The sequence below is a fragment of the Prenolepis imparis genome, unplaced genomic scaffold (genome assembly GCF_030444845.1).
Source record: "Prenolepis imparis isolate NDT839.2.m4 unplaced genomic scaffold, iyPreImpa1.0 SCAF_43, whole genome shotgun sequence".
Taxonomy (NCBI): Eukaryota; Metazoa; Arthropoda; class Insecta; order Hymenoptera; family Formicidae; genus Prenolepis; species Prenolepis imparis.
Genome location: NW_028141201.1, coordinates 764 through 72,852, shown reverse-complemented (window position 1 = coordinate 72,852; position 72,089 = coordinate 764). Strand labels below are relative to the sequence as shown.

The window sequence follows — 72,089 nt, the reverse complement described above, 5'->3', positions numbered from 1 at the left end:
TAAAAAATTTGTACGCTGGTGTCTGTTTGGTACCAAATGATTCTGTAATCAATGTACTATTAAAATGTATAATCGATGAATTTTTTGCTCGTCTTAAAATATTAGAAATCGATACTTTTTTACCGCTGACCCTATGCGACGCAACCTTATTTTATGTATATCAAGTTAAAAAATTTGTACGCTGGTGTCTGGTACCAAATGATTGTGTAATCAATGTACTATTAAAATGTATAATCGATGAATTTTTGGCTCGTCTTAAAATATTAGAAATCGATACTTTTTTACCGCTGACTCCATTCGACGCAACTTTATTTTATGTATATCAAGTTAAAAAATTTGTACGCTGGTGTCTGCATGCTATCAAAAGATTCTGTAATCAATGTACTATTAAAATGTATAATCGATGAATTTTTGGCTCGTCTTTAAATATTTGAAATCGATACTTTTTTACCGCTGACCCCATTCGACGCAACTTTATTTTATGTATATCAAGTTAAAAAATTTGTACGCTGGTGTCTGCATGGTATCAAAAGATTCTGTAATCAATGTACTATTAAAATGTATAATCGATGAATTTTTGGCTCGTCTTAAAATATTAGAAATCGATACTTTTTTACCGCTGACCCTATGCGACGCAACCTTATTTTATGTATATCAAGTTAAAAAATTTGTACGCTGGTGTCTGTTTGGTACCAAATGGTTCTGTAATCAATGTACTATTAAAATGTATAATCGATGAATTTTTGGCTCGTCTTAAAATATTAGAAATCGATACTTTTTTACCGCTGACCCTATGCGACGCATCCTTAATTTATGTATAGCAAATGAAATAGTTTGTATGCTGTTGTCTGCTTGGTACCAAAAGATTCTGTAATCAATGTACTATTAAAATGTATAATCGATGAATTTTTGGCTCGTCTTAAAATATTAGAAATCGATACTTTTTTACCGCTGACCCTATGCGACGCATCCTTAATTTATGTATAGCAAATGAAAAAGTTTGTACGCTGTTGTCTGCTTGGTACCAAAAGATTCTGTAATCAATGTACTATTAAAATGTATAATGGATGAATTTTTGGCTCGTCTTTAAATATTAGAAATCGATACTTTTTTACCGCTGACCCCATGCGACGCAACCTTATTTTATGTATATCAAGTTAAAAAATTTGTACGCTGGTGTCTATTTGGTACCAAATGATTCTGTAATCAATGTACTATTAAAATGTATAATCGATGAATTTTTGGCTCGTCTTTAAATATTAGAAATCGATACTTTTTTACCGCTGACCTCATTCGACGCAACTTTATTTTATGTATATCAAGTTAAAAAATTTGTACGATGGTGTCTGTTTGGTACCAAATGGTTCTGTAATCAATGTACTATTAAAATGTATAATCGATGAATTTTTGGCTCGTCTTTAAATATTTGTAATCGATACTTTTTTACCGCTGACCCCATTCGACGCAACTTTATTTTATGTATATCAAGTTAAAAAATTTGTACGCTGGTGTCTGCATGGTATCAAAAGATTCTGTAATCAATGTACTATTAAAATGTATAATCGATGAATTTTTGGCTCGTCTTAAAATATTAGAAATCGATACTTTTTTACCGCTGACCTCATTCGACGCAACTTTATTTTATGTATATCAAGTTAAAAAATTTGTACGATGGTGTCTGTTTGGTACCAAATGGTTCTGTAATCAATGTACTATTAAAATGTATAATCGATGAATTTTTGGCTCGTCTTAAAATATTGGAAATCGATACTTTTTACCGCTGATCCTATGCGACGCAACCTTATTTTATGTATATCAAGTTAAAAAATTTGTACGCTGGTGTCTGCATGGTACCAAATGGTTCTGTAATCAATGTACTATTAAAATGTATAATCGATGAATTTTTGGCTCGTCTTAAAATATTAGAAATCGATACTTTTTTACCGCTGACCCTATGCGACGCAACCTTATTTTATGTATATCAAGTTAAATAATTTGTACGCTGGTGTCTGTTTGGTACCAAATGATTGTGTAAACAATGTACTATTAAAATGTATAATCGATGAATTTTTGGCTCGTCTTAAAATATTAGAAATCGATACTTTTTTACCGCTGACTCCATTCGACGCAACTTTATTTTATGTATATCAAGTTAAAAAATTTGTACGCTGGTGTCTGCATGCTATCAAAAGATTCTGTAATCAATGTACTATTAAAATGTATAATCGATGAATTTTTGGCTCGTCTTAAAATATTGGAAATCGATACTTTTTACCGCTGATCCTATGCGACGCAACCTTATTTTATGTATATCAAGTTAAAAAATTTGTACGCTGGTGTCTGCATGGTACCAAATGGTTCTGTAATCAATGTACTATTAAAATGTATAATCGATGAATTTTTGGCTCGTCTTTAAATATTAGAAATCGATACTTTTTTACCGCTGACCCCATGCGACGCAACCTTATTTTATGTATATCAAGTTAAAAAATTTGTACGCTGGTGTCTATTTGGTACCAAATGATTCTGTAATCAATGTACTATTAAAATATCGATGAATTTTTGGCTCGTCTTTAAATATTAGAAATCGATACTTTTTTACCGCTGACCTCATTCGACGCAACTTTATTTTATGTATATCAAGTTAAAAAATTTGTACGATGGTGTCTGTTTGGTACCAAATGGTTCTGTAATCAATGTACTATTAAAATGTATAATCGATGAATTTTTGGCTCGTCTTTAAATATTTGTAATCGATACTTTTTTACCGCTGACCCCATTCGACGCAACTTTATTTTATGTATATCAAGTTAAAAAATTTGTACGCTGGTGTCTGCATGGTATCAAAAGATTCTGTAATCAATGTACTATTAAAATGTATAATCGATGAATTTTTGGCTCGTCTTAAAATATTAGAAATCGATACTTTTTTACCGCTGACCTCATTCGACGCAACTTTATTTTATGTATATCAAGTTAAAAAATTTGTACGATGGTGTCTGTTTGGTACCAAATGGTTCTGTAATCAATGTACTATTAAAATGTATAATCGATGAATTTTTGGCTCGTCTTAAAATATTGGAAATCGATACTTTTTACCGCTGATCCTATGCGACGCAACCTTATTTTATGTATATCAAGTTAAAAAATTTGTACGCTGGTGTCTGCATGGTACCAAATGGTTCTGTAATCAATGTACTATTAAAATGTATAATCGATGAATTTTTGGCTCGTCTTAAAATATTAGAAATCGATACTTTTTTACCGCTGACCCTATGCGACGCAACCTTATTTTATGTATATCAAGTTAAATAATTTGTACGCTGGTGTCTGTTTGGTACCAAATGATTGTGTAAACAATGTACTATTAAAATGTATAATCGATGAATTTTTGGCTCGTCTTAAAATATTAGAAATCGATACTTTTTTACCGCTGACTCCATTCGACGCAACTTTATTTTATGTATATCAAGTTAAAAAATTTGTACGCTGGTGTCTGCATGCTATCAAAAGATTCTGTAATCAATGTACTATTAAAATGTATAATCGATGAATTTTTGGCTCGTCTTAAAATATTGGAAATCGATACTTTTTACCGCTGATCCTATGCGACGCAACCTTATTTTATGTATATCAAGTTAAAAAATTTGTACGCTGGTGTCTGCATGGTACCAAATGGTTCTGTAATCAATGTACTATTAAAATGTATAATCGATGAATTTTTGGCTCGTCTTAAAATATTAGAAATCGATACTTTTTTACCGCTGACCCTATGCGACGCAACCTTATTTTATGTATATCAAGTTAAATAATTTGTACGCTGGTGTCTGTTTGGTACCAAATGATTGTGTAAACAATGTACTATTAAAATGTATAATCGATGAATTTTTGGCTCGTCTTAAAATATTAGAAATCGATACTTTTTTACCGCTGACTCCATTCGACGCAACTTTATTTTATGTATATCAAGTTAAAAAATTTGTACGCTGGTGTCTGCATGCTATCAAAAGATTCTGTAATCAATGTACTATTAAAATGTATAATCGATGAATTTTTGGCTCGTCTTAAAATATTAGAAATCGATACTTTTTTACCGCTGACCCTATGCGACGCATCCTTAATTTATGTATAGCAAATGAAAACGTTTGTATGCTGTTGTCTGCTTGGTACCAAAAGATTCTGTAATCAATGTACTATTAAAATGTATAATCGATGAATTTTTGGCTCGTCTTAAGATATTAGAAACCGATACTTTTTTACCGCTGACTCCATTCGACGCAACTTTATTTTATGTATATCAAGTTAAAAAATTTGTACGCTGGTGTCTGCATGCTATCAAAAGATTCTGTAATCAATGTACTATTAAAATGTATAATCGATGAATTTTTGGCTCGTCTTAAAATATTAGAAATCGATACTTTTTTACCGCTGACCCTATGCGACGCATCCTTAATTTATGTATAGCAAATGAAAAAGTTTGTATGCTGTTGTCTGCTTGGTACCAAAAGATTCTGTAATCAATGTACTATTAAAATGTATAATGGATGAATTTTTGGCTCGTCTTAAAATATTAGAAATCGATACTTTTTTACCGCTGACCCTATGCGACGCATCCTTAATTTATGTATAGCAAATGAAAAAGTTTGTACGCTGTTGTCTGCTTGGTACCAAAAGATTCTGTAATCAATGTACTATTAAAATGTATAATGGATGAATTTTTGGCTCGTCTTAAAATATTAGAATTCCATACTTTTTTACCGCTGACCCTATGCGACGCAACCTTATTTTATGTATATCAAGTTAAAAAATTTGTACGCTGGTGTCTGTTTGGTACCAAATGATTCTGTAATCAATGTACTATTAAAATGTATAATCGATGAATTTTTGGCTCGTCTTAAAATATTAGAAATCGATACTTTTTTACCGCTGACCCTATGCGACGCATCCTTAATTTATGTATAGCAAATGAAAAAGTTTGTACGCTGTTGTCTGCTTGGTACCAAAAGATTCTGTAATCAATGTACTATTAAAATGTATAATGGATGAATTTTTGGCTCGTCTTTAAATATTAGAAATCGATACTTTTTTACCGCTGACCCCATGCGACGCAACCTTATTTTATGTATATCAAGTTAAAAAATTTGTACGCTGGTGTCTGTTTGGTACCAAATGGTTCTGTAATCAATGTACTATTAAAATGTATAATCGATGAATTTTTGACTCGTCTTAAAATATTAGAATTCCATACTTTTTTACCGCTGACCCTATGCGACGCAACCTTATTTTATGTATATCAAGTTAAAAAATTTGTACGCTGGTGTCTGTTTGGTACCAAATGATTCTGTAATCAATGTACTATTAAAATGTATAATCGATGAATTTTTGGCTCGTCTTAAAATATTAGAAATCGATACTTTTTTACCGCTGACCTCATTCGACGCAACTTTATTTTATGTATATCAAGTTAAAAAATTTGTACGCTGGTGTCTGTTTGGTACCAAATGGTTCTGTAATCAATGTATTGGCGGTCCGATAAGTACTTAGCCTCACCGCCCGATGGTGCCAGTATCACAAGAGAGATTTACTATCGTGTAGTACATTCTCGTAGACGGCTACTGTCAAAATTTCAACCGAATCGGACTCGTAGTTTTGTTTTGACCGCGTGTGGGAGCGAGCGTGTCCACGGATTTTAGAAAAATGGAAAAAGAGCAATATCGGTCGGTGATTCGATTCTTGTTTTTGGAAGGGAAATCGCGCAGCGAAATCAAAGAGCGCTTGGATGCTGTGTACGGTGACTCTTCTCCTTCGATGGCGACCGTCAAAAATTGGTTTAACGAGTTTCAACGTGGTCGCACGTCGGTTTTTAATGAGCCACGCTCAGGTGCCCCGAAAATGGCTACCACGGAGGATAACGTGACAAAAATCCACGATCTCGTATTGGCAGACCGCCGATTGAAGGTGCGCGAGATAGCTGAAACAGTGGGCATCTCAAAAGACCGCGTGGGTCATATCCTGCATGAAATTTTGGGCATGAGAAAGCTGTCGGCGCGATGGGTGCCGCGTTTGCTCACTCCGGACAACAAGCGCAACCGTGAGACCATTTCAGAGCAGTGTTTGACGCTGTTTAAGCGCAATCCGAAGGAGTTTCTGCGTCGTTTCGTGACCGTCGACGAAACATGGATCCACTGGTACACACCAGAGACCAAGGAACAGTCGAAACAGTGGACTTCACCCGGCGAACGTGCTCCGAAGAAGGCGAAGACCGTCCTATCGGCCGGAAAGGTGATGGCCACAGTTTTCTGGGATTCACAAGGTGTGATCTACATCGACTACCTGGAGAAGGGCAAAACGGTCACAGGGCTCTACTATGCCGAATTATTGGGCCGATTCGACGCCGAATTGCAGAAAAAACGGCCCCATTTGGCGAAGAAAAAAGTGCTCTTCCACCATGACAACGCACCGGCTCACACCTCCGCCGTCGCCACGGCCAAATTGGTCGAATTGCACTACGAACTGCTGCCCCATCCACCGTATTCTCCAGATTTGGCCCCGTGCGACTTTTTTTTGTTTCCAAACTTGAAAAAGTCACTCGCCGGGCAGAAATTTGAGTCGAATGAGGAGGTCATCGCCGCGACGGAGGCCTACTTTGCAGACTTCGAGAAAACGTATTTTTCAGATGGGTTAAAGAAGTTGGAGCATCGCTGGGTCAAGTGTATCGAGCTAAAAGGAGACTATGTTGAGAAATAAATCGCCACTTTTCCAAAATTTTCGTTTTTCTTTTGTAGGCTAAGTACTTATCGGACCGCCCTTACTATTAAAATGTATAATCGATGAATTTTTGGCTCGTCTTAAAATATTAGAATTCCATACTTTTTTACCGCTGACCCTATGCGACGCAACCTTATTTTATGTATATCAAGTTAAAAAATTTGTACGCTGGTGTCTATTTGGTACCAAATGATTCTGTAATGTACTATTAAAATGTATAATCGATGAATTTTTGGCTCGTCTTAAAATATTAGAAATCGATACTTTTTTACCGCTGACCTCATTCGACGCAACTTTATTTTATGTATATCAAGTTAAAAAATTTGTACGATGGTGTCTGTTTGGTACCAAATGGTTCTGTAATCAATGTACTATTAAAATGTATAATCGATGAATTTTTGGCTCGTCTTAAAATATTAGAAATCCATACTTTTTTACCGCTGACCCTATGCGACGCAACCTTATTTTATGTATAGTAAGTTAAAAAATTTGTACGCTGGTGTCTGTTTGGTACCAAATGATTCTGTAATCAATGTACTATTAAAATGTATAATCGATGAATTTTTGGCTCGTCTTTAAATATTTGTAATCGATACTTTTTTACCGCTGACCCCATTCGACGCAACTTTATTTTATGTATATCAAGTTAAAAAATTTGTACGCTGGTGTCTGCATGGTATCAAAAGATTCTGTAATCAATGTACTATTAAAATGTATAATCGATGAATTTTTGGCTCGTCTTAAAATATTGGAAATCGATACTTTTTACCGCTGATCCTATGCGACGCAACCTTATTTTATGTATATCAAGTTAAAAAATTTGTACGCTGGTGTATTTGGTACCAAATGGTTCTGTAATCAATGTACTATTAAAATGTATAATCGATGAATTTTTGGCTCGTCTTAAAATATTAGAATTCCATACTTTTTTACCGCTGACCCTATGCGACGCAACCTTATTTTATGTATATCAAGTTAAAAAATTTGTACGCTGGTGTCTGTTTGGTACCAAATGATTCTGTAATCAATGTACTATTAAAATGTATAATCGATGAATTTTTGGCTCATCTTAAAATATTAGAAATCGATACTTTTTTACCGCTGACCTCATTCGACGCAACTTTATTTTATGTATATCAAGTTAAAAAATTTGTACGCTGGTGTCTGTTTGGTACCAAATGGTTCTGTAATCAATGTACTATTAAAATGTATAATCGATGAATTTTTGGCTCGTCTTAAAATATTAGAATTCCATACTTTTTTACCGCTGACCCTATGCGACGCAACCTTATTTTATGTATATCAAGTTAAAAAATTTGTACGCTGGTGTCTATTTGGTACCAAATGATTCTGTAATCAATGTACTATTAAAATGTATAATCGATGAATTTTTGGCTCGTCTTAAAATATTAGAAATCGATACTTTTTTACCGCTGACCTCATTCGACGCAACTTTATTTTATGTATATCAAGTTAAAAAATTTGTACGATGGTGTCTGTTTGGTACCAAATGGTTCTGTAATCAATGTACTATTAAAATGTATAATCGATGAATTTTTGGCTCGTCTTAAAATATTAGAAATCCATACTTTTTTACCGCTGACCCTATGCGACGCATCTTTAATTTATGTATAGCAAATGAAAAAGTTTGTATGCTGTTGTCTGCTTGGTACCAAAAGATTCTGTAATCAATGTACTATTAAAATGTATAATGGATGAATTTTTGGCTCGTCTTAAAATATTAGAAATCGATACTTTTTTACCGCTGACCCCATTCGACGCAACTTTATTTTATGTATATCAAGTTAAAAAATTTGTACGCTGGTGTCTGCATGGTATCAAAAGATTCTGTAATCAATGTACTATTAAAATGTATAATCGATGAATTTTTGGCTCGTCTTAAAATATTGGAAATCGATACTTTTTACCGCTGATCCTATGCGACGCAACCTTATTTTATGTATATCAAGTTAAAAAATTTGTATGCTGGTGTCTGCATGGTACCAAATGGTTCTGTAATCAATGTACTATTAAAATGTATAATCGATGAATTTTTGGCTCGTCTTAAAATATTAGAAATCGATACTTTTTTACCGCTGACCCTATGCGACGCAACCTTATTTTATGTATATCAAGTTAAATAATTTGTACGCTGGTGTCTGTTTGGTACCAAATGATTGTGTAAACAATGTACTATTAAAATGTATAATCGATGAATTTTTGGCTCGTCTTAAAATATTAGAAATCGATACTTTTTTACCGCTGACTCCATTCGACGCAACTTTATTTTATGTATATCAAGTTAAAAAATTTGTACGCTGGTGTCTGCATGCTATCAAAAGATTCTGTAATCAATGTACTATTAAAATGTATAATCGATGAATTTTTGGCTCGTCTTAAAATATTAGAAATCGATACTTTTTTACCGCTGACCCTATGCGACGCATCCTTAATTTATGTATAGCAAATGAAAAAGTTTGTATGCTGTTGTCTGCTTGGTACCAAAAGATTCTGTAATCAATGTACTATTAAAATGTATAATGGATGAATTTTTGGCTCGTCTTAAAATATTAGAAATCGATACTTTTTTACCGCTGACCCCATTCGACGCAACTTTATTTTATGTATATCAAGTTAAAAAATGTGTACGCTGGTGTCTGCATGGTATCAAAAGATTCTGTAATCAATGTACTATTAAAATGTATAATCGATGAATTTTTTGCTCGTCTTAAAATATTGGAAATCGATACTTTTTACCGCTGATCCTATGCGACGCAACCTTATTTTATGTATATCACGTTAAAAAATTTGTACGCTAGTGTCTGCATGGTATCAAAAGATTCTGTAATCAATGTACTATTAAAATGTATAATCGATGAATTTTTGGCTCGTCTTAAAATATTAGAAATCGATACTTTTTTACCGCTGACCCTATGCGACGCATCCTTAATTTATGTATAGCAAATGAAAAAGTTTGTATGCTGTTGTCTGCTTGGTACCAAAAGATTCTGTAATCAATGTACTATTAAAATGTATAATGGATGAATTTTTGGCTCGTCTTAAAATATTAGAAATCGATACTTTTTTACCGCTGACCCTATGCGACGCATCCTTAATTTATGTATAGCAAATGAAAAAGTTTGTACGCTGTTGTCTGCTTGGTACCAAAAGATTCTGTAATCAATGTACTATTAAAATGTATAATGGATGAATTTTTGGCTCGTCTTTAAATATTAGAAATCGATACTTTTTTATCGCTGACCCCATTCGACGCAACTTTATTTTATGTATATCAAGTTAAAAAATGTGTACGCTGGTGTCTGCATGCTATCAAAAGATTCTGTAATCAATGTACTATTAAAATGTATAATCGATGAATTTTTGGCTCGTCTTAAAATATTAGAAATCGATACTTTTTACCGCTGATCCTATGCGACGCAACCTTATTTTATGTATATCAAGTTAAAAAATTTGTACGCTAGTGTCTGCATGGTATCAAAAGATTCTGTAATCAATGTACTATTAAAATGTATAATGGATGAATTTTTGGCTCGTCTTAAAATATTAGAAATCGATACTTTTTTACCGCTGACCCTATGCGACGCATCCTTAATTCATGTATAGCAAATGAAAAAGTTTGTACGCTGTTGTCTGCTTGGTACCAAAAGATTCTGTAATCAATGTACTATTAAAATGTATAATGGATGAATTTTTGGCTCGTCTTTAAATATTAGAAATCGATACCTTTTTACCGCTGACCCCATGCGACGCAACATTATTTTATGTATATCAAGTTAAAAAATTTGTACGCTGGTGTCTGTTTGGTACCAAATGGTTCTGTAATCAATGTACTATTAAAATGTATAATGGATGAATTTTTGGCTCGTCTTTAAATATTAGAAATCCATACTTTTTTACCGCTGACCCTATGCGACGCAACCTTATTTTATGTATATCAAGTTAAAAAATTTGTACGCTGGTGTCTGTTTGGTACCAAATGGTTCTGTGATCAATGTACTATTAAAATGTATAATCGATGAATTTTTGGCTCGTCTTGAAATATTAGAAATCGATATTTTTTTACCGCTGACCCTATGCGACGCATCCTTATTTTATGTATATCAAGTTAAAAAATTTGTACGCTGGTGTCTGCATGGTACCAAATGGTTCTGTAATCAATGTACTATTAAAATGTATAATCGATGAATTTTTGGCTCGTCTTAAAATATTAGAAATCTATACTTTTTTACCGCTGACCCCATTCGACGCAACTTTATTTTATGTATATCAAGTTAAAAAATTTGTACGCTGGTGTCTGTTTGGTACCAAATGGTTCTGTAATCAATGTACTATTAAAATGTATAATCGATGAATTTTTGGCTCGTCTTAAAATATTAGAAATCGATACTTTTTTACCGCTGACCCTATGCGACGCATCCTTAATTTATGTATAGCAAATGAAAAAGTTTGTATGCTGTTGTCTGCTTGGTACCAAAAGATTCTGTAATCAATGTACTATTAAAATGTATAATGGATGAATTTTTGGCTCGTCTTTAAATATTAGAAATCGATACTTTTTTACCGCTGACCTCATGCGACGCAACCTTATTTTATGTATATCAAGTTAAAAAATTTGTACGCAGGTGTCTGTTTGGTACCAAATGGTTCTGTAATCAATGTACTATAAAAATGTATAATCGATGAATTTTTGGCTCGTCTTAAAATATTAGAAATCGATACTTTTTTACCGCTGATCCCATTCGATGCCACTTTATTTTATGTATATAAAGTTAAAAAATTTGTACGCTGGTGCCTGCATAGTATCAAAAGATTCTGTAATCAATGTACTATTAAAATGTATAATCGATGAATTATTTGGCTCGTCTTAAAATATTAGAAATCCATACTTTTTTACCGCTGATCCTATGCGACGCAACCTTATTTTATGTATATCAAGTTAAAAAATTTGTACGCTAGTGTCTGTTTGGTACCAAATGATTCTGTAATCAATGTACTATTAAAATGTATAATCAATGAATTTTTGGCTCATCTTAAAATATTAGAAATCGATACTTTTTTACCGCTGACCCCATTCGACGCAACTTTATTTTATGTATATCAAGTTAAAAAATTTGTACGCTGGTGTCTGTTTGGTACCAAATGATTCTGTAATCAATGTACTATTAAAATGTATAATCGATGAATTTTTGGCTCGTCTTAAAATATTAGAAATCGATACTTTTTTACCGCTGACCCTATGCGACGCAACCTTATTTTATGTATATCAAGTTAAAAAATTTGTACGCTGGTGTCTGTTTGGTACCAAATGATTGTGTAATCAATGTACTATTAAAATGTATAATCGATGAATTTTTGGCTCGTCTTAAAATATTAGAAATCGATACTTTTTTACCGCTGACCCCATTCGACGCAACTTTATTTTATGTATATCAAGTTAAAAAATTAGTACGCTGGTGTCTGCATGGTATCAAAAGATTCTGTAATCAATGTACTATTAAAATGTATAATCGATGAATTTTTGGCTCGTCTTAAAATATTGGAAATCGATACTTTTTACCGCTGATCCCATTCGACGCAACCTTATTTTATGTATATCAAGTTAAAAAATTTGTACGCTGGTGTCTGCATGGTATCAAAAGATTCTGTAATCAATGTACTATTAAAATGTATAATGGATGAATTTTTGGCTCGTCTTAAAATATTAGAAATCGATACTTTTTTACCGCTGATCCTATGCGACGCAACCTTATTTTATGTATATCAAGTTAAAAAATTTGTACGCTGGTGTCTGCATGGTATCAAAAGATTCTGTAATCAATGTACTATTAAAATGTATAATCGATGAATTTTTGGCTCGTCTTAAAATATTAGAAATCGATACTTTTTTACCGCTGACCCCATTCGACGCAACTTTATTTTATGTATATCAAGTTAAAAAATTTGTACGCTGGTGTCTGTTTGGTACCAAATGGTTCTGTAATCAATGTACTATTAAAATGTATAATCGATGAATTTTGGCTCGTCTTAAAATATTAGAAATCCATACTTTTTTACCGCTGACCCTATGCGACGCAACCTTATTTTATGTATATCAAGTTAAAAAATTTGTACGCTGGTGTCTGTTTGGTACCAAATGGTTCTGTGATCAATGTACTATTAAAATGTATAATCGATGAATTTTTGGCTCGTCTTAAAATATTAGAAATCGATACTTTTTTACCGCTGACCCTATGCGACGCATCCTTATTTTATGTTTATCGTATTAAAAAATTTGTACGCTGGTGTCTGCATGGTATCAAAAGATTCTGTAATCAATGTACTATTAAAATGTACAATCGATGAATTTTTGGCTCGTCTTAAAATATTAGAAATCGATACTTTTTTACCGCTGACCCCATTCGACGCAACTTTATTTTATGTATATCAAGTTAAAAAATTTGTACGCTGGTGTCTGTTTGATACCAAATGGTTCTGTAATCAATGTACTATTAAAATGTATAATCGATGAATTTTGGCTCGTCTTAAAATATTAGAAATCCATACTTTTTTACCGCTGACCCTATGCGACGCAACCTTATTTTATGTATATCAAGTTAAAAAATTTGTACGCTGGTGTCTGTTTGGTACCAAATGGTTCTGGGATCAATGTACTATTAAAATGTATAATCGATGAATTTTTGGCTCGTCTTAAAATATTAGAAATCGATACTTTTTTACCGCTGACCCTATGCGACGCATCCTTATTTTATGTATATCAAGTTAAAAAATTTGTACGCTGGTGTCTGCATGGTATCAAAAGATTCTGTAATCAATGTACTATTAAAATGTATAATGGATGAATTTTTGGCTCGTCTTTAAATATTAGAAATCCATACTTTTTTACCGCTGACCCTATGCGACGCAACCTTATTTTATGTATATCAAGTTAAAAAATTTGTACGCTGGTGTCTGTTTGGTACCAAATGGTTCTGTGATCAATGTACTATTAAAATGTATAATCGATGAATTTTTGGCTCGTCTTAAAATATTAGAAATCGATATTTTTTTACCGCTGACCCTATGCGACGCATCCTTATTTTATGTATATCAAGTTAAAAAATTTGTACGCTGGTGTCTGCATGGTACCAAATGGTTCTGTAATCAATGTACTATTAAAATGTATAATCGATGAATTTTTGGCTCGTCTTAAAATATTAGAAATCTATACTTTTTTACCGCTGACCCCATTCGACGCAACTTTATTTTATGTATATCAAGTTAAAAAATTTGTACGCTGGTGTCTGTTTGGTACCAAATGGTTCTGTAATCAATGTACTATTAAAATGTATAATCGATGAATTTTTGGCTCGTCTTAAAATATTAGAAATCGATACTTTTTTACCGCTGACCCTATGCGACGCATCCTTAATTTATGTATAGCAAATGAAAAAGTTTGTATGCTGTTGTCTGCTTGGTACCAAAAGATTCTGTAATCAATGTACTATTAAAATGTATAATGGATGAATTTTTGGCTCGTCTTTAAATATTAGAAATCGATACTTTTTTACCGCTGACCTCATGCGACGCAACCTTATTTTATGTATATCAAGTTAAAAAATTTGTACGCAGGTGTCTGTTTGGTACCAAATGGTTCTGTAATCAATGTACTATTAAAATGTATAATCGATGAATTTTTGGCTCGTCTTAAAATATTAGAAATCGATACTTTTTTACCGCTGACCCCATTCGACGCCACTTTATTTTATGTATATCAAGTTAAAAAATTTGTACGCTGGTGTCTGCATGGTATCAAAAGATTCTGTAATCAATGTACTATTAAAATGTATAATCGATGAATTTTTGGCTCGTCTTAAAATATTAGAAATCGATACTTTTTTACCGCTGACCCTATGCGACGCAACCTTATTTTATGTATATCAAGTTAAAATATTTGTACGCTGGTGTCTGTTTGGTACCAAATGATTGTGTAATCAATGTACTATTAAAATGTATAATCGATGAATTTTTGGCTCGTCTTAAAATATTAGAAATCGATACTTCTTTACCGCTGACCCCATTCGACGCAACTTTATTTTATGTATATCAAGTTAAAAAATTTGTACGCTGGTGTCTGCATGGTATCAAAAGATTCTGTAATCAATGTACTATTAAAATGTATAATCGATGAATTTTTGGCTCGTCTTAAAATATTGGAAATCGATACTTTTTACCGCTGATCCTATGCGACGCAACCTTATTTTATGTATATCAAGTTAAAAAATTTGTACGCTGGTGTCTGTTTGGTACCAAATGGTTCTGTAATCAATGTACTATTAAAATGTATAATCGATGAATTTTTGGCTCGTCTTAAAATATTAGAAATCGATACTTTTTTACCGCTGACCCTATGCGACGCATCCTTAATTTATGTATAGCAAATGAAGAAGTTTGTACGCTGTTGTCTGCTTGGTATCAAAAGATTCAAAGGAAAACTCACAAAAGCGATAATTTAATTTGAAAGATTCGTTTCGCACATAGATCAAATCCGTCGACGATTTCGTGGCGTCTGTGAACGCGGCGCTGAGGAAAAACGAGGAGGCTCCTAAGCTGGACAGCGCAGCCTGCCGTCTAGAGAGTTACGACGTCGTGGAATCTAAAGGTCTCGATGAGGAGGTGGAGAAACTGATCAAACTGTACAGCAATCTCGACATTACCACGACGCCGATGCCCGGGTGTCCGAAGGGCAGCCTGAGAACCCTCCTTCGAGAGGGGGATTTGAAACTCAGAGAGCCACCAACAAAGTATGCGACAATGTTATTTATTGTTAGTCAGATCAAAATTACTTTTATATGAATAAAATGAAACTATATTCAGAAATATAAGTATATGAGATTAAAAGAGAATATCCATTGTCAATAATAAGCGAAATAATTGAAAATAATTCTGTTGTAATTTGACTTATTTTATGAAGTAGTTTCTATAGCTAATTTTTTTCTATATCTTAAAGATAGCAATTATTTAATTCTCACTGTGTTGAAATAAGAAATTACGGTCTATTAATTATCCTTTACAGATGGAAGTGCACGTACTATTATTGACCGACATGCTATTGATTTGCAAATCTACAACGAAAAAAATGTTTAAGATCATTAGGCAACCGTATGTTGTCGACCGCATACGAATACACGAGGTCAAAGAACCGTCCAGTATAGGATTGGTTTATCTTAACGAGTACGGGACAGTTTCGGCCGCTTTAATCCTGAGCGCCGGTGACCCGAAACTAGCCAAGGTGACTCGACAAACATCACGAATTACGACAAAGTTCGCGGAATGTTGATTCACTGTTCCGTTCGATTTAGATTCCGCGTTTGTAGTGTACCTTCATTAACGACGGTCTTCACTAATGTCGCTTAACTAGATATAATTATAGTTGAAATTAAATTTTTATCTTTCTTTGTAACTAACAACATGTATATACATAATGCAATTTTTTAATAATCTAGAGAAGATTGAATTAATTAAATTTAAAGTTAAAATTGGTCGGTGAAACCGCAAACCTTCATGATTTTAGCTAATGCGGTTTCTAGTTTACGAGCGGAAGTTGTTTTAAACTAACAGTACCACATGCTTTTTCAGTCGTGGATGGAATCCTTGAGACACGCTCAGCAACAATTCGTATTGATGAAAGCACCGTCGCTCGGTGCCGAGCCAGTAATGAATCTGGCACCAGTTAGCAGGCAACCGAGTACTTTGGGCGACGGCGATTTCGAAACGGAAGAGTGCGAGGGGACCTTTCCAAGAACTCCGCGTGGCAGTAGCAGAGCCTCACATGTTAGCAGTCTCGCTCATAGTCATAGGTATGTTTCGAAAAGTAAAAAAAAAGAAATCTCGAAGTCTTGTTGTATATAAAATGCGTTCCATCATTTCTAGCGGTAGTATGGAGATGGAAGGCGCGTCTCAGGGAAGTAGCAGCTTTCTACCCAGTTATAATCCGAGCAGAAACGTCAGCGTGGAGACGAACGAACAACCGCGAGCGTCGAGTTCGTTGTCGTCGGAGGAAGGTGGCGAATCGGTTCCGGGCATAATCACAGATCCATGCACATAAGGTGAGCGCGATGTTGAAACGTATATCAAACTTTCGCGATTTCACATTGATGAATCGCAAAGTAAATGGACTGTAATAACATCTCTATTAAAACTCATTGTCCGAATCAGGCGTTCGTTATTGAGTAAATCACCGACGCCGAACACGCTGAGTGTCCAAGTACCGTATTCGAGTCTGGGTCAATCGCTACCCAATCTAACACTGGCTACCTCACCGCAAACTTCTACCGTGTCGCCGACTCCACCGAACTCATTGCTCATCGTGCCGCAGATGACAAAGAGCAAAGACACCCTGCTTTCACCAGGACACCGAGGTAGCAATTACCGACGCGGATCTCTGTGCCTGTGTTTGTCACACTTTTCCGGGACCGAATTTCAATAAAAGACGCACTAACGTAGTCTTGCACACTCTCTAACTCTGCACGCTGATTAGATCATAGTAACATGTAAATTACTATATCACGAGTACTTCTTATTTAGAGCTTCTCTATTTCAAAACCACATGTCTTAATGCCATTTGCTTATTTGTATATTTGTGTTGTATCTTTTTTTACATTTATTTTACACAATTATTTTGCGATAATCAATTGCTTATGTTGTGTCTTGTAATATCCTTCATCTACAAATTCTATGTTAATCTCGGTATTAAGGTTTTTTTTTGCGCTGAAGATGGCCCTAAGAAGGATCCGAAACGTCCGCGAATATTTTATTAAGATAATTTGGATCTAAATAAACGATGTGCGTTTGAATGCTTATATAATACATTTAATTTTTTAAAAAATTGCGCCCTATTAACAGCGCCTAGGCTCATATTGCCATTTACTCAGTTTATTTTACAACTTTTGTCAAAAATATGATTTTTATCTTGTTTTTTTATTTTCGGGATTGAAAGATTAGAAAAGATTGGCTACTTTAATCAAAATTCTTCATTAATAATTAAGTGTATAAATTGATAAATAATAATATATAGACATTTTCATTCATCTGTTGCACATGTTTGTTTACATATTTATAAATTGTATTTTAAGAAAACATAATCATATAGGAATGTACATTTTCCAAGAAGTGAAGAAGATAATACGTTATCATGCGATTGTAGCATGTATCGTGAAATTATTCGTTACGTGTTACATAATGATTTGTCATGCTGTGCATCAGATCTATAAAATTGAAAGATACGACAAAGTAATGTAGGATCGGAATTATTTTAAATTATAATATTGTATCGCGTGAATAATTTATCTTAGATATTGCGAATCGATAATAAAAGTATTTGTCTCGACCGTTATATTTACTCGAGACAAACTCGGCATTATAATATGGACGCAAACAAAAACAGTGTAAGTCGACTCGGATTGTTTCGTGAGACAGCCAAGTAAAAACAATATCTCCGATTACCTTGACGAGGTCGTAAGACAAAACAATAACCGAAAAGTCAAGAATTATCTAGAAGTCTAAGCGAAAGAAATAAATACAGCCGATTAACTGTCGGAAGGAACAGTCCTCGCTCGAATTTAATACCGTTGACATTGCCAAATTATATTGTATCTTGAGCCAAATATATTCTATCTTATTTTTCACTGAGGGATTTAGAACAATTTCTTTACTGCCGTTCATCTGCGCTTACAGTAATTAAAACGCCATTTCGATATTGAATAATGAGTATTATTTGTGAGCATTAGCTTGATTTGTGTGAGTTTTAAAATAAACGTGCAAAATATGATTTTAATTGATAAGAAAATCAAATTTCATTTAATCTTTCTTGCGGATAATTCTATACAAATTTAAAAAATGCAAATTATTCCGAGAAATGAATTATAGATGAGTCGTCGTAACAGATTGCAACTTGATACCTATGCCAACGCAAACATGAAATTAAATTCATCAATTCAAAAGTCATTTGTGAACTTGTGCAAGTCATTGTATATTGCGATAAAAAGGTCCAATTTAAAAAGCCATTTCGTTAACGTAATTTGCAAGGTATTTCGTCTCCTATTATAACCCTATTACACAGTTGGAAAATTTGTGTTTTCTTGTTAAAAACGGACCCCGTTAAAACTTTTGTGTTAAATATTTAACACATTCATGTGTTAATTTAACATTTATTGCTGTTATGTTAATTGGACTCAAATGTTAAATTATTAAAACAACTAAAAAAAAGTGTAAAAATAACACAATGTATATCTATTTTTAATTTTACACAATAAATATATTCCGTATTATTAGTGACAAGATTTATCTGTTAAAATTTACAGAAAAAAATGTTAATTTTACTTTATAATATAAGTGGGGGTGATAAAATGTAAAATTAACAATTTTTTTAGTTAATTTTTACATTAAAACTATGTTAATTTTACACAAAATTTATTTTAAGTTTATTTGAAGTTTGCATTTATTTTATGCTAAAATATTAACACAATATTCGGACTTCCGTTTCCGGTTGCGTGATAGAAGGTTGGAGTGCTGTCAGAGAGTGTGTTTTGAGTGGTTATTAGAGGTAGGAGGAGGAGAAGAGGTGAGAGAGAGTGAGTCAGTGAGAATCTGGAGTGAGTGCAAGCCGGGGGATTGCAGGCGAGTTGGTAGAGAAGGGAAAAGAGCGGTGAGAAGAGAGTAAAGTGGTGCAGGTGGAGTGAGTCAGCAATTAGGGAGATAGGTGAGAACAGGTGTAGAGAGATCGGAGCAGGTGTAGTAGGTATAGGGAAAGAGAAAAAGGTAGGTGGCGCGAGAAAAGTCACTAGACATAGAGTAAGAGAAGTATAGAAGGGAAATGGATGAGGTGCAAAGAATAAAGAATGTTGAGAAGAGGGAGAGAAGGGCTAGCACGGGGACGCCGGAAGAGGTTTTAAAAAGGAAAAGGGATGAATTAGAGGATATAGGAATGGTGTGAGGGATTGAATACTGGAAGAGAGGGGAGAAAAGTTCTGGACAGGGAGGGGAGTGAGGCAGGGGTGTCCTCTGAGTCCGCTGCTGTTTAATATGATGATGGCGGACTTGGAGGAGGAGATGAGGAAAGGGAGATGGGGAGGAGTGAGGTTGGGAGAGGATGGAAAGATTAGGTAGATATTTGGAGGGGAAGGGATTGAAGTTGAATGAGAGCAAGTCGAAGGTGATGAGGTGCAGGAAGGGGGGAGGGAGGCTGAAGAAAGCTAGTTGGTATTGGAAGAGAAAGAAGTTGGAGGAGGTAAAGGAGTACAAGTATTTAGGCTATATGTAGTACAAAGGAATGGGGGGCAGGATGGACAGGTGCGGGAGAGGATGAGGAGGGGGGCAGCAGTATTGGGGCAAGTATGGGGGATAGGAAAGAGGAGATTTGGGGGTAATTGGGGGAGGAGAGTATGGCTTTTCGATGCGTTAGTGTGGACGGTTTTAGGGTATGGGGTTGAGATATGGGGGTGGAAGGAGAGAGAGGGATTGGAAAGGGTGCAGGAAAGATATATGAGATGGTTGTTAGGAGCGGATTGGGGAACGCCGGGGTATATGATAAGGGAGGAGCTCCAAAGGAAAAAGTTAAGATCAAGGATGGGAAGAAGAGCGTGGGGATATGAGAAGAGGTTGGAGGAGGGTAAGGGAGGGGGGTTGGCGAGAGTATATTTAGAGGAAATTAAGGAGAGGGCTAAAAAGGGAGGGGAAATGTCAGAGTGGGAGAAAGAAAGAAAAGAGTTCTTTGAGGGTAAAGGGATGAATTTAAGGGAGGTGGAGGAAAGAAGGGAAAGAGGGGAATTTAGGGAGGAGGTTGAGGAATGGGAAAAGAAAGGACAGAGGGAGGAGAGAGGGGAAAAGATTGAGAATTCGGTATATAATAAATGGTACAAGCAGGTAAAGGGGAAGGGAGTACCGAAGTATCTGAGGAAAGGATGGACGGAAGGAAGGTGGCAGAAGATGGCGAAGTACAGATTGGGGAATGGGATGAGGGGACACAGATATTGGGAGAAGGAGGAGGAAAGGAGGTGTAGGATATGTGGGGGAGGGGTGGAGACATGGGAACATGTATGGGAGGAATGTATGGAATGGGGAAGGGGGAAAAGCTGGCAGGAAATGGTGAGGGAGGTACTGGGGGAGGAAGGGGAAGAGGAAGTGTGGATAAAACTGTTGGAGGAAGCGAGAGGGGGAAGGCGGTGAGGGGAGAGGGGGAGAGGGAGAGAGTGAGAGAGAGAAAGTGGAGGAGGGAAGGCGGAAGTAGCCGGAAGCGAAGGTCCAACATTAGAGTAAGCTAGTAATAAGATTGCGTAAGATAGGAGGGGGAGGGTGAGAGTGTGTGTGGAGGGGTAGTTAGAGCGTAAAGAGAGAGATGAAAGAGAGGTAAATGGTGCGAAGAGATAGGGCGAGAGTAAGGCGGAGTGGCGTGGCGTTTTGTTTTTTGTATATTGTATAGGCTAAGTCATAGGTTAAGGATAGATTATAAGTGGAAGTAAAGTTTGTGTAAAGGTTTGGGACCGCTCCTTAAGTGAAAAAGCGCCTTGTAATCCTCAAGTGGGGCAGCAATAAACGTTTCTAATCTAATCTAATCTATTAACACAATATTCGTGTCACCATTTAACATATCCGTATTATGTTAAATTAACACAAAAATTTCTGTGGACCGTTGATATTGGGACAGGTGATATTTGTTAAATTTAACACAAATTTTTCAACTGTGTACTTTTCATCTAGATTAATTTTATTTTGTATCAAAATTTTTTGAAATTAATTTATTTATACCTGTCGTCATTCATATATGTATATAAGTTGCATGAGATAAAAAATACTTTATTGCGATATACGCGGATTATTATTTAGAGTTAAATATTCATCAATCATGGAGAGAGTATAATCTCTCGAGAAAAATTAAAATCATTTCAAAAAACAATTGTCTTAATATACAATTCGAAACAGCGGCGATAAGTTTGAATCTCCAAATCCGCCTTTATATGTTCCGGAAGCTTGTCCCACACGCAGTGAACGTAATTGCCGCACATTCGCAATAAAACTGTTTTCGACACAAATTGTAGCTGTTCGGCGCTCAAATTACAAATATCGTAAGGACTTGATAGCAAGACAAACATTTTTTCGTTACTGAGCAATTCGCGGTTCCGCGCAGCTATAAATAGGCAGACGTTCGATCCAGTCAGGAGTGTGAACATGAATTTCGTGCGACAACCTTTCGCGATGTGCGTGACGAATTACGACGCCAGATTACGATCGATGGGGGACAACGCGGAGATGCGTAGACACGGTACGATACTGCCGACTACTATACGCGCGATCGTTTGCGGCCCCTCGAATTGCGGTAAAACTAACGTGTTGATTAGTTTGATAGAAAGCCCGCACGGCGTCCGCTTTGAAAACGTGTACGTGTACTCAAAATCGCTGCAACAGCTAAAATATCGGTATCTGGAGAATTTGTTGACGTCGATCGATGAAATCGGCTATTTTACATTCTCCAATAACAGTGACGTCATTCCACCGAGCGAAGCATGTCCAAACTCGATTTTCGTTTTCGATGACGTGGCGTGTGACAAACAAAATACGATAAGAGAGTACTTTTCAATGGGACGCCACTCGAACGTCGACTACTTCTATCTCTGTCAGACATACGCAAGAATACCGAAACATCTTATACGCGACAACGCAAACCTGCTAATCTTGTTTAAACAGGACGGTACCAACTTGAAACATGTGTACAACGATCACGTGAATACCGACATGTCATATGAGGATTTCAGTGAATTATGTCGTACTTGTTGGCAGCAAAAGTATGGATTTCTAGTGATAGATAAGGATAGCTCGCTTACGAACGGCCGATACAGAAACGGATTTAACGTGTTCGCGATACCGCAAAACAATTAGTCGTTGCCGATGTTCTGTCGAGAGAGGTGAAACACGAGCGTTCGACACTCTACCGACATGGTTGAGAACGATAATATTCGCGAACGTGAAAAGATAGCGAAGGAGATTGCGAAAACGAGTGAAGCAATCCGCAAGAAACATCGCGCTTTGAAGACCGGTAAGATCGATGACGATATCGCGGTCAAGACCCATTTTAGACCTATTATTGAGCCGCTACAAAAGATTATCGACAACTCGATCGCGGTGAAAAACGAGCCGGAAATTACCGCAAAGATTAAAATCTTACCCATCAAGCGGTAGGAGGAGGAGGAGTTGGAAGAGGAGAAGGATGATGCGACACCGAAAAAGAGGAAACGGTCAAACCCGAATCGCTCATCGACACCGCGTACATCGAATGCTTTATTGGATGAACCGATGATAAGCTCTACACCGTTCGCGACAACGAGAATCGTACAACCTATGATACCCGAAACACTCGCAAACGAAAATGTTTTCGAAACCTCGGGCAGCACGCTCGAAACATCGTTTGTTCGAAACACATTACAAACGCTGGAAGGTCGAGAAATGTTGCGAAAGCACTTGGGACCACTGGGACAAGAGTACATGAGCACTCTCCTCGGTGGCGACAAAGAAAGGAAAATCGATCACGTGTACGGTGTCTATTTCGATAAGGATGAAATGCGTCTTGGTAACAAACGATTCGACATTGACAAATATGACTCTATAATTATAGACGAAGTGAAGTACATCGGTACACCAGGATTATACGAATTGATCTTCAAGAGAATTCCCGATGATGACATTTACACGGAGGATGTATAAATACAAGAGCATATTATTGGCGACGAACGCGCATAAACGCAATTATGACACACAAGGCCAATTACGAAGCCACAGGGGATACAAGTACAAACATATAATCGCACCATTAATATCGATTGAAAAGAAAAAATCTGGAAAGAGAGTATTCATGCCTCACGCGATGGCACTAACCGACAATAAAATCGATTACATACACTGGGATGACCCCAACGAGCTAGTGGATCGGGTACGATTGCTGGACGCTTCGCGCCGAGCTGGCCACAACGCTCACGACAATGAGATCCTGTCGATCATCGAGGAATTTCGCGAAGCAGGCATTATTATAAATTGAATGGTGTCTCGACAAATCTAATCAGTCGATCAGCGTCACTCTTATCGGGGGAAAAAAATGCCTATCAACAAATTTGGATTATTCGAACCAAGAAATGATGCAACCGGCACAAGCGATCATTGGGATAGATTGGTGAAAAGTTACGTGCGCGGAAACGCTCTGTGTCGTGTCGCTACAGACTATGATGCAACCTGAAGCTGACACTGATGCCGTCAACAAACTGTATGTGGAATCCTGCGTTAAAAGATTGATGAATCAACAGAAAGAATCAGATGAGAAGCTGACTTCGTTCGAGAAGGATGTGCGGGCAATACAGATTGTGATAAACAAACCTCAATGCGCGGCTAACGCTAACTCAGAAACGGCTATCAACCTGAATGAGCAGCAGTGAACGGGTTAGGAGCGGCTATCGAACGGTTATCGAACGGCTACGAACAATTATCGAACGGCTACGAACAATTATCGAACGGCTACGAAGGATTATCGAACTGCTATCTAACTACAATGAGTGGTAGTGGTAGTAAACGGCCTAACAACAGCTGCGAACGAGGGTACGAACAACTCAAGCAGGGTTGCGAACGAGGCTACGAACAAGTCATTAAAGACTACATACAAGGCTACAAACAACTCAAGCAGGGCTGCGAACGGGTCAGTAACGGCTGCGAACGGGTCAGGAGAGGCTACGAACGGGTTAGAAACGACTGTGAACAAGGCTGCGAACGAATCAAGAACGATTTTCGAATGGGTCAAGAACGGAAGTAAACAACGCAAGAACGGCTCAAGAACGGTTCAAGAACGGGTCAAGAACGGCTCAAGAACGGGTCAGAAACGGCTACGAACGGCTCAAGAACAGGTCAAGAACGGAAATGAGCGTTAAAACAAGCAGCGACAAACGGCGATCGAGAAAAGCCGACGAAGCGATGAAACAACATAGTTTGGAGAGACGGCAGTTGGTAAACGAACTGCACGCGCCGGCGAAAAAACATTTTCCCCGAAGACACGTCATAGTGCGGGGATACGATGATTTGTGGCAAGCCGACATCGTCGAGATGCGTCCGTATTCTCGTTTCAACAAAGGTTATCACTACATACTCACCGTCATCGATGTGTTGAGCAAGTACGCGTGGGCCATACCACTCAAGAGTAAAGGTGGAAGCGAGACGGCTGATGCTATCGCCGAGATAATTCGAGATAGCAAGAGATGCCAGAGAAACATGCAAACCGATATGGGGAAAGAATTTTATAACGCCGACGTGCAACGGCTTATACGGAAACATAACATCAATCACTATTCTACATATTCGGTATTGAAGGCATCGGTTGTGGAGCGATTCAATCGCACGCTGAAGAACGACATGTGGAAGATGTTTACGCTGAACGGAACTTACAAGTGGATCGACGCGTTGGCGGAACTCGTATCGGATTACAACGCGCGCAAGCATCGAACGATCGGCATGCGACCCGCCGACGTCACTGACCCCCCGCGATCGCTGATAAACTTTTAAAAACAGTATATAGTAACATAAAGATTGCCGCTCCGGCAAAGTTCAAAGTAGGTGACCCGGTACGCGTTAGCAAGTACAAGAAACTTTTTGAGAAGGGTTACACACCAAATTGGACAACCGAAGTATTTAAAATTGTTAAAGTGCAGCGTACTAATCCCGTAATCTATCTATTCGAGGACTATCGCAAAACATCTGTCGCTGGAGCGTTTTACGAGCACGAGTTGCATAGCGCGAATTATCCGGACGTATATCTCGTGGAGAAAGTACTGCGCAGGAGGGGTGACGAGGTTTACGGGCTGGGATTTGACAATTCGCACAACTCTTGGATACATAAGGACAATGCAATTTAATTCATACAAATTGTATTTATTAATTACTAAAAAATTAAAAAATATATAATATGTACAACATATAAAAATATATAAGATCTTTATTAATACATCCTTTCCGTTACTATATGAAATACATATACATATGTTACAATTGTTACATAACATTATATCACACATACATTATATTACATTACATTTTATAAGGATATCTGGTAATGTCCCCATGGTAATGTGTCGGTCGAATCAGGTATGATATACCGCTTATCGTCGTACGGACTTAGAGCAATTTTCGTCTCGCAAATGGTGTATACTTCATGCAATTTCGATCTAATACATGACTGACTACGTGTCATTTCAATCTCTTCATTCAGGCACCGCGTATAATCGTCGAATGTTATCGTTCTCGCGACAACGTTACTTTTGACACCTTTAACCTTTTTTGTATCTTTCTTACCATCTACTCGCAAAGCGTACATTTTTGCTCTAAGTCCTACAAATTCAGTCATTATCGTACCGTTATTTTTATCTTTCATTAGACCTGGCACCTTTTTATCACAAGCGGTATACCATACGCGTTGTCAATTGGATAATCGCTCGTATCGAATCTAGCGATATCGCGTTTCATATTTTCATACACGTCTTCGCATTTAATATGATATATTAAAATATCTGTATCGGTGTACATTACCCGACATCTGTCACGATAGAGCGGTGACATGTACTCGTGATGAAATTCGTACAGACACACTTTCGACATGTCGAGTATACACATACCAACATAGATTGGTTTGTTAAATTTTACTTCTAGTTTACGTAATTCTACGGCAATTAAATTTTCTGAAAAGACGCTCCTGCTATGGAAATTTGGTTTCGCTATCATCGCCTCTGCACCGTATCGTCCGTCCCACTTTGTCAATAATTTTACATCTACATGATTACGCACATTTTCCATCGTGTTGCCAAATACCGCGTTGTTCATCAATTTGTACAAATTTTTCTCAAAATCATTTTTCGCTTGTGTTCTAAATTTTGTATTTAGTTCAATGTAATCGCGGAGCCATGCGGATTGAGTGAATTGTAATACGCGATGTATTTTTGTAACGCGAAGCCGTGACGCGTGCACTGCTGCAGGTTGCGGTAGTGTATGACGTAACGCTTCTTATCATATAGCGTTGCGAGAAGCTTATCTTCCCGCTTGCCGGGCGGTTTGTCACGTGTCGGGCAAAACGGTAGGTCAATGTGCATGTCGTGAAGATGTTGCGGATATTCTAAATCTACTTCGAGGATATAGCCTGTAGGAATCGAGCGCTATTGACGAGATGTCAAAATTAGATACATCGTCGAAGCAATTCGAATGTTATATTTGTATGTTTTAACATGGCATCCCATGTATACCAGGGAAGAGTATAATAATACGTAGGGTCGAGTCCGTAACTCGCGATGCAAATGTCGCGAAAGTTTTCAAATATATCTGCCAACCACAAGACGTCAGTTTTTAAGTACAGATCGCTGTATTCACCCAAGGTTTGAATGGAGAACTGCTGCCACACGTTGACGGCGTGTGCGTAGTCGCTCTCGGATACAGTGTCACTGGTTAAAGAATTGTAAAACGATTCGCGTGGTGGTAAACGCGTGTCCTGCAGCCTGTCCACGCAGTCAATGTACTCGTACGGAAAGACACCTTTTCGCGTTAATAATTCAAAATTGTTAGCGAATAATGCGGAAAAATTGGAACGCAAAATTTTTAACTTATCCTTATTCAAAAAAGATGCCAATTTGTCAAGACTAGCATTGAGAAATTTGTATGAATCGATGAATCGTAATTTCATGCAAGCTTTCCGATCTTTATCGTCGTCGGTACTATTGACGGTCTTCGTAAATGAAATGTATTTTTCTTTTGTTATTGGAAGCACATCTACGCGTCCTTCATACGCGGTAGCTATTTCTTTTATGATAAAATGTGCGTCATAGCCGGATAGATTATGGAAAACTACAGGAATGACATAAGAGTCTTTGTAGTTTAGATTACAGTTTGAGTGCGCGGGACCCCTGTATCGCCCGGTCAGATGACAATGATCGCGTACGCGTGTATCATCCGGCGCAAACGATTTCTCGTATATATGACAATGCGTGGCGCTATGAAATTTTTCCCATTCATCTTGCGTTAATTTTGTCATGTGGACATTATCAGACAAAATACCCTTTACGCGATGCGCTAAATTTTTAAGTTCTTCGGCGAACCATGAAATCGATACTACGGCGAGAATTGTACGCGGATAACGAGTTGTCGTACGAACATTGCACGTAATACCCAACGCTAAATACCTCGTGATGTTGGGAGTATGACGCATGTTCCGGCGTCTTCTTCAGCACACACTCCAAGTCGGCGTACACTACGAAGGGAAGTCGCTCCTTTCTGTTGTAGTTGTTGAAGTCGAGCCACTTGTCTTTATCGCTTGGTAATCGGATAGCGCAGTCGTTCATTTCTCGACAGTCCGCAATGTGAGCCTCCAATTTTTCGCTCAAATTAAAGAAGTGCAAGCATCTGTGAAAGAAAAAAAATTACAATTTTATTTACAATTTTATTTACAATTATTATATAGTTTGCAATAAATATACATACCGATCGCAGATATATTTTTGACCATTGTGTTTGCTCAGTTGCGTGCTGACAAGCCGGGATAGATTTTTTATATACGCGAAATGTCCAACGCTGTCGTCCTCCTCCACATACAGCATATTTACATGTTTTTCTCTCTTCCGATCGGTGAGCTGTGTCGGAAGAATAGATAATTCCTTCTTCCTCTCAATGCCGTAGACGTTGATTGAGATGTTATTTGCCAGTTCAAACTTTTTAATTTGATTTAACGTCATCGGAAACTCAATGTCCTGAAGATTTAACACTGTCGTGTAATGGGGATATGAAAATTCTCGTTCCACATGTCTTTCTGCGGGGTACAGAGCGGCCACCACTGACCACGCGAAATATGCATTTTCCGTTGATCGCACGTTCACCACTGCTCTCTTCGTCATAATTTCTCGCGGTAAGTTTAGATAACACCCCGCGCGCATAGGATTGCACTTGTTGACGTTGACCGTAAGATCAAGGATTCGTGACAATGCCCATCCGCTATCACGTTCCTGAAACTCTTCGAGAGACACCAATGTGGATTCGATGACATGCCGCTCATACCACTGGTGTAAATCGGACGTGCGAAAGAGTTCATAATTTCGCGTGTTAATGCTTTTGTTGGAGCGCTTATCACCTGTCACAAACTCACCGTTGAACACGGTATTTACTTTTGCACAGTTGTGTATTTTTATAACATCTTGCACTTGCTCGAGTACTACACTACTAGCGTCTTCCAAAAATTGTCGCGGTTCGATATAGTCTGCGTTAATCACCGCACCTGTCAGTATCCGATTTTCGAACGCGGTATCGATCTCTCGCCAAACGAGTCTTCCCGTGTTATTATCGCCACTGTAATTACCGCCACTGTAATTACCACCACTGGGTATAAACTGTCTCTGCAATCGAGTCTTTGCACCCTCGAGTCGCGCGATTCTAGCAACCAAAGATTGTCTATATCCAATGGAGAGTCGCGGACGCTTGACACGACTGCGTTCTTCGAGCAGTTTGATAAAGTCCTCGCAGCGCAGCGCCCATTCAAAATATTCGCCCAAGGTGGTGATTTGATGGGACCGCTTCAACAGGTCGCGTTCGTTCTGCTCGATGTTTTCCATTATTTCTTTTATTCACTATTATACCACTAACACTTCTAATACAAGAAAGTAACCACTAAACTTTTTTCACCGCTGCATCTATGCGCTTTCAAATCGTACTATGGTTTGACGCGCTCTCATCCTCCTTATATATTTCACCTAATTCTATCTCCTTTTCTAACATTTGGCGTATCTCAAAAGATAATTTCCCGAGATATCGGTTTTATGGATAGAGGAGTAAGGACACAAGCTGCCGAACGTTGGCGCCGATACGTTGCATTCTTCCTTAAAAAATATTAAGAAAAATGTTTCGCTCTCGTTTTTATGGGAGATTTTCCGCGAGGGTACAAAGCTGCCGAACGTCAACGCTTTTGCACCTAACGTTTAGACATGTTCGTCGCAGCGTCGGCCCTAAAATCTTCATTCCTTTCCTAATGATAAAATGTCCATAAAATGAAAAACATAGTTTTAATGAACTCTAGAACGCTCCGTTGACGAGCAGCCGGACATCGGCGCTTCCGTAATAAAATTATATTAACGAGTTTACAAAATTGTCAATCATTGGCGCTTGTTCTATACCTTTTTGGGGAAAATGTCTAAGACCCCTCATAAAAAAGTCGTAAAGATACCATCTACAAATATTGCACTCAGAAAACTCCCCCTCCTTTGTCGAAACATCCCCCTCCACCCGCGTGACGTCAACCCCCGCGCCTACGAGATACCCCCACCCCGCGTGACGTCATACCCCTCGTCTCGGAGAACCCCCCGCGCCCCGCACCCCCCTCAGAGGACCTGGTTTAGAACTCTCATAGTATTACTACTATAGACGCCTCTACTCCGTCCCATCCGAGGCATTTGCTAAGGCAAAAGAGCTCGCAAAAAGAGAAGAGCTGGATCGGGACCGATATAAGACGCGTGATCGCCGCGAACCAGAACCGCCGCGTAACGAACACACTCGTCGAATATATTCCCAGACAGCACCCCGCAACGAAACTTATTTTCGCGATCGCTACCCGAATAATACGCTACGTAGCAATCCAGTCAGACCCCCCGTAACGCGAGAGAGAGAGGAGCGCCCAACATACAACGATAGACGACAAACGTATAATAACACGAATGTTAATACGAACGCTCCTATTCGCCATAACGACCGTCCCAACAAATGGTGCCGTTACTGCAAGAACAGCGGCCACGAAATCGAAGAATGCCGGAAACGCGAGTATAATAACAACTTACAAAGGAACGAGTCGGTTAACGCGCTGAGCCCCGCGGGAAGGTCGGGTACACCTCACCAAGGGGCTCCCCCTCAAACGACCCGCCCGGTAAATTTAGTCGAAGGGACGAATACCGAGAAGCCAGAATCGCAACTCTAAATCTGCAAGGGCATTCGCACGCGCCCACCGTCGCGTTAGTCGCTGACGGACTTTTACACGAAACAACATTCATGATAGATACAGGGGCCGCTCCTAATCTAATTAAAATCCGAAACTTACATCCCGAGACGAAAATTCAACAACACGACACGTTGTACCTTAGCGGTATAACAGACGGAAAAATAAAAACCCTCGGGTCCGCCGAAGTTCTTTACATGGGACATCCCCTCTACGTCCACACGGTGTCAAACAATTTTCCAATTTCTCAAGAAGGAATCCTAGGATCCGATTTTCTTCGAGATGCTAGTAGTATCGATTTTAGAGATCGGTCAGTATACTGGCAAAATATTCGAATTCCTTTTTCCCAACGCGAAACCGTGGTAGTGCCTGCCAGATCGCGCTCGACATTCTATGTCAATATAAAAAATCTCGACATCGCAGTAGGATACATTCCGCGTCTCAGTGTCTGCGAGAACGTATTCCTCGGGGAAGCGATAGTCACTAATCGAAATGGGAAAGCATACTTTCACGTTATTAACGCTAGCGACACTGACCGCGAATTAGTAGTCCCGACGATAGATCTACAAGAGATCGACCAAATTTCCGCCGAACGCGAAAACGATATTCCAACCGGAAAGAGCAAGGTGTTTACTATATCCCCTCTCGCAATAGACGAACATACTCAAGATCGAGCCACTGCCGTCCGAGAGCTTCTCCGATTAGAACACCTAAATGAAGAAGAGTTAACACACGTTACCGACTTGATACGAACACATAACGATCTATTCCGTCTATCGAACGAGATGTTAGGTTACACAGACAAAATGTCTCACAAAATCCCAACAACCGACGACCAACCAATCCACACTAAACAATACCGATTCCCGCCTATCCACAAGGACGAGATAAACAAACAGGTTAGAGAATTATTAGACAACGACGTAATAAAACCCCTGAGTCTCCCTACAATTCGCCCCTGTGGATCGTCCCTAAAAAGCCCGATTCAAAGGGAAACAAGCGTTGGAGAATGGTCGTCGACTATCGAGCGTTAAACGAAAAAACAATAGGCGACGCGTACCCGCTACCAAATATAACAGAAATCCTCGACCAGTTAGGGAGCGCAAAATACTTCAGCATTTGACCTCGCATCCGGTTCCACCAAATCCCGATGCATGAGTCGCACGCGCAAAAGACGGCTTTTTCAACACCTCATGGGCATTACGAATTTAAACGAATGCCATTCGGTTTAAAGAATGCCCCAGCGACGTTTCAGCGACTCATGGACCAGGTTCTATGCGGACTACAGGGAACTGAACTTTTTGTATATCTCGATGACATAGTATTGTACATACGCGAGCTCATTACGCGAACACGAAATCAAATTCAACAAACTGGCCGAAAGATTGCGTAGGGCTAACCTAAATCTCCAACCAGATAAATGCGAGTTCCTACGTAAAGAGGTCGGATACCTAGGTCACATAATCAGTGACGAGGGAGTAAAACCAGATCCGTCTAAGTTGCTCGCGGTTAAAGAATTCCCCAGACCCCGACATGCTGTTGTGCCTCTCAGGGTACAACGGGATTTGTAGGATACTTTGAGGGGTCCGTTAGTCTTAGGAGTTAGGACTCCGAGTGTCGTGGGTGGTGAAAAGAACACTTTGGTCACAAGAGAAGAGTTTATTCCAACTCACGTGTACAATTCTTTGGTATGTCGAATCGCAACGCGTCCTCACAATAGATTAGCTGTAATTACTTGTCGCCCTCGGTTCGGAATACGGCCCCGAGGAGTTAATCAGGCGCGCTTATATTACCCGAAAGTAGGTTTTGTTTTTCGGTTAATGTGTCGCCTGTATGCAATCGGTTTTGCATCGTCTGCGTTTTACGATCTGGAATGTGTCGCGATGTCTTAACGCGTGTATGCAATCGGTTGCGTTTTTGATTTCGAGGCGCGCGCTATATCTTTTGAAATGCTGATTCTGCGTTCTCTTTTGTGGGTTTTTAGGTCGTGGTTGGGTCATAGTGTTTACGGTTACAACACCCTTCCCCCGCCGAAAAAAGAAAACGGATCGAGTTTTCCTTTTCCCTATTCTTCACGTGGTGGGTTTTGTCTTCTATTTCTTCGGTACAATATTATGACTATTGTACTTATAATGAGAATGGCTGTATCACCTGATATTGGATATATAACTTGTTTTTTTAAAAACGGATTGACGCTGACGTTGTCTAGATCTTCTGTTAGATCTTGTAGTCTCGAGCTTAAACCCTTTAGTTCGGTAGGGTTCTGAATTATTTTCTTTAACTGTATTGTATTCAGGTTCGCTGGTATTTCGATTTTTAACCTTGAGATATTATATTCTGGTAAGTACGCTTGGAGATATGTGCCGTCTATGGTTCCCGAAGTTTTTACAATCATGTCGGCTGTTACTAATTTACAAGTGTTGCCTAGTGTGATTCGTCCTGTCCCCGCGATGGTTGTCCTATATTCTTCATGGTGTTGGCAGTTTATGGTTATCGGCTGCTCGGTAAGTGTGGAGTACAACCATGAGTGCTGGTTAGTCAGCTCAATCCATATGGTATGATTGGAATGTATATATCGTATGTCGCATAACTTTTGCCCTGGGGGGGGGGTGTGTGTGTATGCTTGAATTTCGCAGATCGCATTGTCGTTTATGTGATAGATGGGCCTATTTTGTTCGCATATATAGTGATTGTCTACATTAACACATTTTTCTAAATTACTTTGCGTTATTGTTAGATAGGTTTGATTTTCGTTATCAATGGCTACTATCGGTTGGTTTATTTCTGCGAAGGTAAATAAATTCCCGTGGCTATAACTCGGTAGGGGGATAGCCTTCACTATGTTATATCTAGGATGCGAAATTAGTGGGAAGCGCAAAATAGTGTGTACGTAAGGGTTATTAAAATATGCGCTAATGGTTACGAATTTTTCAATCGTGAGCCAATTGTCTTCGGAGATTCCGAAGGGGAAGAATAGTCCTTGGGGCACTTGTGACGTGGCTTCCTTGAGACTTTCTATGATTTGATCTAATGGAATTAACCTCGGATGTATCCTTCCTGTTTTTACTGCCATTAAGTGTTCGATGACGTCTTCCGCGTCTCTCATCAAATCCGTTATTATGGCATTAACTATGGAGAAGTATTCGTGTATTTCTTCTCGTTGTACTTGATTTGCCATCTGTTTTTGGATTTTGGTGGTGAAATTGAGTAGTAGTTGTTCGTTGTATTGTGTTGTTTTTTCCAGATTATCGATGTGGGCAATTGTTGTGTTTAAAATTTTTACTTGATTTTTCATCGTGTGATGCAGTGTTTGCTCTTGATTTTGTAAGAGGAGTAGTTGTTCCTTGATGACCTTGTCGTCATTGGCATCCATGGTTCCGAAGAGTGTTTTTGCTAGTGACCCGATCCCGTCGAGTAGTCATCTTCGTTTGTTTGTCGGTGTCCTGTATATGGTGTTTACTCGTTTTAAGAGGTGTGTTAATTTATCATTCTCCGTTTCGATAATCGTTTTTTGGATTTGACAGCTTTTTTTATTTTGTATCTTGTGTAGGAAGTGTCCGTGATCAATATAATTTTGTAAATCGTGGAATCTTTTATTTAAGGTTCCTAGGTCTATATTAATTATTAACTTCCAGGTGGATTCTACTTCGTTGCTTTCTGGATGGTAAGTTGTCTGAATTTTCTCAATTTTTCTTAAGTTAGTAATTTACAGACGTCCTTGAACATTTCGCTAAGGAAGTTTGTACCCTGGTCGGTTAAGACCTTTTCTTGGATACCATGTTCGAAGATAATTTTTGTTACGAATTTCCTTGCAATTGTTATATGGACTAAAACAAGCACCTCGGTGCTGGAACACTAAGTTCCGTGATTTTCTAAAACGTTTCAGCTTCAAAGAATCTGACGCGGATAAATGTGTGTTTTTCGGAAACTACAAAGAATCGTTAGTTTACCTTGCGCTTTTTGTAGACGATGGTATCATCGCGGCTAAATCAAACAAAGTTCTCGAATCAATAATCAAATCGTTAAGTGAGTCGTTCGATATTACTTCAGGTGAATGTAGCTGCTTTGTAGGATTACAAATAGTTCGCGATAGGATAAATAAAACGATGTTTATACATCAGAGTGCATATACAAAACAATTGATCGACAAGTTCGGTATGAAAAATGCGAAAGGACTTTCTGTACCGGCAGATCCTCACACCGCATTATACTCAGTCGCAGAAAATGTAGTAGAAGCATGTAAAATACCATATCGCGAAGCAGTAGGCTCTTTAATGTTTTTGGCAATAGTGTCCCGACCGGACATTTCTTATGCGGTGAACAATGTAAGCAAGTTTCTCAATAACTACGATACTAGTCATTGGCAGGCAGTGAAACGCATAATTGCCTATCTAGTCAACACTATAGGGTACGGCATAGAATATCGAAGAGACGGGAGTGATTCCGAACTAGTAGCTTTCTCAGACGCAGATTTTGCAAGCGACATCGAAACCAGGCGGTCTACAACTGGCTACGCGTTCCTGATGGCAAATGGACTTGTGTCTTGGTCGTCACAACGACAAAAGCTCGTATCCTTGAGTACTACGGAATCTGAGTACATAGCAGCGTCAACTGCTACACGAGAAGCTATCTGGCTGAGAAACCTATTACACGACATAGGACACAAACCTAAACATGCGACAGTCATACACATAGATAACCAAAGCTCAATTCGTCTTGTGAAGAACCCGGAGTTCCACTAGAGAACAAAACATGTAGACATTAGATACCATTACATACGTGAGAAATTCGAGACATACAGGTAACATATACAGAAAACCAGTTAGCCGATATATTTACCAAACCCTTGCCTAAAGATCGATTCAAAAAACTCTGTATTAAACTTGGAATGTATAATAAAACCTCAATCGACCAATAGAGCATTCAAACGGCGGAAGTGTTAAGGCTGGTTTCTCATGCTCTGTATATTGCGTGCGCATGCACTAGAGAGAGTTTTTTTTGTTCGCAAGGTGGCAACCATGCTTTTCTTCTTTTCTTGTTTTGCTACGTTGTCACCACTATCTCTCACTGTATCATTTTTGTGTGCACGAGCGTTACGTACTTTCAGAAGAATAAATTTATACTATCAAAAACGCAGTGTGATATTCTTATCAATCCTTCCATGCAATATAAGAGTAAAGCCTCAACAGTATATAGTAAAATCAGCTGCTCGTGCTAACGAGAGATATCGTGTATCTGTCTGTCATGTTCTGGACTATCCGTTTTGAATAATCGTGAAAATATGAGCTGTGCAGTGCAAGAACAAATGAGGAGTAAAAGTAATTAGCGTGCTTATGTAATACTCGAGTGTCCAGTGCTCAGTAATCATTTCGCGTTGTATATTCACCTGCGCATATCAGATAAAGACAAAGATGCGTATTCGAAAAAAATATATTTATGATACATGTGAAGCATTTAAGAAACCTGAAGCAAACAGAATATACGAGTAAATGATATCAAATTGTTGTAGCAAAAATAAAATCGTGTAGTTTAAAGCATAATAAATTAAAACGTTATAATTGTAAGATATAATTATATTTTTTGTGAGAAATTTTAAATAATTATAAAATGTCAAAAATTTTTAAACAAAATCGGCGTATTCTTATAATATATTTCTTATAATTATAATCTATATTTAATTATATTTTTTTAAACTCTCCTAAATGAGAATTGTGTTTGTTCTTCGTATAGAGGCACAGGAAAATGCTGACGAGTACAGTAACGAGGTGGAACAATTACGAGGTACAGTGGCCAGAAACGAAGAAGAGAAGCAAAGATTGGAGGCGGAACTGTTGCAGATTAAAGAGATGTTATAACGTGAGGTGGCTCGGGCAGACGCCGAAAGTCGCAGAAGCAACGTCATTATAACCGAATACAAGCAGGTATTTGCCAAACATTATTTGATTCCACATAGTAAGATTTCAAATGAGTTCAATTGCATAGAACTGCAGGAAACGCAATTTATACTGTTTCAGATCTGTCAGCGTTTTGAAGACGATTACAATGCCGCAAAGACAACGTTGAGCGAATTACGAGTGCGTTACGATTCATCCTATGATTCAATTTGCGTTATATTATTCGTGTACAGAAATAAAACAACTGATGTTTCAGGCGAAGGTTTCAAAATGTGAGAAATGCAGGACATGTATAATGGATTCGTCCAATATATTAGCGGATATCGCGCATCCCTTGGAGAATCGAATAGATCCTATGCTTCACAGAGTGCAGGAAAGGGTGCGCGAATTAGAATTGGAATTGGCGCAGACCAAGTTGGCTCACGTCGAGGCCGAGTGTCGAAATCAGGTGACAAGAATATATATTTTTTTGCGTTACATTAATTTTTCGAAATCGCAAGATATAGAAATCCTTGATACAAATCGCGTTTGCGATGCAGGATCTGACGCATCAATTGCACGCTACTGCCTCCGAGCTGCAAGCCGCGCGAAACAGCTGGCCGTGGCTCAGTAAAACCTTGTCCAGCATAAAGGAAGCAGCGAACAAGAGGGAAGTCCTGGCTCCGGCTGCTTTGAGAGATCTGAGACGCGATAGCGCACCCGGAGGCGATTTGCATCATCTGATACACTCTCGAAGCCGCGACGCGCGGGACAGTCTCAAGGAAGTTGTGTGATGCAGTAAGCATTTCCTTAAAGTAGAGAGAGCAATTTTTTTACAATAAAACTTTATAATATTAAAATAAGACGTAATATTTATAAAATATCAATCGTACGAATGAGAAGCTCATTTTATCTGTATTCAAATTTTTTAAAAATATTTTATAGAAACACAGTCATCGATATTTCTCATTGATGTTGTTTAATATTCTTCCTATCTCTCTTTCTCTTTCTTTCGCATGAACGATATTTCATATTTATATTCGTTAATTTTTTATTATAGACAAAATGCCAGTGGAAGAGTTGGAGTCAAATATGCCAGGCACAAATACGTGAACATGACGTATATTCGTAGTTACATGTAATGTACATACGACTTGATCTGTTAAGTCGATGATGTAATTCTCTGTCACTTTCCGCTATATTTCGCATGTCAAAGTGCTTTTCAGGCAGCCCTATTTATCGCTAATAATTATATATTGAAAATTGGTATTACATTTTTTGTTCTTCAAAATTAGATTAATTTCTGTGATCTTTTTCTTTCAATACTCTACGAGTATAAACACGCTTATATTAATTTTATATTAATTTAATTTAATTTTTTTTTTTTTAGCATATGTAAAGCAGTGCTTTTCTATGCTTGATAAAATTTTTAAAAAATGATATAACACTACACTTATTACGCGGGCTACTAACAATCGACAATTTACCGCCAAAAGAATCGCATTACGTACGCAAACATACGGTAAATTATTTATAATATTAAAAAATACACAAAATAAGTAATATATGCCGCGTTTTGTACGAAACTAGTCGTAAGTATGAAAGGGAGAAAATGTAGAAACTTCTACCGTGTATACAGTGCTTTCAAGTAACACAACAAATGCGCGATATCAATATACAATATAAATCAAGATTTATATCGCGTAACACAGCAATGAAGAGTTATTCTTTTTTTTCTTAATTAATTTTATCCGGATTAATATAACATTCCAAAATTGTGTGAATGCGTTTTCTTCCATTATTGCTTTTTATTATTAAGTCAGCTATTCTCTGCAATGATTTCAATTTAACTGACGTAATTGATGATGATACGTACGTATAGTTATGATACTTTTACTGATTCACAATTAGTGTGTTAGAATTGATATTAAAAGTTTTCACTGTTTTAGTTTTTTATATGTATTTTCGTCACCGATAAACTCGCGCGAAGCGTATATATTTTATCTCTAGTTCCGTAATGAGACATTAATCATACAAATATAGCAAAATAGATTATGCGTATAAAAAAATATAACAAATAAATGCGAGATACTCAGAATTTTGTTTAGTTGCAATTTGCACTTTGTTTTGACAAAATTGATAGCAAGAAACAAACACACTATTAAAAGCCATAGAGCTTACTGGCATTAAGGCACTACTTAAAAGCGCAATTCTGTCAAATATATGTAATTTTATGTAGTATTATAAGTGTTTTAACAATAAATTTGCTAATATATCCCTATAGCACATTCTTGACTATCAAACTTAACTTTGTAAGCCATTTACTCAAATATGATATATATTTATTTATGTATAATTGCATTTAAAAAATTAAAAAAGAAACTGTTACGCGCAACGAAATATTACTAAAATTGTCTATAATTCTACAAACATATTCATTTATGGCATTTATGCCATTGAGTTATACAATTCGATTTATTTGAAACACGATTCATGTTTATTTAATTTCTCGATTAAAAAAGGAATTTATTAAAATGCGATAAAATTAAGGAAAACTGTGTACACGATTGCAAGTAAAGTTTATGTCACGTTTTGCTTGTACTCTAGCGAATAACCAGTTATATCACTCAAAAAATGAAAGTCTTTATTTCTGTAAATACTACAAAACAGTCGAAATGGTCTGTTAACAGAATTATGTAAAGTTGTAGGCTAATCTTACGTATAAACCACACATACACACTGTATATCCTGTAATTTCATTCAACAATATTATTATTGAAATAAAGGAAGATATCGCACGTCTTCATGTAAAATATTTAATATTAAGAAGTTCATAACTTTTATGCCATACAATATGTTCACGAGCGCGTGCAGGAAAGCGGATATATTGAGGAAGCGAAGCGATAAGTGCTCTCAGATATTAGTTTAACAATGTTTACTGTATTAGCACAAAAATTAACATATACAACAAAACAGTATTTGTCACGACTAACAATAATGCCGTAATAGAATTCTAGTCCGTAATTCGAAATCGTTAGTTGGTTGATAGCGGGTGGCGACTGCGGTTTTAATTAGGTATAAGCGGTATAACAAGCGTGCGGTATGCGGTTTCACGACGGATAACTGCGATAAGGCGTGGATGATCATGGGTGAGCTCCTTTTATTGATTCGGGCCAGGAGTCACCCTTTTCGCCGAGCGCCAATAATCATCCTTAATTTTCAAACATTTAGAGGTGACTCGAAGGCGCCGTACGCTATAGGCTGCCTCGTGATCCGCGCAGAGTAGGCACGTGCCTGTCATGTGCGAGTCTTTAGATCGCGCGATTGATTGGCCTTACAGTGCCCACGTGATGCGGCCGCGCATGCTTTTCGCGACGTCGGTGGTTGTGTTCCGGCGCGGTGGCTGTTACGTGTTTATATGTTTGTGTTGTTTTTTATTGGCGTATCTGTCATCGCAGATTTATTGCCTATTTGTTTTTGTCCTCAAAGTCGCAAAATAACAGATCTTTTTTAAATTGCAGAAATAATGTATAATTATTTATTGCAGCTTTGAACATCCCGCCCGCCTTGTCACTACGTGACAACATGAGTTGTTAGTGATATCCGGTCGCGGATCTCAAATGATTCGTGATCGATGATTGAAGCGGTCGCGGCTGCGCATTGCGATGTACGTGTGGTCGCGTGCCGCGATGTGTGAGTATTGTCGGTGATACTGTGAAACACGTAGTCGCAACGAGATTTCGTGGTGAGTGAGGTGAATTACAGTGAGTGCAGTGACAGTGAGACGATAAGGTGAGATGTGGTGTATCGAAGTCGGGGTCCATTCTCGCAAAGGTGTTGTGTGAGTACAGTGCGGTGTGATTTATGTGTCAGTGTGTAACGAATCGGTGTCGTCGACGCCCGGAAGTAACACGAGCTTCACGAGCGGACGTACGAGTTCGGAAGTCGCCGTTCGAATGGTGACTACGCGCACGACGCCGTCATCTCCTGGATGCAGTCGCGTGATCCTTGCAAGAGGCCATCGGCTCGGAGGGGTGTTCTCGGAGCGTGCCAGACAGAGTGCTCCGATGCGGGGTGATGCCTCGTCCTTGAACCACTTTGATCGGGAGGTAAGTCCATGAATGTACTCGCTCGACCATCTCCCCCAAAAATGGTCCCTCATGGTTTGCAGGTGACGCCATCGTGACCCCGTGTTTCCAGGTTTCTCGATCTGAGACGGCTCGGGTACGGCGAGGAGAGGTGCCCCGATGAGAAAGTGTCCCGGTGTGAGAGCGGCGACGTCATCTGGATCATCTGAGAGTGCCTGCAACGGTCTGGAATTAAGACAGGCTTCGATTTGAGCGAGGAGCGTGCTTAACTCCTCGAAGGTGAGGGTGGTCTCGCCGATCACTCTACGAAGATGATACTTGGCGGATTTCACGGCTGCCTCCCACAATCCGCCGAAGTGCGGGGCCGCTGATGGATTGAAGTGCCAGCGGATTCCCTGAGCGGCTGCTGCACGTGCGATTCCACGGCCATCGGAGGACGCTGCAATGAGGAGCTCCCGCAGGGTGCGGTCAGCTCCAACGAAAGTTGTGCCACAGTCGCTGTAAATGTCGGTACACAGGCCCCGGCGAGAGACAAAGCGGCGAAGTGCGGCGATGAATGCGTCGGAGGAATAATCCGAGACGAGCTCCAGGTGGATGGCCTTCGACCAAAAGCAGATGAATACTGCGATGTAGCCCTTGTAAGCGCGATGTCCACGACCTTTGCTCGTCCGAATGAGTATTGGCCCTGCATAATCCACCCCAGTGCGTAGAAATGATCGTGCTGGAGTGACTCGATCGGGCGGTAAATTGCCCATCGGCGGGTGTGGAGCAGCCGCCCGCCACCTGGTGCAAGTGACACAGCGATGAAGTAGCTGTTTGACGACGGCTCTTCCTCGTGGCACCCAGAAGCGGAGACGAAGCAATCCGAGCGTGAGTTGCACTCCTCCGTGCAGAGTCCGGCGGTGACAGGAGTCAACTATCAATCGCGTCAACCATGACGTTGGCGGAGCGATCATCGGGTGCTTCTCATCATGCGGCAGCAGAGCATTTTTGAGTCGTCCTCCCACTCTCAGTACGCCGTGGTCATCGAGGAATGGATTGAGCTTCACCAGCGAGCTGCGTGGTGATAGTATGCGTCCGGCGGTGATGGCGGCGACCTCTTCAGTAAAATGGAGCGCTTGCATCAATCGAAGCCAACGAAACAGCGCAGCGTCCAGTTCATCCGGATCCAGTGGTAGTCCAGGGGTGTCAGCGGGTTTCGATGTGCGACGCCAGCGCAGACACCATGCCGATACTCGCAGCAGGCGTTGCAGAGTGGAAAACCGAAGAAGGAGTTCCGGTTCGACAACGACGTCCCTCTTGATCAGCAGGCTGGTGGCTCGGCTCTCTGGAAGGTCCTCTTCAGATGCTCCCATCTCGGTGCTCGGCCATGCAGCTTCTGTCCTCAGCAGCCAGGTAGGTCCTGTCCACCACAATGCGTGGTTGATGAGTTCGCTTGGATTGATTCCTCGCGATGCACAGTCTGCAGGATTGTCTCGTCCGGCCACGTGTCTCCATCGTGCGTTGGGCAGTTGCGTTTGGATGTGAACTACCCTGTTGGCGACGAAGGTCTTCCACTTTGAGGCGTGCCCGCGGATCCAGTGGAGGGTGACCTGGGAATCAGACCAGAGATAGATCGGCACTGTGGCAAGGTCGAGCGTGTTGCAGACGTGATGCATTAAATTGGTGAGTAGAGTGGCGGCGCAAAGTTCCAGTCTTGGCAAGGTTACTTGTTTGACGGGAGCTACCTTGCTTTTAGCCATCATCAATCTAACTGAAACCTTGGTCCTTTCAGATACACAGCGGCGGCATAACCTCGTTCTGATGCGTCTGCGAAGCCATGCAGTTGAAGATGTGTGTCGGCATCTCCAGTGCAGAACCAGCGAGTCATCCGTATGCGATCGAGAAGCGGAAGCTCTTCCAGCAGGCTTTTCCACTGTCGTACGTCGGCTGGTGGGAGTGGGGCGTCCCAATCCAATCGCTGCAGCCACGTCGTCTGGATCATGATCTTCGCCCGGATCACGACTGGTGCTAGCCAGCCCATCGGATCGAACAGCCTAGCGGTTTCGGCGAGGACTCGTCTCTTCGTGAATTCCGCGATCGTGCGGGGATGAAACACGAAGGAGAATTGATCCCCGTGCGGGTGCCAGTGGAGTCCTAAGGTGGAGTGAGTTTCTCCTTCCCACGAGTGTGGTGAGCGTTGAAGCCGATGTTCCCGTGGGATTCCCGTCAAGACCCTCTCGTCGTTCGCTGCCCATTTTCTTAAGGGGAACCCGCCCGCCGTGCAGAGATTGCGAAGTTCATTTTGCAGCGTGGTCGCGTCCGCCAAGGTGTTCGCGCCGGTGACCACGTCGTCCACGTAGCAGTCACGGTTTAGTGCGACAGCACCGCGGGGAAACTGACCTCCTTCATCCACCGCGAGTTGCTGCAGCGTTCGGATGGCAAGAAAGGGTGCGCAAGCGAGCCCGTAGGTTACTGTCTTCAGCCGATATTCCAGTACCTCATCATCGACAGAGTGGCGCCACAGGATCGTCTGAAAGCCGCAGTCGTCCGGATGCACGAGGACTTGCCGGTACATCTTCTCGATGTCCGTGACGAAGACGTACCGGTGCCAACGCCATCGTAGCAGTATGTCGTTAAGTGCTGGCAAGCGATTTGCTCCGATGAGCAGATGAGCATTCAACGACTCACCCGACTGTGTTCGTTGCGATCCGTTGAAGACCACCCTGAGTTTGGTGGTGGTGCTGGACTCCTTGAGGACGCCGTGGTGCGGTAGGTAGCACTTGCTCTCCGAGTCACTTGGCAGTGTGCTTATCGCCTCCATGTGTTGCAGATCCTCGAATTCCCGCATGAAGCTTCGATAGAAGTCACCGAATCGAGGATCTCGGTCGCAGCGTCGTTCCATCACCAGCAGAAGGCGTTCGGCCGATTTGCGGGTCTCGCTGAGGGTTGTCGGCGGCGCGGAGAATGGCAACCTCACCACGTATCTCCCGGCGGTGGTGCGTGTGTGTGTACGCACAAAGAGCTCCTCACATCGTTCTTCGTCAGGGGTGAGCGGAGCTACTGCGGTGGGTTCCTTTTCTAGCTGCCAAAATTGTTGAACCAGCTCAACTAGGTCGCGGTCAGCGGAGCACTGGAATGTGTGGCGTTGTTCCTCTGCGGATGCTGCGTCGGAGCCCCCAGAGAGAATCCATCCGAAAGACGTCTTCTGGGCGATCGGCATCTGGGGTCCGCCCTTGCGTAGGCCCTCTTCAAAGATTAGAGAGCATACTTCCGCTCCCAGGAGAAGCTCCGCTGGATCGCCCTCCTGGTATTGAGGGTCAGCCAGCTGAAGACCTTGAATATGCGGCCAGTTGCGGTGGCGTTTTGCTGCGATACCTTGTTGCAGCGAAAGGCGTGGCAACACGAATGCTGCTACACACAGGTTGGCGTCGGTCACGTTGGAGTTGATGTTCAACGTGACTTTGCCGCGGGTTGATCCTGCACGTGTGCCTCCAATCCCGAAGATGGCCATGTTCGTGTGGGATCGTGGCAGCCGTAGTCGCTGTGCTAGCGTCTCGGAGACTAGTGACACCTCGGAGCCTTGATCGATCAAAGCTCGGACGTCGTGCGGTGATCCATTGCGGTCGGCGATTTTCACGCGAGCGGTTGCGAGGAGGACTGCCTTCTTGTCTACGTTCGTGTGAACCGTAGTGAGTGTGGTGGCCTCGGGTTGTGAGCGTGTAGTGTATGCGTCGTGCAACATGGTGTGGTGACGTGCGTTGCAAGTGAAACAGCTCTTCTTCGATTGACATTTTGCCATGAAGTGGTTACCGAGACAATTAAAGCATAGTCGCTTTGTCTCGACCAATGCTTTCCGATCGGCAGCTGATTTGCCCTTGAAATCACGGCACGTCATTAGTGAGTGTTTCTCGTGGCAAAGTGCACACTGCGGCGTATCAGTTCCGTGCTTCGCGACGTGAGTTTTGGCGGTGCGTGGTAAATCACTGGAAGTCTTCACGAAGTTCTTCGGTCGCGCGGCGTTGAGTGTTCGCATTCGTCGGCTTATGAACTCGAGAAGTGCCTCGTGACGTGGAGGTTCAGCGGAGTCCGACGTGGAAGACTCCCATTCCAGCCGGGTGCGTGCGTCGAATAGTTCGATGACTAAGTGGTTGAAGAGATCCATCCCGTGCGAGTTTATGGGGCGGCCGATACTTTCTTGAGCGTTTACGGCGGTGGTGACAGCATTGTGGATGATACTCAGTTCTTCGGCGCTTTCCCCCTTCATCTTCGACGTGGCAGTGAATGCGGCGAAGTTCAAGCGGATCAGTTCCTTTTTGTTGTCGAAGTGTTTGCACAATATCGCCCACGCGCGATCATAGTTCTCGCCCGTAACCGGTAATGATCTGATTAACATTTCAGGCTTGGCCTTGCACACTCGAGCGAAGATAGTGGAACCGCTCGATCTTGGAGACTGAGGAGTTGCCACCGATGACGGACAGGAAGAGGTCCCGAAATGAAGGCCAGTCGGCGTACGAGCCTGAGAATTGCGGGAGTTTGATGCGAGGCAGCGTGGTCTTCGGGGCGCTGTCAGAGGTAGGCGGTGTGCCTACGACTTGAGCCTTGATATGTTCGGCGTAGCCATCCAGCGTGCTCCTTTGCATCACGTAAGCATTCTCCGTTATCTCGAAGAGACCAGAGGTTACGTACGCACTCTCCTTGAATTTATCTTTCAGGGCGGCCCGAAGGAGATCATGCTGCTCCTCGAATTTCACCCACAGTTGGTCGAGGATCCGGATGCGAGTTGCGACGGCACTGGCGGTGATGTTGGCGGCACCCAACTTCTTGAGGTACTCCACTGAACGCGATATGCGACTTTGAATTTCACTTTGACTATCGTGAAGCGTAGCTGCATCCATGATTGACACTCACAAATGTTCCTGTTATAGTTGAGTAATCACTTCACTCCCGCCACGAGAGAGAACACTCGCGAACGTGCGGATGCCGGCTTTATGACGAAAATCCGGCTCGAAGGACCATCAATATGTTCACGAGCGCGTGCAGGAAAGCAGATATATTGAGGAAGCGAAGCGATAAGTGCTCTCAGATATTAGTTTAACAATGTTTACTGTATTAGCACAAAAATTAACATATACAACAAAACAGTATTTGTCACGACTAACAATAATGCCGTAATAGAATTCTAGTCCGTAATTCGAAATCGTTAGTTGGTTGATAGCGGGTGGCGACTGCGGTTTTAATTAGGTATAACAAGCGTGCGGTATGCGGTTTCACGACGGATAACTGCGATAAGGCGTGGATGATCATGGGTGAGCTCCTTTTATTGATTCGGGCCAGGAGTCACCCTTTTCGCCGAGCGCCAATAATCATCCTTAATTTTCAAACATTTAGAGGTGACTCGAAGGCGCCGTACGCTATAGGCTGCCTCGTGATCCGCGCAGAGTAGGCACGTGCCTGTCATGTGCGAGTCTTTAGATCGCGCGATCGATTGGCCTTACAGTGCCCACGTGATGCGGCCGCGCATGCTTTTCGCGACGTCGGTGGTTGTGTTCCGGCGCGGTGGCTGTTACGTGTTTATATGTTTGTGTTGTTTTTTATTGGCGTATCTGTCATCGCAGATTTATTGCCTATTTGTTTTTGTCCTCAAAGTCGCAAAATAACAGATCTTTTTTAAATTGCAGAAATAATGTATAATTATTTATTGCAGCTTTGAACACAATATGTACATGCTTTTCTGTATTAGGTCAAAATATATCGAGAACATTATATCTACTATCAGATTTTACATCAATTTTATTTACCCAAAGCACGAGCGCGAACATAACTCTATGCAGTCTCAGTCTTAGGAAGTTTTAAGAAAATTGTAGTTAAATAATCACAAAACAACTCAATATTCATAATATATCACACATTTGTGATAATATAATGTACCAGATATCATATATACGAGGGATGTATGATAAGTACCCGTGTTTAACGACTGATAGCGCCACTGACTCAAAATCTGTATACTATTGTTTAATTTCATCTTTCAACTGTCGCCTGTCAAAATTTCAGACATATTTATCGAATAGATTTTGTTTTAAAGCTGTTAAAATTGGGCAAGTTTGTATTTGTTTGCAATCATGGAAAAAGAGCAATATCGGTCAGTGATTCGATTTCTTTTTTTGGATGGGAAGACGTGTGAGGAAATCAAAATGCAGTTGCATGCCGTTTATAAGGATCATGCACCTTCGATGACTACCATCAGATATTGGTTTAATGAATTCAAGCGAGGCCGAACATCCGTTTTTGATGAAGAGCGTCCAGGCCGTCCGATTGTGGTGACTACGGAGGATATGGTCAACAAAATCCATGATATCGTGTTAACAGACCGCCGAGTGAAGATCAGAGAGATTGCTGACATTGTAGGCATCTCAATTGAACGCGTACAAAATATCTTACACGAAAAATTGGGCATGAGAAAGCTATCGGCGAGATGGGTGCCGCGTTTGCTCACAGTGGAACAAAAACGGAACCGCATGACAACTTCAGAGTACTGTTTGGACATGTTTAAGCGCAATCCGAAAGAGTTTCTGCGGCGTTTCATAACTATTGACGAAACATGGATCCATCACGCCAGAATCGAAAGAACAGTCTAAACAGTGGACTTCACCCGGCGAACCTGCTCCAAAGAAGGCAAAAACGATTCCATCGGCCGGAAAGGTCATGGCCACCGTTTTTTGGGATTCGCGAGGCATCATCTTCACCGACTATTTGGAGAAGGGAAGGACAATTACGGGGCAGTACTATGCTGATTTATTGGGCCGATTCGACGCTGAATTGAGAAGAAAACGGCCCCATTTGGCGAAGAAGAAAGTGCTCTTTCACCACGACAACGCACCAGCTCACTCGTCCGCAATCGCTACAGCAAAACTGGTCGAATTACGCTATGAATTGCTACCTCATCCACCATATTCCCCCGATTTGGCCCCCTGTGACTTTTTTTTGTTTCCAAACATGAAAAAATGGCTTGGCGGAAAGCGGTTCACGTCAAACGAAGAAGTTATCGCGGAAACAGAAGCCTATTTTGCGGAGTTCGAAAAATCATATTTTTTGAATGGCTTAAAAAAGTTGGAATATCGGTGGACTAAATGTATTGAACTAAAAGGAGACTGTGTTGAAAAATAAATAAAAAAAAATTTTTTTTAATGCGTTTTCTTCCCTAACACGGGTACTTATCATACACCCCTCGTATATATATACAGGGTGTTCGGGAACTCCGGTGCCAACCGTTGAGGGGTTGTAGGGTAGGTGAAAATATGCAACTTTTATTAATAAACATGTAGTCTCCGACGACGCCTGTCAACGATGCACGACTGCAAAGCAGAGATGGCGCTCCGCGCTCAGCGGCGCCTGCGCACACGTACGAGGCTCTTTCCTTGTGTTCGTGGTGGCAGCGTCTCGAAACTGGCATCTCTGCGACGCAAAGCAGCGAACGCCTAGTCCACACTGATCTCAGTTCAGCGTTTTGTTTCGGAAATTAAATCGACATGTTTACATTTGCGGAGATGACAGACATGCATCTTGTGTTCGGTGAGGCTCGCTGCAATACAAGACTTGCTGAAAGGATCTACCGTGAGAGATTTCCTAATCGGCGACACCCCTGTCGGAAAACATTTGCAGCCATCGATCGTCGCTTGCGGGAACTGGGAACGATGACGGTGAACAGATTAGACACCGGAGCAAGAAGACTTGTCCGGACCGTTGATTTTGAGGAGGATATTCTGGAAAGATTTGAAAATGAACCGTCCACTAGCACTCGCGCCATCGGCCATGCTATGGGAGTCGCCCACAATACTGTCTGGAAAGTCGTACACGAACAACAATTACACCCCTACCATCTACAGAAGGTGCAAGCAATGGGCCCAGCTGACTTCCCGCTTCGTGTGAATTTCTGTCAGTGGTACCTTAATCGCCTCGTAGACAATCCACATTTTGGTAGCATGGTTTTGTTCTCTGACGAAGCGCAATTCACAAAGGATGGCCTCTTCAACAGCCGTAACAGCCATCTTTGGAATGACGAGAATCCTCACGCGAAACACATCAGGACCCATCAGCAACGGTTTTCTGTAAACATTTGGGCTGCAATCTTAGGTGATCAATTGATCGGCCCGTTCGTGTTGCCACCTCGCCTGAACGGGAACAATTACTTGCAGTTCCTCCGCGAAACCCTGCCTGAGTTAATCGAAGATGTGATGTTGTTTGTACGTAATCAGATGTGGTATTAGCACGATGGTGCGCCGGCCCATTTCTCCCGAGCAGTGCGGGACTATCTTGATCAAACCTACCCTGGTCGCTGGATAGGCAAAGGAGGTCCAGTTGCATGGCCACTTCGCTCCCCAGACTAGACTTCTCTGGATTTTTTCCTTTGGGGTCATGTAAAGAGCCTAGTGTACGCCACTCCTGTAGAAACAGTAGAGGACCTGACTGCGAGGATCTTCAATGCTTGTGAGGTCGTCCAGCATACACCAGGCATTTTCGAACGAGTTCGGCAAAGTATGGTGCGGCGGTGTAATGCCTGCATTGAATTAGGAGGTCGCCATTTCGAGCATCTTTTGTGATTGCATTTTTTGTGAAGGAAAAATAATAAAGTTACTGGCGTCGACAGGCGTCGTCGGAGACCACATGTTTATTAAATATAAAGAAAGAGAAAAATATGTTTCTACTTAATAATCAGATTTTCCTTGCTGTTACATAAAACGTTACACATAGGTTCAAAATATTATAATTTCATAACGCCATAAAAAATAAAAATAAATATAGAGGTAGTTAAATATCAACATGATTTAAGCATTTAAATTTAAATTAAAAAAATGTTGTTTTCATATCAAATATTCTAATGTAAAATGCAAAATTTTTCATCAGATATCAAATATAAGCAAGAATGTTCTCCAATGTATAGAACTTTACCCTCCAAATCTATATCTTGTAGACTTTGTTGGGAACGTCAAAGATTGATATGTACGATTATATTTAAATATCTTAATTATATCACACGCATCACATTCTCCCTTTCACGTCCCAAGTAAGTAAAGTTTTTTGTTCTTTGTGCTTGTAATCATTTATATATCGCTCTCATTCTCGGAAGAATTGCTATCGAAACCTTCGTCACGACCCACGTAGTTAGCATCATCTAGTAATAATATTATAATACTTTTTAATAAACATTAAAATTATTTAAATATTACAATTATAAATATAAAATTTAAAAATATATTTTTTGCCTATGCAAACAGCGCAAAAAGATAAGGAGAACACATAGTTACCTGCAACTTCATCTTCGAGGTCCCTCAAATTTTGCCGAGCTTGCATATCAAATTCAAGCGGATTGGCCATGTCCAATAATCTCAATAACCATATAGGAAAGCCGTTTTGCATTACATAAATATCGTTTTCATTCTCGAGATCGTTTTCCAATACATCGATGAGCGGTTGCAAGTTTTCGATATCGTCGGCACCCATAGCTATCATGTTATTACCCTCATCATCTCTGTTATTGTTCGCCAAATCACCATTTTCCACCTCGATCAATTCCAAAATGCCGAGTCTCGGCGCTTCCGCGATGCTCGGCAGTAGGAATACTATGAGAGTTCTAACCCAGGTCCTCTGAGGGGGGTGCGGGGCGCGGGGGGTTCTCCGGGGCGAGGGGTATGACGTCACGTGGGGCGGGGGTATCTCGTAGGCGCGGGGGCTGACGTCACGCGGGTGGAGGGGATGTTTCGACAAAGGAGGGGGGAAGGGGGGAGTCTAAGCATGTTCGGCAACTGATTATCTTTGTGATTTATGGCTACCCGAAGCCATAAAACTGTTTTTCATTTTATGGACATTTTATCATTAGGAAAGGAATGAAGATTTTAAGCCGACGCTGCGACGAACATGTCAAACGTTATTTATAGGGGTGCAAATGTAAAAGCGTTGACGTTCGGCAGCTTGTACCCTCGCGGAAAATCGGTCGTAAACGAGAGCGAAACATTTTCCTAAATATCTTTTAAGGAAGAATTGCAATAATTTTGAGAGGGACGGGGGTTGAAGCTTATGGAGAGAGAGTCTGTCTCCACATCAAAAAGTCTCGAACAGTCGCCGAGCGAAGTGAGTGTAAAAAAATAGTGAAAAAAATGACTGGAGGTTTTCTGCGCCGTACGCTCCCCGAAATAGTAAGTTGTACAATTTATTTAAAACTATTGTACAGAATATTGCAATATGTTTAGATATATATATTAAATATTCATATTTTTCAGATGATCTATAACATTGTGCAAAATTTACGGCCGCAACACGTGGTGGAGCAAGGTTTAACTGAACGAGAGTGGGTGAGAATGCTGAGGTGGGAACATCGACAAATGTTTGCAGAAATGTGGTGCGAAACTGCAGAGGCGCGGGAAATGGATGCCAATAACAGTTGGCTATGGGAGAACATGTATGCTCTTCGGGAACTGTTTGGTCTAGAGCCATATCCACCAGAACCTGTGGTGGAAAATTGGAACTAGTAAGTATTTCTTTTAATTATAAATTATTAAAATAATTAATAAAAATTTTCTGTTATGCAGGAGTCCCCGCCCAGCCGTCGCCTCCGCTTCTCACAGCACCTAGCATTCGGCTGCCTCACCGCCTCGCATCCACAATCGTCGGCTTTACCATAGCCACCTCCATCACCGACAATTTTTATATATTATGATATTCATTTATATTTTCATCTTTATATTTTCATCTTTATATTCTTATCTTTATATTCATTTATATATATTTTTTAAAATTTTATATCCATTTTATATTCACATTTATATATTCACATTTATATATTCACATTTATATACATTTATATCCATTTATATTCTTTTAAACACACACATACACACACACACACACAAATGTATAATACACATTTATTCATAATTAAAAATAATTAATATTAAATTAATATATTCATTTTAAAAATTCCTCTTCTTTTCCTTCACTGCGTCATCTCTCGCATGCGCCTCTCGCTATCTCTGTCTCTCGCGTTCACCTCGCGCTCTCTCTTTCTCTCCTAAGCGCTATCTCTAGCAGTCCCTAACCTCGCGTCATCTCTCTCTCTCTCTCTCTCCTCGCCGCAACATCTCTCTCCTTCACGTTCGCCTCACACCCTCTCTTTCTCTCGCGTTCACCTCGCGCTCTCTCTTTCTCTCCTAAGCGCTACCTCTCTCGCAGTCCCTAGCCTCTCGGTCCCTAGCCTCGCGATCCCTAGCCTCTCAGTCCCTAGTCTCGCGATCCCTAGCCTCTCAGTCTCTAGCGTCACGTTTCCCCTTCCCCGCATGATGTCATCCCCCACAAGGACCGTGCAACGAGCTGCGTATGAGTGCAATATTTGTAGATGGTATCTTTACGACTTTTTTATGAGGGTTCTTAGACATTTTCCCCAAAAAGGTATAGAACAAGCGCCGATGATTAACAATTTTGTACCCTCGTTAATATAATTTTATTACGGAAGCGCCGATGTCCGGCTGTTCGTCAACGGAGCGTTCTAGAGTTCATTAAAACTATGTTTTTCATTTTATGGACATTTTATCATTAGGAAAGGAATGAAGATTTAAAGCCGACGCTGCGACGAACATGTCAAACATTATTTATAGGGGTGCAAATGTAAAAGCGTTGACGTTCGGCAGCTTGTACCCTCGCGGAAAATCTCCCATAAAAACGAGAGCGAAACATTTTTCTTAATATTTTTTAAGGAAGAATGCAACGTATCGGTGCCAACGTTCGGCAGCTTGTGTCCTTACTCCTCTATCCATAAAACCGATATCTCGGGAAACTATCTTTTGAGATACGCCAAATGTTAGAAAAGAAGATAGAATTAGGTGAAATATATATATAAGGAGGATGAGAGCGCGTCAAACCATAGTACGATTTGAAAGCGCATAGATGCAGCGGTGAAAAAAGTTTAGTGGTTACTTTCTTGTATTAGAAGTGTTAGTGGTATAATAGTGAATAAAAGAAATAATGGAAAACATCGAGCAGAACGAACGCGACCTGTTGGAGCGGTCCCATCAAATCACCACCTTGGGCGAATATTTTGAATGGGCGCTGCGCTGCGAGGACTTTATCAAACTGCTCGAAGAACGCAGTCGTGTCAAGCGTCCGCGACTCTCCATTGGATATAGACAATCTTTGGTTGCTAGAATCGCGCGACTCGAGGGTGCAAAGACTCGATTGCAGAGACAGTTTATACCCAGTGGTGGTAATTACAGTGGCGGTAATTACAGTGGCGATAATAACACGGGAAGACTCGTTTGGCGAGAGATCGATACCGCGTTCGAAAATCGGATACTGACAGGTGCGGTGATTAACGCAGACTATATCGAACCGCGACAATTTTTGGAAGACGCTAGTAGTGTAGTTCTTGAGCAAGTGCAAGATGTTATAAAAATACACAACTGTGCAAAAGTAAATACCGTGTTCAACGGTGAGTTTGTGACAGGTGATATGCGCTCCAACAAAAGCATTAACACGCGAAATTATGAACTCTTTCGCACGTCCGATTTACACGAGTGGTATGAGCGGCATGTCATCGAATCCACATTGGCGTCTCTCGAAGAGTTTCAGGAACGTGATAGCGGATGGGCATTGTCACGAATCCTTGATCTTACAGTCAACGTCAACAAGTGCAATCCTATGCGCGCGGGGTGTTATCTAAACTTACCGCGAGAAATTATGACGAAGAGAGCAGTGGTGAACGTGCGATCAACGGACAATGCATGTTTCGCATGGTCAGTGGTGGCCGCTCTGTACCCCGCAGAAAGACATGTGGAACGAGAATTTTCATATCCCCATTACACGACAGTGTTAAATCTTCAGGACATTGAGTTTCCGATGACGTTAAACCAAATTAAAAAGTTTGAACTGGCAAATAACATCTCAATCAACGTCTACGGCATTGAGAGGAAGAAGGAATTATCTATTCTTCCGATACAGCTCACCGATCGGAAGAGAGAAAAACATGTAAATATGCTGTATGTGGAGGAGGACGACAGCGTTGGGCATTTCGCGTATATAAAAAATCTATCTCGGCTTGTCAGCACGCAACTGAGCAAACACAATGGTCAAAAATATATCTGCGATCGGTATGTATATTTATTGCAAACTATATAATAATTTTAAATAAAATTGTAAATAAAATTGTAATTTTTTTTTCACAGATGCTTGCACTTCTTTAATTTGAGCGAAAAATTGGAGGCTCACATTGCGGACTGTCGAGAAATGAACGACTGCGCTATCCGATTACCAAGCGATAAAGACAAGTGGCTCGACTTCGACAACTACAACAGAAAGGAGCGATTTCCCTTCGTGGTGTACGCCGACTTGGAGTGTGTGCTGAAGAAGACGCCGGAACATGCGTCATACTCCCAACATCACGAGGTATTTAGCGTTGGGTATTACGTGCAATGTTCGTACGACAACTCGTTATCCGCGTATAATTCTCGCCGTAGTATCGATTGCGTTTCATGGTTCGCCGAAGAACTTAAAAATTTAGCGCATCGCGTAAAGGGTATTTTGTCTGATAATGTCCACATGACAAAATTAACGCAAAATGAATGGGAAAAATTTCATAGCGTCACGCAATGTCACATTTGCGAAAAACCGTTTGCGCCGGATGATATACGCGTACGCGATCATTGTCATCTGACCGGGCGATACAGGGGTCCCGCGCACTCAAACTGTAATCTAAACTACAAAGACTCTTATGTCATTCCTGTAGTTTTCCATAATCTATCCGGCTATGACGCACATTTTATCATAAAAGAAATAGCTACCGCGTATGAAGGACGCGTAGATGTGCTTCCAATAACAAAAGAAAAATACATTTCATTTACGAAGACTGTCAATAGTACCGACGACGATAAAGATCGGAAAGCTTGTATGAAATTACGATTCATCGATTCATACAAATTTCTCAATGCTAGTCTTGACAAATTGGCATCTTTTTTGAATAAGGATAAGTTAAAAATTTTGCGTTCCAATTTTTCCGCATTATCCGCTAACAATTTTGAATTATTAACGCGACAAGGTGTCTTTCCGTACGAGTACATTGACTGCGTGGACAAGCTGCAAGACACGCGTTTACCACCACGCGAATCGTTTTACAGTTCTTTAACCGGTGACACTGTATCCGAGAGCGACTACGCACACGCCGTCAACGTGTGGCAGCAGTTCTCCATTCAAACCTTGGGTGAATACAGCGATCTGTACTTAAAAACTGATGTCTTGTTGTTGGCAGATATATTTGAAAACTTTCGCGACACTTGCATCGCGAGTTACGGACTCGACCCTACGTATTATTATACTCTTCCTGGGTATACATGGGACGCCATGTTAAAACATACATGCGTAAATTTCGAACTGCTTACCGATATCGATATGGTTATGTTTATTGAACGGGGTATACGCGGCGGTCTAAGTCAATGTTCAGGAAGATACGCGCATGCTAATAACAAGTACATGCAATCGTATGATCCGTCGAAACCATCATCATATTTAATATATTTAGATGTAAATAATTTGTATGGATGGGCAATGTGTCAACCACTGCCTTATGCCGATTTTCGATGGGTCGACGATGTATCTAACTTTGACATCTCGTCAATAGCGCTCGATTCACCTACAGGCTATATCCTCGAAGTAGATTTAGAGTATCCACAACATCTTCACGACACGCACACTGACCTACCGTTTTGCCCGACACGTGACAAACCGCCCGGCAAGCGGGAAGATAAGCTTCTCGCAACGCTATATGATAAGAAGCGTTACGTCATACACTACCGCAACCTGCAGCAGTGCACGCGTCACGGCCTTCGCGTTACAAAAACACACCGCGTATTACAATTCACTCAATCCGCATGGCTCCGCGATTACATTGAACTAAATACAAAATTTAGAACACAAGCGAAAAATGATTTTGAGAAAAATTTGTACAAATTGATGAACAACGCGGTATTTGGCAAAACGATGGAAAATGTGCGTAATCATGTAGATGTAAAATTATTGACAAAGTGGGACGGACGATACGGAGCAGAGGCGATGATAGCGAAACCAAATTTCCATAGCAGGAGCGTCTTTTCAGAAAATTTAATTGCCGTAGAATTACGTAAACTAGAAGTAAAATTTAACAAACCAATCTATGTTGGTATGTGTATACTCGACATATCGAAAGTGTGTCTGTACGAATTTCATCACGAGTACATGTCACCGCTCTATCGTGAAAGATGCCGGATAATGTACACTGACACCGACAGTTTAATATATCATATTAAATGCGAAGACGTGTATGAAAATATGAAACGCGATATCGCTAGATTCGATACGAGCGATTATCCAATTGACAACGCGTACAGTATACCGCTTGTGAATAAAAAGGTGCCAGGTCTAATGAAGGATGAAAATAATGGCGCGATAATGACTGAATTTGTAGGACTTAGAGCAAAAATGTACGCTTTGCGAGTAGATGGTAAAAAAGATACAAAAAAGGTTAAAGGTGTCAAAAGTAACGTTGTCGCGAGAACGATAACATTCGACGATTATACGCGGTGCCTGAACGACGAGATTGAAATGACACGTAGTCAGTCATGTATTAGGTCGAAATTGCATGAAGTATACACCATCTGCGAGACAAAAATTGCTCTAAGTCCGTACGACGATAAGCGGTATATCATACCTGATTCGACCGACACATTACCATGGGGACATTATCAGATACCCTTATAAAATATAATGTAATATAATGTATGTGCGATATATTATGTAACATATATGTATGTATTTCATATATTGGAACGGAAAGGATGTATTAATAAAGATTTTGTATTTCACATATTTCATGTATATTGTAATATTTCAAATACTTTTATTTGTTGTACACATTATATATTTTTTTAATTTTTGAATAATTAATAAATACAATTTGTATGAATTAAATTGCATTGTCCTTATGTATCCAAGAGTTGTGCGAATTGTCAAATCCCAGCCATTTTACGTAAACCTCGTCACCCCTCCTGCGCAGTACTTTCTCTACGAGATATACGTCCGGATAATTCGCGCTATGCAATTCGTGCTCGTAAAACGCTCCAGCGACAGATGTTTTGCGATAGTCCTCGAGTAGATAGGTTACGGGATTAGTACGCTGCACTTTAACAATTTTAAACACTTCGGTTGTCCAATTTGGTGTGTAACCCTTCTCAAAAAGTTTCTTGTACTTGCTAACACGTACCGGGTCACCTACTTTGAACTTTGCCGGAGCGGCAATCTTTATGTTACTATATACCGTTTTTAAAAGTTTATCAGCGATCGCGGGGGTGACGTCGACGGGTCGCATGCCGATCGTTCGATGCTTGCGCGCGTTGTAATCCGATACGAGTTCCGCCAACGCGTCGATCCACTTGTAAGTTCCGTTCAGCGTAAACATCTTCCACATGTCGTTCTTCAGCGTGCGATTGAATCGCTCCACAACTGATGCCTTCAATACCGAATATGTAGAATAGTGATTGATGTTATGTTTCCGTATAAGCCGTTGCACGTCGGCGTTATAAAATTCTTTCCCCATGTCGGTTTGCATGTTTCTCTGGCATCTCTTGCTATCTCGAATTATCTCGGCGATAGCATCAGCCGTCTCGCTTCCACCTTTACTCTTGAGTGGTATGGCCCACGCGTACTTGCTCAACACATCGATGACGGTGAGTATGTAGTGGTAACCTCTGTTGAAACGAGAGTACGGACGCATCTCGACGATGTCAGCTTGCCACAGGTCATCGTATCCCCGCACTATGACGTGTCTTCGGGGAAAATTTTTCCTTGCCGGCGCTTGCAGTTCGTTCACCAACTGCCGTTTCTCCAAACTATGTTGTTTCATCGCTTCGTCGGTTTTTCTCGATCGCCGTTTGTCGCTCGTTTTATGATTCATTTTCGTTTGTCGTTCTTCAATAGCCGTTCGTAGTCGTTCCTGACCCGTTCTTGAGCCGTTCCTGACCCGTTCTTGAGCCGTTCTTGAGCCGTTCCTGACCCGTTCTTGAGCCGTTCCTGACCCGTTCGTAGCCGTTCCTGACCCGTTCTTGAGCCGTTCCTGACCCGTTCGTAGCCGTTCCTGATCCGTTCGTAGCCGTTCCTGACCCGTTCTTGAGCCGTTCTTGTGTTGTTTACTTCCGTTCTTGACCCATTCGAAAATCGTTCTTGATTCGTTCGCTGCCTTGTTCACAGTCGTTTCTAATCCGTTCGTAGCCTCTCCTGACCCGTTCGCAGCCGTTACTGACCCGTTCGCAGCCCTGTTTGAGTTGTTTGTAGCCTTGCATGTAGCCTTTAAAGACTTGTTCGTAGCCTCGTTCGCAGCCCTGCTTGAGTTGTTGGTAGCCTCGTTCGCTGTTGCTAGGACGTTCATAGCCTCGTTCGCAGCTGTTGCTAGGCCGTTCACTACCACTCATTGTAGTTAGATAGCAGTTCGATAACCCTTCGTAAATGTTCGATAACCGTTCGATAGCCGCTCCTAACCCGTTCACTGCTGCTCATTCAGGTTGATAGCCGTTTCTGAGTTAGCGTTAGCCGCGCGTTGGAGTTCGTTTATCACAATCTGTATTGCCCGCACATCCTTCTCGAACGAAGTCAGCTTCTCATCTGATTCTTTCTGTTGATTCATCAATCTTTTAACGCAGGATTCCACATACAGTTTGTTGACGGCATCGGTGTCAGCCTCAGGTTGCGCTACACGACGAATCTTCCGCGACCTTGCGTCATAGTCTGTAGCGACACGACATAGAGCGTTTTCGTGCACGTAACTTTTCACCAATCCATCCCAAGAACCGCTCGTGCCGGTTGCATCATTTCTTGGTTCGAATAATCCAAATTTGTTGATAGGCATTTTTTTTCCCCCGATACGAGTGACGCTGATCGACTGATTAGATTTGTCGAGACACCATTCAATTTATAATAATGCCTGCTTCGCGAAGTTCCTCGATGATCGACAGGATCTCATTGTCGTGAGCGTTGTGGCCAGCTCGGCGCGAAGCGTCCAGCAATCGTACCCGATCCACTAGCTCGTTGGGGTCATCCCAGTGTATGTAATCGATCTTATTGTCGGTTAGCGCCATCGCGTGAGGCATGAATACTCCCTTTCCAGATTTTTTCTTTTCAATCGATATCAATGGTGCGATTATATGTTTGTACTTGTATCCCCTGTTGCTTCGTAATTGGCCTTGTGTGTCATAATTGCGTTTATGCGTGTTCGTCGCCAATAATATGCTCTTGTATTTACGCATATCATCCTCCGTGTAAATGTCATCATCGGGAATTCTCTTGAAGATCAATTCGTATAATCCTGGTGTACCAACGTACCTCACTTCATCTATAATTATAGAGTCATATTTGTCAATGTCGAATCGTTTGTTACCGAGACGCATTTCATCCTTGTCGAAATAGACACCGTACACGTGATCGATTTTCCTTTCTTTGCCACCGAGGAGAGTGCTCATGTACTCTTGTCCCAGTGGTCCCAAGTGCTTTCGCAACATTTCTTGACCTTCCAGCGTTTGTAATGTGTTTCGAACAAACGATGTTTCAAGCGTGCTGCCCGAGGTTTCGAAAACATTTTCGTTTGCGAGTGTTTCGGGTATCATAGGTTGTACGATTCTCGTTGTCGCGAACGGTGTAGAGCTTATCATCGGTTCATCCAGTAAAGCATTCGATGTACGCTGTGTCGATGAGCGATTCGGGTTTGACCGTTTCCTCTTTTTCGGTGTCGCATCATCCTTCTCCTCTTCCTCCTCTTCCTCCTCCTCCTCCTTGTACCGCTTGATGGGTAAGATTTTAATCTTTGCGGTACTTTCCGGCTCGTTTTTCACCGCGATCGAGTTGTCGACAATCTTTTGTAGCGGCTCAATAATAGTTTTGTTTGTACCTTTATAGGTGTAAATATACAGAATTTTTAAAATTGATGTTAGAGCTAATAGTGTCATTTTTCAAGAAATTTTAATTCTGTAAACGCTGGTTTGTTACCGTCTGCAGACATTTGTATTGCTTTCCGTTTTGTTTGTAACCCTACAGGTGTAAATACACCGAGTTTTAAAAATTGATGTTACAGCTAATAGTATCATTTTTGGGATATTTCAATTCTGCATACGCGTGATGTTCTGTAATTGCCTGCAGACGTTTGTACCGCTTTCCATTTTGTTCGTATCTATACAGGTGTAATTATACAGAATTTTTAAAATTGATGTTACAGCTAATAATGTCATTTTATGAGAAATTTTAATTCTGTAAACGGGTGCTGTTTTGTTACCGTCTCGAGACGTTTGTATTGCTTTCTGTTTTGTTTATACCCTTACAGGTGTAAATATACCGAATGTTCAAAATTGATGTTAAAGCTAATAATGTCATTTTTGGGATATTTCAATTCTGCATACGCGTGATGTTCTGTAATTGCCTGCAGACGTTTGTACCGCTTTCCATTTTGTTCGTATCTATACAGGTGTAATTATACAGAATTTTTAAAATTGATGTTACAGCTAATAATGTCATTTTATGAGAAATTTTAATTCTGTAAACGCTGTTTTGTTAACGTCTGCAGACGTTTGTATTGCTTTCCGTTTTGTTTGTACCCCTACAGGTGTAAATACACCGAGTTTTAAAAATTGATGTTACAGCTAATAGTACCATTTTTTAAGAAATTTTAATTCTATAAACAAGTGCTGTTTTGTTATCGTCTGCAGACGTTTGTATTGCTTTCCGTTTTGTTTGTACCGTTACAGGTGTAAATATACCGAATGTTCAAAATTGATATTAGAGCTAATAATGTTATTTTTGGGATATTTCAATTTTGTATACGGGTGCGGTTTTGTAATTGCCTGCAGACGTTTGTACCGCTTTCCGTTTCGTTTGTACCCCTACAGGTGTAAATACACCGAGTTTTAAATATTGATGTTACAGCTAATAGTTTTTTAATTCTGTAAACGAATGTTGTTTTATAATCGTCTGCAGATGTTTGTACCGCTTTTTGTTATGTTTGTATCCCTACAGATAAAAATATATCAAACCTAGGTCGGAGAAGCCCCCCCTCGTTGTCCGCCACCTTGACGTGGTGAGGGGGCTCAGCCTTCGCAAGGTTTTGCGAAGGGTGCTAAGAGCGGACAGTGCCACTAATAATGTCATTTTTGGGATATTTCAATTCTGCATACGCGTGATGTTCTGTAATTGCCTGCAGACGTTTGTACCGCTTTCCATTTTGTTCGTATCTATACAGGTGTAATTATACAGAATTTTTTAAATTGATGTTACAGCTAATAGTGTCATTTTATGAGATATTTTAATTCTGTAAACGCTGTTTTGTTACCGTCTGCAGACGTTTGTATTGCTTTCCGTTTTGTTTGTATCCTACAGATGTAAATATACCGAATGTTCAAAATTGATATTAGAGCTAATAATGTTATTTTTGGGATATTTCAATTTTGTATACGGGTGCTGTTTTGTAATTACCTGCAGACGTTTGCACCGCTATCCGTTTTGTTTGTACCTTTATAGGTGTAAATATACAGAATTTTTAAAATTGATGTTACAGCTAATAATGTCATTTTTTAAGATATTTTAATTCTATAAACGAATGTTGTTTTATAATCGTCTGCAGACGTTTGTACCGCTTTTTGTTATATTTGTATCCCTACAGATAAAAATATATCAAACCTAGGTCGCAGCAGCCCCCCCTCGTTGTCCGCCACCTTGACGTGAGGGGGCTCACCCTTCGCAAGATTTTGCGAAGGGTGCTAAGAGCGGACAGTGCCACTAATAATGTCATTTTTGGGATATTTCAATTCTGCATACGGGTGCTGTTTTGTAATTGCCTGCAGACGTTTGTACCGCTATCCGTTTTGTTTGTACCTTTATAGGTGTAAATATACAGAATTTTTAAAATTGATGTTAGAGCTAATAGTGTCATTTTTCAAGAAATTTTAATTCTCTAAACGCTGTTTTGTTACCGTCTGCAGACGTTTGTATTGCTTTCCGTGTCGTTTGTACCCCTAATGGTGTAAATACACCGAGTTTTAAAAATTGTTGTTACAGCTAATAGTGTCATTTTTAAGATATTTTAATTCTATAAACGAATGTTGTTTGGTAATCGTCTGCAGACTTTTGTACCGTTTTTTGTTATGTTTGTATTCCTACAGATAAAAATATATCAAACCTAGGTCGCAGAAGCCCCCCCTCGTTGACGGCCACCTTGACATGGTGAGGGGGCTCACCCTTCGCAAATTTTGCGAAGGGTGCTAAGAGCGGACAGTGCCACTAATAATGTCATTTTTGGGATATTTCAATTCTGCATACGGGTGATGTTCTGTAATTGCCTGCAGACGTTTGTACCGCTTTCCATTTTGTTCGTATCTATATAGGTGTAATTATACAGAATTTTTGAAATTGATGTTACAGCTAATTATGTCATTTTATGAGAAATTTTAATTCTGTAAATGCTGGTTTGTTACCGTCTGCAGACATTTGTATTGCTTTCCGTTTTGTTTGTAACCCTACAGGTGTAAATACACCGAGTTTTAAAAATTGATGTTACAGCTAATAGTATCATTTTTGGGATATTTCAATTCTGCATACGCGTGATGTTCTGTAATTGCCTGCAGACGTTTGTACCGCTTTCCATTTTGTTCGTATCTATACAGGTGTAATTATACAGAATTTTTAAAATTGATGTTACAGCTAATAATGTCATTTTATGAGAAATTTTAATTCTGTAAACGGGTGCTGTTTTGTTACCGTCTCGAGACGTTTGTATTGCTTTCTGTTTTGTTTATACCCTTACAGGTGTAAATATACCGAATGTTCAAAATTGATGTTAAAGCTAATAATGTCATTTTTGGGATATTTCAATTCTGCATACGCGTGATGTTCTGTAATTGCCTGCAGACGTTTGTACCGCTTTCCATTTTGTTCATATCTATACAGGTGTAATTATACAGAATTTTTAATATTGATGTTACAGCTAATAATGTCATTTTATGAGAAATTTTAATTCTGTAAACGCTGTTTTGTTAACGTCTGCAGACGTTTGTATTGCTTTCCGTTTTGTTTGTACCCCTACAGGTGTAAATACACCGAGTTTTAAAAATTGATGTTACAGCTAATAGTACCATTTTTTAAGAAATTTTAATTCTATAAACAAGTGCTGTTTTGTTATCGTCTGCAGACGTTTGTATTGCTTTCCGTTTTGTTTGTACCTTTACAGGTGTAAATATACCGAATGTTCAAAATTGATATTAGAGCTAATAGTGTCATTTTTTAATTCTGTAAACGAATGTTGTTTTATAATCGTCTGCAGATGTTTGTACCGCTTTTTGTTATGTTTGTATCCCTACAGATAAAAATATATCAAACCTAGGTCGGAGAAGCCCCCCCTCGTTGTCCGCCACCTTGACATGGTGAGGGGGCTCAGCCACCTTGACATGGTGAGGGGGCTCAGCCTTCGCAAGGTTTTGCGAAGGGTGCTAAGAGCGGACAGTGCCACTAATAATGTCATTTTTGGGATATTTCAATTCTGCATACGCGTGATGTTCTGTAATTGCCTGCAGACGTTTGTACCGCTTTCCATTTTGTTCGTATCTATACAGGTGTAATTATACAGAATTTTTTAAATTGATGTTACAGCTAATAGTGTCATTTTATGAGATATTTTAATTCTGTAAACGCTGTTTTGTTACCGTCTGCAGACGTTTGTATTGTTTTCCGTGTCGTTTGTACCCCTAATGGTGTAAATACACCGAGTTTTTAAAATTGTTGTTACAGCTAATAGTGTCATTTTTAAGATATTTTAATTCTATAAACGAATGTTGTTTGGTAATCGTCTGCAGACGTTTGTACCGCTTTCCATTTTGTTCATATCTATACAGGTGTAATTATACAGAATTTTTTAAATTGATGTTACAGCTAATAGTGTCATTTTATGAGATATTTTAATTCTGTAAACGCTGTTTTGTTACCGTCTGCAGACGTTTGTATTGCTTTCCGTTTTGTTTGTATCCTTACAGATGTAAATATACCGAATGTTCAAAATTGATATTAGAGCTAATAATGTTATTTTTGGGATATTTCAATTTTGTATACGGGTGCTGTTTTGTAATTACCTGCAGACGTTTGCACCGCTATCCGTTTTGTTTGTACCTTTATAGGTGTAAATATACAGAATTTTTAAAATTGATGTTACAGCTAATAATGTCATTTTTTAAGATATTTTAATTCTGTAAACGAATGTTGTTTTATAATCGTCTGCAGACGTTTGTACCGCTTTTTGTTATGTTTGTATCCCTACAGATAAAAATATATCAAATCTAGGTCGCAGCAGCCCCCCTTCGTTGTCCGCCACCTTGACGTGAGGGGGCTCACCCTTCGCAAGGTTTTGCGAAGGGTGCTAAGAGCGGACAGTGCCACTAATAATGTCATTTTTGGGATATTTCAATTCTGCATACGGGTGATGTTCTGTAATTGCCTGCAGACGTTTGTACCGCTTTCCATTTTGTTCGTATCTATACAGGTGTAATTATACAGAATTTTTGAAATTGATGTTACAGCTAATTATGTCATTTTATGAGAAATTTTAATTCTGTAAACGCTGGTTTGTTACCGTCTGCAGACATTTGTATTGCTTTCCGTTTTGTTTGTAACCCTACAGGTGTAAATACACCGAGTTTTAAAAATTGATGTTACAGCTAAGTATCATTTTTTAAGATATTTTAATTCTGTAAACGGGTGCTGTTTTGTTACCGTCTCGAGACGTTTGTATTGCTTTCTGTTTTGTTTATACCCTTACAGGTGTAAATATACCGAATGTTCAAAATTGATGTTAAAGCTAATAATGTCATTTTTGGGATATTTCAATTCTGCATACGGGTGATGTTCTGTAATTGCCTGCAGACGTTTGTACCGCTTTCCATTTTGTTCGTATCTATACAGGTGTAATTATACAGAATTTTTAAAATTGATGTTACAGCTAATAATGTCATTTTATGAGAAATTTTAATTCTGTAAACGCTGTTTTGTAATTGCCTGCAGACGTTTGTACCGCTTTCCGTTTCGTTTGTACCCCTACAGGTGTAAATACACCGAGTTTTAAAAATTGATGTTACAGCTAATAGTACCATTTTTTAAGAAATTTTAATTCTATAAACAAGTGCTGTTTTGTTATCGTCTGCAGACGTTTGTATTGCTTTCCGTTTTGTTTGTACCCTTACAGGTGTAAATATACCGAATGTTCAAAATTGATATTAGAGCTAATAATGTTATTTTTGGGATATTTTAATTTTGTATACGGGTGCGGTTTTGTAATTGCCTGCAGACGTTTGTACCGCTTTCCGTTTCGTTTGTACCCCTACAGGTGTAAATACACCGAGTTTTAAATATTGATGTTACAGCTAATAGTGTCATTTTTTAATTCTGTAAACGAATGTTGTTTTATAATCGTCTGCAGATGTTTGTACCGCTTTTTGTTATGTTTGTATCCCTATAGATAAAAATATATCAAACCTAGGTCGCAGCAGCCCCCCCTCGTTGTCCGCCACCTTGACGTGAAGGTTTTGCGAAGGGTGCTAAGAGCGGACAGTGCCATTAATAATGTCATTTTTGGGATATTTCAATTCTGCATACGGGTGATGTTCTGTAATTGCCTGCAGACGTTTGTACCGCTTTCCATTTTGTTCGTATCTATACAGGTGTAATTATACAGAATTTTTAAAATTGATGTTACAGCTAATAGTGTCATTTTATGAGATATTTTAATTCTGTAAACGCTGTTTTGTTACCGTCTGCAGACGTTTGTATTACTTTCCGTTTTGTTTGTATCCTTACAGATATAAATATACCGAATGTTCAAAATTGATATTAGAGCTAATAATGTTATTTTTGGGATATTTCAATTTTGTATACGGGTGCTGTTTTGTAATTGCCTGCAGACGTTTGTACCGCTATCCGTTTTGTTTGTACCTTTATAGGTGTAAATATACAGAATTTTTAAAATTGATGTTACAGCTAATAGTGTCATTTTTTAAGAAATTTTAATTCTGTAAACGCTGTTTTGTTACCGTCTGCAGACGTTTGTATTGCTTTCCGTTTCGTTTGTACCCCTACTGGTGTAAATACACCGAGTTTTAAAAATTGTTGTTACAGCTAATGGTGTCAAGGTTTTGCGCAAGGTTTTGCGAAGGGTGCTAAGAGCGGACAGTACCACTAATAATGTCATTTTTGGGATATTTCAATTCTGCATACGGGTGCTGTTTTGTAATTGCCTGCAGACGTTTGTACCGCTTTCCATTTTATTCGTATCTATACAGGTGTAATTATAATGAATTTTTAAAATTGATGTTACAGCTAATAATGTCCTTTTATGAGAAATTTTAATTCTGTAAATGAGTGAAGTTTTGTTACCGTTTGCAGATGTTTGTACTGCTTTCCGTTTTGTTTGTATCCTTACAGGTGTAAATATACCGAATGTTCAAAATTGATATTAGAGCTAATAATGTCATTTTTGGAATATTTCAATTTTCTATACGGGGGCTGTTTTGTAATTGCCTGCAGACGTTTGTACCGCTTTCCGTTTCGTTTGTACCCTTACAGGTGTACATATACCGAATGTTCAAAATTGATATTAGAGCTAATAGTGTTATTTTTTAAGATATTTTAATTCTGTAAACGAATGTTGTTTTGTAATCGTCTGCAGACGTTTGTACCGCTTTTATGTTTGTATCCCTACAGATAAAAATATATCAAATCTAGATCGCAGAAGCCCCCCCTCGTTGTCCGCCACCTTGACGCGGTGAGGGGGCTCACCTTCCGCAAGGTTTTGCAAAGGGTGCTAAGGGTGCCGTCCCATTAAGCACGGATCGGAATGACGGATCGGATTCTGCTAGAGAATTCTAGTAAATTCTTGTTCCTGCTGTTCCTTCCGATCGGAACGCGTATATTTCCTCAATTCCGGACGGATCGGGCATGTGTTTCTGACCGCCGCAAGTTTTAAAACGCCGTTGTATTGGAAAAACATCATCAGAGTATGTTTTGTTTTATTCCGAATTGTCACAATCTACATGGTGTGCGTGCTGTGCATCTCAACAAGAATTTCGCATGTAACAACAAGCTGAAATTCTATCGAGATGAGTACCAACAATCATCAAAAAGGACCGGTAATAATAATAAGAATATATAAGATATTAAATAGACATTGTTATTTTATTCATTAATTATTATTATTCAGAACATATCACAGAATTATGTTTGCGTATTAATATAGGTTATATGATTATAGTTTTGTTTGTTTATCAAAGAATACCTGAAATTACACCTTTATTGAAAAAATGTAGTGGAAAACCACGTCGACAAACTATATAGTGTAGCCATACTTTTTTCTATATTATTATTGAACTTATTTGAACACATATGTCGATTTTGTTTACAATGTGGTTTCACCACATCATTTTTCATATGGTTTTTATCGCATGGTTTTCAGCACATGGATTTTTCAATACGGACAACATATCAGGGGCTCGATTCTTGAATTCATTTGTAAGAGAAACGTATACGCAAATTCGGCTCTTACAGAAAAGTTGCAAGTTTATTGGCTATTGCATGGCTTTTAGCTAATCAACTTGCAACTTTTTTGTAAAAGCCGAATTTGGGCATATGTTTCTCTTGTGAATGAATTCAAGAATCGAGTCCCAAATATTTTGCGGTTCATGTTACATATGTGTTCATATTTGCAGGCTGTAAAATGCGGTTATTGTGGGTGGATAATGTTCGGATCCTGTGCGCAGATTGTAGCCCATGACTGCTTCGAAAACTACGACGAATGTATCCATGTTATCGTTGTCGACGAGAAGGGGCGTGCTACAATGAGTAATTTTATTTGCAAGCAAATATTTTTCAACATTTGTCTGCAACTATTAAATAACATATTCAACTAATTTATATATAAACAGGAGTGAAGGAAGTAGAAGAAAGTACGCTGAGAGACGCACCACTATCACAGAATAGCAATGAGTCTACTCCGTACTCGGCAGATATCATGGACGAGATGCTAATTGATGCCATAGAGCAGAGACCAGGTCTATGGAATCAAAAGTTGCCAGTTCAAAGGCGAAGCCCCTGTATACGAGGAGAACTGTGGGATGAAGTTTTTAATAATCTTGGTAATATATGATCATTTTACTTCGTTTTATGTATTCTTGAATGTATATTAATCTGCACTTGCAAGTGGACTAATGTACGTTCGTATTCATATAAACGAGCTGAATTCGTAATTTGAACTAGGGATTTTCAGGTTTTAAGGATATAGCGTGGATGAAATCTCGATGGACGTACCTGAGGGACTGCTATTCAAAAGCTCGCAAAAAAATGAAAGGTTACGTACGCAGCGGATCGGGTGCGGAAGCGGGGCATCCGCAGAAAAGTACATTCCGCTTCTATTCAAGAATGCAATTTCTAGACGAGGCTGCACAAGAAACCCCGTACGTAACAAAACTTGTTTATATATAGGCTTTAGAATATGAAAAATGTACATTTTTCTTACATATTATTGTTCAATTGTAGTACAACGAACTATCTATCACGGAACATATGTAATAATGAAGATAGTGCACTGAGCCTGAACAATTCGGAATTACAGGAACGTAATGTGTCTTCTCCAAGAAGTTGTAGCACGCCAGACATTCCTGAAGAAGCAGGAAGTTCAGACGATTGCAGACCCCCCAAAAAAAAGGGTGAGCCAATTTTGAATAATTGATAATCGACACATAGATTTTCATAATTAATTGATAATCTTCATACTTTTCATAACACTTAATAAATTGTTATATTGTGCTGATTCTGCATAAAAATTTGTCGCACTTTTGTAATAGTCTGAAATTGATCTTTTTATTGTGAATATTCTTATATTTATACCATTTTTTTTAGTATAAAAATGTAGGAAAATTCATTACTTTAAATGTATTTTGTGTTACAGCAAGACAGTCTGACCCCGATGTGCAGGCACTGCATAATAACATATTACAGCAGTTACTTGGCGAAAATGCGCCAAAGAAGGATGCAGTGGACAGTTTCCTGGAGCAGATGGGAGATATCCTGCGTAGGTTGAGCTATCTCCGAAGAAGGCAAATACAAGTAGAGTTGCTGAATCTCGTTCACAGGGCAGAAGACGAAGAATTAGCGGAGGCGGAACTTCAAAGACGATAAATATTTTGTATTATTATCATTACCTTCATTTTATCAATACTTATTATTATTATTAATTATTATACTTACATTACATAATAAAAAAATAAAACATTTATTTCTATAACATAAAAAACATTTATTTCTATTTCAATAACACCTGATGTAATTCATATTTATATTTGGGTCTGAAAGAAATTAATATTTTGTTGTTACATTACATACATTTGTATGTAAAGTTCATTGAAGTGTACAATCTTCTTATATTTATTAATAATTTTTAGAAAAAAAGTAGGATTTCTTTATTGTCTTATAATACATAATAGAAATTTAATACTCATTGTTTAGAGCTTTTTTCCACTGCCAATCAAGTGGGTTCGAAGTTTCAAAATACGTAGCAAAGGAATCTCTAATTCGTATAGCCTCAACGTTCCTTCGCGCACTGTAATTACGTACATTTTCAATTCCAGTCGAAGTTACATTTCGCTCATTGCCACTTAAAACAGAATAAGTTCTTTCCGTTGGCTCCAATTGAAGTTCACGTTTCATTAAAAAATTATGTACAACCGTTGCAGCTTGAACGGCTATTTTAGCCGTTGAAACGTGAGCGATAATTGGCCGACGAAAAATTCGCCACCTTGCCGCTAGTATCCCAAATGAACATTCTACAGTTCTTCGCGCCCGACTTAATCTATAATTAAAGATTTTTTTTGTAACAGTTAAGTTCCCACTTTGAGGGTATGGTCGCATCATATAAGATGTTAGTGGAAATGCTTCGTCCCCTATTAGGACATATGGAAATTTGAATCCGCTACTATCCAAATGCCTGTCCGGAAGCAGTTGAAGTGAATTCGTATGCAATAGACGAGCAAGGTCACTACTAGCAAACACACCGGCATCGCTACGCCTCCCTTCCGCTCCGATGTCCACGATGCTAAAGCAACAATTCGCATCACTCACGGCAAGTAGGTTGATGCTGTGGTTGCTTTTGTAATTGTAGTAGGACGAGCCACTATTCGGTGGTGCCTACAATTAACAAAAATACAATAATGTTAGATTTATTAAAAAATGTACAAAAAATGGTTGTATTAGATATGTATCTGAACGATAATGTGCTTCCCATCTATAGATCCAATGCAGTTTAGAAATTGACAGATTTCCTGAAATTTGTCAGCAACCTGTTGCCAATTTTCAACGGTGGGTTGCAGAAAAACTTTATCCTTCAAAACCTCCCACAATGCAGTACAAGTCTCCTTTACAATTTTGGATGCTGTATTGGATGCAATACGAAATGCATACGAATGAGATGCTAAACTGTCACCTGATGCTAACCAGCGCAAAGTCAGCTGCAATCTTGTACGAGGTGATATTGGGATTCGACAAACTTCTTTTTTCTGAATTCGTGGTCCAACTAACGTTAGCAGTTCTTCAAATATTTTCGGAGTCATTCTGAAGTAATTGAAGAACTTTTCACGATCGGTTATTTGCATCTCAACGACTAAATTGTCACTTGCACCTTGTAAATGCCTCATTTGGTGCGTGAACATTGGCCGTACCCAGAATTTCCGTTTCTTTCTCGTATTTTCCTGCTTTTGCAATAAAACGATGTAACCTAAATACAGCTTTCGCATTCTCTCGAACACCGATACAGCATGCCAAGTTGGCAAATTGTTCGCCGTTCGCAGTATTTTTAACATAACTAGTAAGACTGTTTTTTCATCCATCGTTATATGTGTTTCAAGATGTTATTTTCACACACGTTAAAGTTAAAACCGAAAGTATTATTTACGTTTTTTTTCATACTTTCTCTCTCATCTCATCACGCATATCCGTTCCGTTCCGTAATAATTTTCTCTACCAGTCCCACTGAGCAAAAACGGAACGGAATCCTGGTTACAAAGTATATTTCACTCTTAAATTCAATATTTCAGAATACTTATAACAATATTATCGGCAAGATAATTGCATAAATTATGTGTGTTATTGCTTTAATCGCATCAAAATAATGAGATATCGACGATTCAAGCACATTTACTTGCGACCGATGCGACATTCCGTTCCGTTTTTGCTCAGTGGGACTGGTAGAGAAAATTATTACGGAACGGAACTGGGAACGGATCGCTCAACTCTAGTAAGAAATCCGATCCGTCATTCCGATCCGTGCTTAATGGGACGGCGCCCTAAGAGCGGACAGTGCCACTAATAATGTCATTTTTGGGATATTTCAATTCTGCATACGGATGCCGTTTTGTAATTGCCTGCAGACGTTTATACCGCTTTCCATTTCGTTTATACTCCTACAGGTGTAAATATACCGAATGTTCAAAATTGATGTTAAAGATAATAATGTCATTTTTGGGATATTTCAATTCTGCATACGGGTGCTGCTTTGTAATTGCCTGCAGACGTTTGTACCGCTTTCCATTTTGTTTGTACCTTTATAGGTGTAATTAAATACACCGAATTTTGTTAATTGATGTTACAGCTAATAGTATCATTTTTTAAGATATTTTAATTCTGTAAACGGATGCTGTTTTGTTACCGTCTGCAGACGTTTGTTTGCTTTCTGTTTTGTATATACCCTTACAGGTGTAAATATACCGAATGTTCAAAATTGATATTAGAGCTAATAATGTCATTTTTGGGATATTTCAATTCGGCATACGGATGCTGTTTTGTAATTGCCTGCAGACGTTTGTACCGCTTTCCATTTTGTTTGTACCTTTATAGGTGTAATTAAATACACCGAATTTTGTTAAATGATGTTACAGCTAATAGTGTCATTTTTTAAGAAATTTTAATTCTGTAAACAAGTGCTGTTTTATTATCGTCTGCAGACATTTGTATTGCTTTCCGTTTTGTTTGTACCCTTACAGGTGTAAATATATTGAATGTTCAAAATTGATGTTAAAGATAATAATGTCATTTTTGGGATATTTCAATTCTGCATACGGATGCTGTTTTGTAATTGCCTGCAGACGTTTGTACCGCTTTCCATTTTGTTTGTATCTTTACAGATGTAATTATACAGAATTTTTTAAGTTTGATGTTACAGATAATAATGTCATTTTATGAGAAATTTTAATTCTGTAAACGAGTGCGGCTTCT

The 72,089-nt window shown here is 39.6% G+C and overlaps 6 protein-coding genes across 6 annotated transcripts; 4 read left to right on the top strand and 2 right to left on the bottom strand.

The window, feature by feature from the left end:
• Positions 1-34,908: 34,908 nt before the first annotated feature.
• Positions 34,909-35,544, top strand: LOC145947100 (uncharacterized). Its single transcript, XM_083056875.1, has one exon. The coding sequence runs from the start codon at positions 34,909-34,911 to the stop codon at positions 35,542-35,544; it is 636 nt and encodes a 211-aa protein (XP_082913001.1).
• Positions 35,545-36,639: 1,095 nt separating this feature from the next.
• LOC145947095 (rab GTPase-activating protein 1-like) lies at positions 36,640-37,473 on the top strand. The gene is made up of 4 exons (XM_083056871.1): positions 36,640-36,723; positions 36,817-36,876; positions 36,953-37,144; positions 37,236-37,473. The coding sequence occupies exons 3-4, from the start codon at positions 36,992-36,994 to the stop codon at positions 37,467-37,469; spliced, it is 387 nt and encodes a 128-aa protein (XP_082912997.1). The 5' UTR covers positions 36,640-36,723; positions 36,817-36,876; positions 36,953-36,991; the 3' UTR covers positions 37,470-37,473.
• A 3,491-nt stretch (positions 37,474-40,964) lies between these two features.
• LOC145947098 (uncharacterized) lies at positions 40,965-42,505 on the bottom strand. The gene is made up of 2 exons (XM_083056874.1): positions 41,071-42,505; positions 40,965-40,978 (listed from the first exon to the last, which is right to left on the bottom strand). Exons 1-2 carry the CDS (start codon positions 42,503-42,505, stop codon positions 40,965-40,967), a joined length of 1,449 nt encoding a protein of 482 aa, XP_082913000.1.
• Positions 42,506-42,507: 2 nt separating this feature from the next.
• Positions 42,508-45,138, bottom strand: LOC145947097 (uncharacterized). Its single transcript, XM_083056873.1, has one exon. It carries the CDS (start codon positions 45,136-45,138, stop codon positions 42,508-42,510), a length of 2,631 nt encoding a protein of 876 aa, XP_082912999.1.
• Positions 45,139-46,939: 1,801 nt separating this feature from the next.
• On the top strand, positions 46,940-47,383 carry LOC145947096 (protein GVQW3-like). The gene has a single exon (XM_083056872.1). The coding sequence runs from the start codon at positions 46,940-46,942 to the stop codon at positions 47,381-47,383; it is 444 nt and encodes a 147-aa protein (XP_082912998.1).
• A 19,256-nt stretch (positions 47,384-66,639) lies between these two features.
• On the top strand, positions 66,640-69,110 carry LOC145947105 (uncharacterized). Its single transcript, XM_083056881.1, has 6 exons — positions 66,640-66,958; positions 67,535-67,667; positions 67,751-67,960; positions 68,092-68,278; positions 68,361-68,530; positions 68,773-69,110. The coding sequence occupies exons 1-6, from the start codon at positions 66,929-66,931 to the stop codon at positions 69,000-69,002; spliced, it is 960 nt and encodes a 319-aa protein (XP_082913007.1). The 5' UTR covers positions 66,640-66,928; the 3' UTR covers positions 69,003-69,110.
• Positions 69,111-72,089: the final 2,979 nt, after the last annotated feature.

Bases quoted from the DNA above. Each gene is read 5' to 3' on its own strand.
- LOC145947095 (XM_083056871.1), top strand. From the start codon at position 36,992: ATGGATTCGTCCAATATATTAGCGGATATCGCGCATCCCTTGGAGAAT. The intron at 37,145-37,235 runs GTGACAAGAATA...TTTGCGATGCAG, and splicing joins AGGCCGAGTGTCGAAATCAG to GATCTGACGCATCAATTGCA.
- LOC145947096 (XM_083056872.1), top strand. From the start codon at position 46,940: ATGCAGTTGCATGCCGTTTATAAGGATCATGCACCTTCGATGACTACC.
- LOC145947097 (XM_083056873.1), bottom strand. From the start codon at position 45,138: ATGTTAATCAGATCATTACCGGTTACGGGCGAGAACTATGATCGCGCG.
- LOC145947098 (XM_083056874.1), bottom strand. From the start codon at position 42,505: ATGGCTAAAAGCAAGGTAGCTCCCGTCAAACAAGTAACCTTGCCAAGA.
- LOC145947105 (XM_083056881.1), top strand. From the start codon at position 66,929: ATGAGTACCAACAATCATCAAAAAGGACCG. The intron at 67,668-67,750 runs GTAATTTTATTT...ATATATAAACAG, and splicing joins GAAGGGGCGTGCTACAATGA to GAGTGAAGGAAGTAGAAGAA. The intron at 68,279-68,360 runs GTACGTAACAAA...GTTCAATTGTAG, and splicing joins GAGGCTGCACAAGAAACCCC to TACAACGAACTATCTATCAC.
- LOC145947100 (XM_083056875.1), top strand. From the start codon at position 34,909: ATGTTTATACATCAGAGTGCATATACAAAACAATTGATCGACAAGTTC.